Source organism: Hippopotamus amphibius, chromosome 5 (assembly GCF_030028045.1).
Source record: "Hippopotamus amphibius kiboko isolate mHipAmp2 chromosome 5, mHipAmp2.hap2, whole genome shotgun sequence".
In the NCBI taxonomy this organism is placed as follows: Eukaryota; Metazoa; Chordata; class Mammalia; order Artiodactyla; family Hippopotamidae; genus Hippopotamus; species Hippopotamus amphibius.
Window position 1 is genome coordinate 112750393 of NC_080190.1, and position 60948 is coordinate 112811340.

Consider the following 60948-nt stretch of genomic DNA (forward strand, 5'->3'; position numbering starts at 1 on the left):
TGCTCCACAACAAGAGAAGCCACCGCAATGAGAAGCCTGCGCACCGCAAAGAAGAGTAGCCCCTGCTGCCCACTACTAGAGAAAGCTTGCGAGCAGCAATGAAGACCCAACGCAGCCATAAATAAATAAATAATAAATAAATAGGTTTATAGTAAATGTTTTTGTCGGAGGCTTATAAATGGCACTATTATTTGTCTTGAACTCAAGTTCCCAATTTTCTATTCACCTATTTACTTCAATTGGAAACCATAATCTCTAACGACCCTTACTATTGTCACATCTTATTTCACAAAATTAAAAGGGCACATTTTAATTTTTTTAATTTTTATTTATTTTTTTCATAAATTCATTTATGTATTTATTGGCTGCGCTGGGTTTTCGTTGGTGCACGCAGGCTTTCTCTAGTTGCGGTGAGTGTGGGGCTACTCTTCATTGTGATGCACGGGCTTCTCATTGCTGTGGCTTCTCTTGTTGCGGAGCTTGGGCTCTAGGTGTGTCGGGCTTCAGTAGCTGTGGCACAGGGGCTTAATTGCCCCACAGCATGTGGGATCTTCCCGGACCAGGGATTAAACCTGTGTCCTCTGCATTGGCAGATGGATTCATAACCACTGTGCCACCAGGGAAGCCCCAGAGCCTATAAATTTTTTTTTCAGAGCCTATGAATTTTAACAAATGATTTTGCTTGGTGATAATGTTTGGTTGTAAGCAAAGGAAGAAAAAAAAGTCTGAAGTTCTACAGGCAAGGAAAAGAAAAAGAGAAGAAAAGGAGAAAATAACATCACTGTGAAATAAAAAGAAAACTTGAAAAATATTTGACTTTGATCAACTATCACTGCTTTGTGGAAAACAAAAACTCAGATACCCAGTGTGACCAGTTTTGCAAGATTTGCCAGCTTCTATGTTCTTGAGGAAGAGAAGTAGGGCCTTGATGAGAAGAGTGTGGCATGCTGCAGAAACTGAATTCACATTAAAGCAAAAACCACCCAGACTTGTCCAGGAATTTCCACATCTGTCATAGTTCCTGGAGGTTAGAACCTGTTCAGAAATAACGTGTTTCAGAAAGGAAGTTGAAAGAAATAACATTCCACACGAAAAGTTACCTAAACTCAAGCTTCAGCTAATTCTTCAAAATCTACTTTCAGCCATGCTATTAATTATGATAGTAAAATAATGACATTTGATATATACAAGGATTCAAAACTTTTACTTTCCAACTACCTTCTGAAACATTGCTTAAGGATATTGAAAAAAAGAGAGGCAAAAAACCAAAAAGGAAACCAAGTACCTTACTGCAGATGTAGCCATCTTTGATATTTAATAGCACTTTGTGTGAACCCAGGGATGATTTCCTGATTATAAATGGGGAAGAGTACACTTGAACCCACTGATCAATTTCCATCTTCCTAAAAGTAAGAAGGTAAGACATTATGCTTCCACTATCGTACAGTATGAATACATTGCAACATTACCAAATATTCTTACCAAATAATTAAGCCCAAATTTAATCGCGCCTTTGGATCTAACTTAGCAGTATATAGGAAGTATAAGGGATAGAAGAGCTATTTAAACAACATCACGAAGAAGCCAGTTGAAAAATCCAGAATGTGGAAACTTCTGCAATAGACCTGACCCATCTTTTCAACAAGTCAATGGCATGGGGAAAGCACGGCACGTGTGTGTTGATGGGGGACAAATGGTTGAAGATTATTAGAGACTAAGGATATAGAGCAAACAAATGCAATATGTGGACCTTATTTAGATTCCGATTAAAACAAAAACCAACTATAAACAAACATCGGGGGATGGTTGGGGGAAATTAGAATATTCGATCATGTTAAGGAATTATTTCTACATTTTCTTAAGTGTGATATTAGCATAGTCATTATGTGAAAATAGAGTTTAATTTTTAGAAAGGTATGCTGAATGATTTAGGGATAAAATAGCCTTTAAAATACTTTTTTTCTGTGGGTATAGTTTCAATAACTTCCCTTCATGTTAAGTCAGTTTGAACTAAGCTTTCTGAACAGTATGTTTGAATCCTGATGACAGTTATCTACTGGAGAAGAGAAAACTGATGATTCAGGAGAGAGGGGGGAGAATTTCTGGAGAAATGCCCCTGAGGGGCAAGAAGGGCTGTGATTAGTCCAAGGCTAGCCACTCACAGGGACCCCTGGACCCAGGCCCGTCTACAAAGTGTTTGTTGACAAGAAAAGTGCAGAAGTTGAAAGCACACATTTTGGAATGTTTATAACAATTTGACAGAGTAGTTTTATGCCCATTGAATCTAGTAATTTTAAAATGGGGCTTATATCTGTTACTTATAACAGAGAGATTCATAACTGACATATTTATTATTTTACCGTCACTGTTTCAGGGCTTCTTAACCTAACTCTTAGGTGCACTTGCGAACCCATCACAATTGTTTGCCCAAGAGAATTGCACACAAATACACACACAGACACACTCATACATACATCATAGGTGTGTCACACACATCTGACAATAGCTTTCATCAGATGCTTGTGAGGTCCACGACCCACAACGTGTCTAAGAACCCTTGCCCCAGGGTAGCCTTAGAGAAATCCTTCCATTCTGCTTAGAATTCCCTACGTAGACACTTTATTTTTTCCCCCCAGATTTCCAGGTTTTAAACCTAAATGCCAATTTCTAGCCCTACATATGTGTGTACCGCATCACTGATAGTCACTAAAGCACAAATGTCTTCAGTTGTTCCCTCCTCAATCTGCCAAAAGAGAGCTTTTAGAACCCTACTGCAAGGAAACCGAGCTTCTCCCCTGACAGCCAAGCTCCCTCCCACCCCCGGCAGGGGAAGGGCAGTGCTGGGGGAGCCCTTCTAAAGCCTCAGGCACCAGGCGCTCAGTTCTTGTCCATCTCAGTACTTGGTACACAATTCTTTTTGGCTTAGCTACTCACCACACGATTAACTGTTTAAACAAATTCCAGAAAGCACATCAATTATTACTAATGAATTCCAAATCAAATCATCCAGAACTACAAAGCGCCGCCAGATGTTTCAGGCAAGGAGAAAAGAGGGTGTGGGAGGCGTGGAGGAGAGAGAGAATTCTTTCCCATTGCTCTATTAATTTGGGTTTGAAAGCTATAATCTATCAGGCACCTGACATAAAGAGGGATCATACACATATTAAAATATTTTTTGGAGATTGTCCTAACATTAATTTCATTGTTGAATGTTACTTTATATTGATATCATATCTAGCAAAAACTTTTCAGATCTCTTTTATGTATATATCTCATTTTATCCTTATAGTGTCTGAGTGAGGAAGCAAAGGCTATGACTAGCTCTCATTTTTTCCAGCTAAGCAAATTACGGCAAAGTGAAATACAGATTTTTGGGTTTTGTTTTATAGTAGGACTATGTTTAGAAACCAGATGTTCTGAACTGTTGGAAATGTTGGACATAGCCATTTCCAAACAACCAGTGAGCTAATGGGCATTAAAACTTTCCAAGGTATAAAGTCGTTAGGGTCCATATGAAAAGCACATGATGGGTTTCAAGATAGGTATCTGAGACATAACCAGAAATAGGAGACAGCTCTGCAGTGGTGAACCTAAGGTTCAAAGTCAGAAAGTGGGATGGCCATGAGCAGTTGCAGGTCCCTGTGGCTGGGACCTCTAACAGGGGGATAAGGAACAGTAGCTCTTTAAACACTAGGATGCCATCAGCAAAGACATGGGAAGGTTTTTCCATTGTGTATCTAGGGTCAGCTCATCAGCAGTAAAGTGCTGCCAAGCTGGTCCCTCTCTAAGCAGCTTCGATTTCCCCTGGAAGTTGGTTCCATTATCAGGCTGACTTCAAGATTCCCGCTGGAATCTTTGGATCTCAAACAAAACCCCTTCACATGGCTGTAATTGGTGTTCTGCAAAATATGTATGACTCATGAGGTGGTTAATGGACTTGGGAGTGAGAAAGAGAGAATCACGGCATGTGAGATCCAGAAGGGACCTGGAAAAGTGGGGTTCAATATGTTCATCTCTCCGATGAGGGACCTGGGAGGCAGAGAGAATCAGCGATTCACCAAGGACCTACACTTTCTTCCTAGACATGAGGGTGATCCATGTCATGAATTGTTTTCTTCTGCTTAGTCTCATTTTTATGCTGATTTTAAATATTCCTATATCTCCAGTGGGTTTTAAATTTTGTGGTCTCAAGTGTTGGAATGAATAAGAATTAAGTGTTGGTTTTTGTCTTTCCTACTATATATTTGTTCAAATAACCAAATTTTCTTTAAAGGTAGATTTCTTTCCTCTCCTTCTCCTTCTTCTTCTTTTTATAATAACACGTTAAATATCTCCAGAAGAGTCCAATGTTATAGCCTCGTGGACAGTCACAGTGGCTGCACTTTTGATTCTGCTGTGTAAGGACTGCTGAATAAGGTTGGGTTTTTGTTTGCAAGTGCATTTCATGCTGCATTCCATCTTGACAATACATTTGATTTATAAACTCTAAAAATAAGACATGCTTTAGAGAAAGATGTGGGCTTGGTCAGGGTGAAAGTAATGGAATAAACAATCTCTTGCAATCACTAACATTCCAAAATCATTTTCCAGGGTGATGATCAAGCCAAGAACTACAAAAACCATTTTCTTCCATTTGCACTGTATGTATCAGTACAAAAAAAGAGAAAAGAAGAAAGAAAAAAGAAAAAGAAAGAAAAGAAAAGCCCTGTTTACTGAGTCAAGGACATATTTGTTTGTTTTTCAACTCCAAGATCAACTTTCTAACCAACCGTTTCTTTTAGAAACAATGGGGTGATTGTGCAGTTGAAACAACACCTTGCTTCTTTCTTTTCCTTCCCCCTCTCCTCTTCTTGACTGGATTTAAACTAACTTTTGCTTTAAAATGATAGCACATAAACATGCACATTAAAATTTTTTAATTATTAAGACAAATATGGTACGATATCACTTATATGTGGAATCTTTAAAGAAAAAGATACAAATGAACTTAATTACAAAACAGAAATAGACCCACAGACATAGAAAACAAACTTATGGTTACCAAATGGGAAAGGGCGGGGGAGAAATAAATTGGGATTGGGATTGGGATTAACATACATACACTACTATATATAAAATAGATAACCAACAAGGACCTACTGTATAGCACAGGGAACTCTACTCAATAACTTAAAATAACATATAATGGAAAAGAATGTAAAAAAAAAAGAATATATATACTTATATGTATATGTTTGGATCACTTTGCTGTACACCTGAAACTAACACTATATTGTAAATCAACTATATTTCAATGAAAATTTTAAAAATATTCAATAAATAAATAAAATGTTTAAAAATTTTTAAGTTTTGGGGACTCCCTGGTGGTGCAGTGGTTAAGAATCCTCCTGCTAATGCAGGGGACATGGATTCGAGTCCTAGTCTGGGAGGATTCCACATGCCTCGGAGCAACTAAGCCTTTGCGCCACAACTATTGAGCCTGTGCTCTACAGCCCACCAGCCACAACTACTGAGCCCATGTGCCACAACTACTGAAGCCCTCACACCTAGAAGCCCATGCTCCGCAACAAGAGAAGCCACCACCATGAGAAACCCCTGCACCTCAATGAAGAATAGCACCCCGCCCCCCAGATCAACTAGAGAAAACCCACGGAGCAACAAATACCCTGTGCAGCCAATAAATAAATAAATACATAAATAAGTAAATTTATTGAGAAAAAACTTAAGTTTTTAACATGTAGGTTATTATTTTGAATTTTAAGAATTTTTAAAAATAGAAGCATATCAAAAAGCAGAGAAAATCGTGTCTCCCTATGAAGTTCTCTTCTGACAAATACCACGTCTCTCGTCGTCTCTGTTGGTGCCAATCACCAAGCACCACGCTTGAAGTAACCAATACCTGATGTTTCTGCAGAGCGATGGCTTTGAAGAATTGTGCGAACCCTCTTGAGAGACAGAAGTGCTAAGAGGAAGCACCCATCAGGCCTCTCGAGTCATCAAAACCCTGTGTCGGAGGCCTACTTTCCAACAGAGTAGTCATTCAACAAACATTTATTGGCGTCACCCATGTGCCAGGAGTTGGATTTCAAAGATGAGGGAGATGCGGTCCCTGTCTTACAGGAGGCCACAGTCCCAGTTTCTTCCGCTGTGAAAGTCAACTGGGAATACCTAACCAGCAGGGCTGCTGTAGGGATTAAATGAGAAATGAGCAAAGTGCGGCACCCGGCACGCGATACTCAAAATTGGTAGCTATTATTGTTGTCATTATTCAGGTTCACTCTCTGGCCTCCAGGTGACAGCCCAAAATACTGACATCTGGGACCCAGATTGTATTCCTGAATTCCGTCGGTGTATATGCGTGCGCACGTGTGTCCTCGGCATGCCGCACAGAGAAGGCAAGACACCAGGAGCACCGCCCCTCTCCCACCCCCCACAGTCATGACAACGAAAATTATTCCCAGACATTGCCAAACGTCGCCTGGAAGGGGCAAAATCACCCCGGGATTGAGAACCACTGCTCTACACATTTGTCTTTTACCCCTCTTGTACCAACCAAATACGTCACAGAGATGGGGTGATACTTAGCCTGTGTAGATCGCCGTTGCACTGAAGGGTTTTAACATCTGCTGACTCAAAACAAAACCTGCTTCAAAGGACAGACCTTGTCAAGGTTATCTGCCGGCTTTCACTCACACTCTTAGCATCACAATGCTCTTGGGTTTCTGAGGCCACATGCTGCTTCCTGAACGATCTCGCTCTCCAGGGTTTCTGACCCGGGCACACCTCTCCTTCCTGCTCAGGAGTCCGCTCCCTTCTCTGTATTTGTGCACGTGATATTGTGACGCTCTCATTGGGCTCCTTTTCTCATTTTTCCCAAGCAGACACATTCTTGACCTCTCCCTTGTTCCTCAGGATGTCTCTGTTCTCGCCCCTACCCAGGCTGAAAGAGCCTCCCACATCCTTCCTGCCTGATCACCCCTGTCTCTCCCTTACAGATCCTTTTCCAAACCCTGCTCCGCGGGGACAGTTTTCCTAACTGTGTCTAGCAATCTCGCTTCCCTCCAGCAACTTTCCCATGGATCGTATCTACCCAGCCCTCCGTGAAACAGACTGAAAAGAGCATCATTTGACAACACGCCTAATGGAGTAACAAGTGATTTCATTAAATGTAAGGAAACTTTCACTGCTCGTTGCCCTTTTTTCCTGAGCTGTATTTGCTCAATAGTTGTGAGCCTCATAGTTGTCTCTAATATTTATCTTGGTCAAACATCCACTCATTCTAGGTCTACTGATATTTCAGAAATTAATGTCTATACATTAGATGACTGGCTATTTACAAAGACATGAACCGCAGACTCAAACACTCGGGCAGTTTGCACTCAACCTGCTCTTTGCCAACTTTGCTCTCTGCTTTGCTCCAAATCAATTTTGTTTTCCAAACTCCTCTCTTTTTCCAGGCATTTAGCTCTCTAGTTTATGACAGTTTCTTATAGACCTCAATTCTTGCTATAAAGTTATAAGTAATTTTTAATGAGAGGAAAAAAATTTAAAAGAAAGGGATAGTAAGGAAATAAAGGGATACAAGTGGGTGGGAAAATGAAGGCTTTGGGGGGAGCAGGGTGTATCTCATGTATGACTCACTCATATTAAAACATATTAATGTTTTTAGGTTTATTAATGCATTTCATTGAGCCAATAACATCTCCAAAGACTACTTTGCATACTTTCGGAAAGAAGTTTGGGCACATCCTGTGCTTAATGAATCCAGATACAAAAAACCTTACTCAGTGTAATTGGATTGACTTTTTCTTCTGTGTTAAAATATAGAACAGATCACTGAGTTGTTTTTTTGTTTTGTTTTGTTTTGTTTTAAATTCCCTGGGGAGCAGCTTTTGATGCTCTGGTTTTCTTTAAGTTACACCCGATGACTTGTCTATGAGACATTCGGCATATTCACCTGTTTTCCTGATGACAAGGTAATGAACACCCCACGGTTCTCTTTATGGAGTTCCTGGCCTCAGCCCTCCCAAAGCTGCACTGCAATTCCTCATACATCCTTTACTACCAATCCCATGCATTAGTGGAAATTCTTAGTTTTTCACTGAAATTTGTCCATTTTACCCACAGGGCACTTATTTTTGTCAACATTTTCTATTTGCATAAACAAAATTTTAAGGTTCTCACATGCTTGCTATTCCCTGGAGAAAGTTTAGCTTTGTACATAGTAGTTCATCTTCCTGTCCTCCTAGCTTTCTAGACTCCTGGAGTAAAAACTGACCTGGAAAGCACCTTTTAGAGACCAGGCAAAAATTTGAGCTGAGGACTGCCTCAGTCTAATCTTACTGTACCTCTACTGATGCCTGTCATCTGAACTGGGTTTAAAGCCCATTTCTACCTGTTTGATCTAGCTGTGTGATCTAAAGCAAAGTCACTTAACGCCTTTTTATCTTGGTTTTTTCCTCCAAGAAATGTATTGCATAGGGTTTTCATGGCAATTAGATGAGTTATTAAAAGTAAAAGCACTTAAAATGGTGCCTAGCACATGGTCAGGACTCAACAAATGTGAGCTCATTTCTTCTCTGGGATTGTGATCAGAGGAAGGTGTTTCTTACGATAGTGTCAAGATGAGAAATATAAAGAGTTAGGATGCTGACCCTCACTGCCCACCCCCAAAAGTTAGAAAATACCAACTATGAATAGTTTTGAGAAGCAATAAATATCACCTTTTAAAAGTGAGTTACTCATGAGACTTCCCTGGTGGCATAGTGGTTAAGACTCTGTGCTCCCAGTGCAGGGGGCCGGGCTTTGATCCCAGGTCAGGGAAATAGATCCCACATGCTTGCCTCACTAAGAGTTTGCATGCCACAACTATGGAGCCAGCAAGCTGCAACTAAGGAGCCTGCCTGCTGCAATTAAGACCCAGTGCAACCAAATAAATAATTTTTTTAAGTGAATTATTCGGGACTTCCCTGGTGGCACAGTGGTTAAGAATCCACCTGCCAATGCAGGGGACATGGGTTCGAGCCCTGGTCCGGGAAGATCCCACATGCCACAAAGCATCTAAGCCCATGCACCACAACTACTGAGGCTGCACTCTAGAGCCCGCAAGCCACAACCACTGAAGCCCACATGCCAAGAGCCGTGCTCCACAACAAGAGAAGCCACTGAACTGAGAAGCCCGCACACCACAACAAAGAGTAGCCCCCCCACTCTCCACAACTAGAGAAAGCCTATGCAGAGCAATGAAGACCCAATGCAGCCATAAATAAATAAATAAATAAATAAATAAATAAAGTGAATTACTCACCAACAACCCATTAAAATATGGGCAAAGAACTTGAATAGACATTTCTCCAAAGAAGATATACAGTTGGCTCTTAAAGAACATGGGTTTGAATTGTGGTTGTGGGATCCATGTATAGGTGAATTTTTCTCCCCAATAAATACCTACTTCAGTACTACACGATCTGAGGTTGGTTGAATCTGCATACACAGAATCTCAGGGTCAACTGTACAAATGGGTACATGAAAAGATGTTCAAAATCATTAGTCATCAGGGAAATGCAAATCAAAACCACAATGAGTCATCACTTCACATTCACTAGGATGGCTATGACCAAACCAAACCAAGACGAAACAACACCAACATGAAAGGAAAATCACAAGTGTTAGAGGCTGGGGAGAAATTGAGACATGGTGGGAATGTGAAATGGTGCAGCTCCTGTCAAAAACGCTTGGCAGTTCCTCAGAAAGTTAAATGTAGAATTACCATATGATCCTCTAATTCCACTCCCAAAGTATGCACCCAAAAGAATTGAAAATAGGCATTCAAACAAATACAGGCACACCTGTGTTCAGAGCAGTGCTATTCACAATGGCCAGAATAACCCAATATCCATCAACAGATGAATAGGTAAATGAAATGCAGTATATCTGTACAATGGAATATTATTCAGTTATTCAAAAGGAATGAATTACACATGCATACTACAACCTGGATGAACCTCGAAAACACTGCGCTAAGTGAAAGAAGCTGGACCCAAAAAGTCACATATAGCATGATTCTATTTATAAGAAATGATGAGAATAGGTAAATCCATAGAGACAGAACACAGGTTGGTAGTTGCCAGGAGCTGGGGTAGGAAGATTTAGGAGTAACTGCTTAATAGGTACAGGGTCTCCTTTTGGGGTTATGAAAATGTTCTGGAACTAGATAGAAGTGATGATTGCACAATATCATGAATGTACTAAATACCACTGTGGTCTAGCTTTTATTACCCCATTATAGCCTCAAATATTCTGGTGGTAACTAAATGTTGTTGTTTTTCTTCATTATCTGTTCAGCTCAATAAAACCAAATTGCACTGAGTCTGGCTTTTGCCAGTTGGCTGAATTGTTCGTGTTAAAACGGTTAAGTTTATATTACGTGCATTTCACCTCAATTAAAAAAAAACACGGTGAATTACTCACTTGCTAGTGAGGGTGATTTTTCAGGGCATTTAATACTTCATTAAAATGGAAGATATGTTTTCTTTTCTAATGTATTTCAGTCAACCTAAGAAAAGTTTGCAGAAATACTTTCTTTGAAAAGTGAAAATCCAACACAAAACTGGTAGTCAACTCTGGACTTTAAGTTGCTTTGCAGTTCTCTCTGCCCTCTTGCCATGAGAGTTGTCGTAGCACTAGAATCTTCCAACATGTTCTTTAGGTACATATTATAATAGACGCCTCAAGTGCTTTAATCCAGAAGGGTAACTAGTGGGGAGAATTTTGTTGTGCATTTGTGAGGGTGGGACTTTCCATTCATTTCCCACTCATTTCATCATGCCTGTGGGTACAGCCAGCCCTATTGGAATAGAACTGATTTCAGAACAATTGTTAGCTAATCAAAATGCCCCTTTTGGCTGCCAAGAGAGACTATGAAAGCTCAGTGAGATCTGTGGTTTTAACCATATAAAGCCCCCCACTGTCCACAAGCCACGTCATGTTTTCCATTATGTCCCATCTTTAACTCATGTGTCACTTCAGCTTAGCTGTCCTTGTTCACATTGCTACTTGAAATTTCCTGTCTCCTATCTTTGGTTATTGTCCAGAGTTTATCACCCCACTAAAGCCCAAATACTCCAGTGGTGACCAAATGTTCTTTTCTTTGTTATTTGTCCAGCTCAGTGAAACCAAGTTACATTGAGTCTGGCTTTGATGCCAGTTGGCTGGCTCCTTTCCAGGTGTTAATTATTGAAGAATTTGTCCTACTCCTCTATATTAATTACTCTGTGTGGGCTTCAGTGGAAAAAAATAGTCCATAGATGGAATGTGACATTGGAAACAGGTCCAAATCCTGACTATTCTTCCCACCAGACCAGGGCGTGCTGAGCTTTTTAACCCTGGGAAGAATGATGCAATGTTCACAGGTGTCCTTAGAAGACTTAAGACACCTAAAGAAAAATGGGGAGAGTAAAAAGAGGAGGACCAAGGAGAGTGGGTGGGTGTGGAGGACACAGGAAGGCAATGACTCATGGAGCATCACATGAGCCATAAATCATCACTTTCATGGACTTGCTATTAGGAGGCATAATGGTTAATTAAGACCATGAACTTGGAAATCAGAACAGTGTGGGTTTTAATTGAAGCCCTACAGGAAGGCTATCTAACCCTCTAGATCCCCAGTTTCTGTAAAATGAGGATAAAATTGAATAGAGCATATCTTTATTACAAGGAACGCTTCAGCTAATGCGTGCAGGGTCTCACCACACAGTCAGCAATACTGACGCTGTTACCGTAATTATTGTACTAGCTGCCATTTGTGTAGCCCTTTACCTTTTCTCTCCCTCTTTATGGATAACTTAATAGAAAAGGAGCCTTGCTGGGGTACTTAAGATGACCCCCTTTTTTAATTTTGAGCTATGAATAGTGAGCTAAGCAAGTATTCTTAAAACAAATGTTTGGTTTTGGTGTGTTGGGGTTTTGTTGGTTTTGCACTAGACTCAGGCCGGATTCTAAGATGCTGGGCTAGAAAAGAGGAAAGGGATTGAACTGACCCTCAGAGAGGCACTGTGTAGCCAAGAGGCCATGCAGGAGACTGGGCAACAGGCAGATGCCAGGGAGGATGCCATGAAGCAGAAACAAGAGATAACAGGACAGAGAAGTGGGAGGGATGGTGGAACCTGAAAGCTTCCCAGGGCAGCAGTCTTCAAGCTGGAACACGGTAATGGAAAAACTCCATTTTCCACTTGTGTTTCTACCCTGTGTGTCTCCTTTACTGCTCACACAGGACACTTCATTTCTGACACGTTGGTCACCAAATATGTGGAGGGCTTTCTCCACAACAGCAGGCAAGTCTTCGCGACACCAGCTGGGTGTCCTACAATGTAATTCAATTCTGTTAACTGTCTACCCAGAGATGGCATCAGATTCCACAGGGTAATGGCTCAGTCCTACAAGACTGCCTCCCCCACCCCCCACCACACACACACACACACACATATACACACATACACACACATACACATACACACATTCACATACTTCAGATGCCAGTCATATGCCCAGGTAGTCACCTGGGGTTCTGACCAACCAGCTGCAGATCTGGAGGTTCCAACGATACCCTTCTTGGGTTTGATTTCATTTGCTAAAGCAACTCACAGAACCCAGAAAAAGAGTTTACCTACATTTACTAGTTTATTATAAAAGGATATGAAAAAAATATACAGATGAACATAGAGATGGAAGAGGTGTATAGGGCGAGGTTTGTGGGAAGGGATGTGGAGCCTCCATGCTCTGTCTGGGTACCACTCTCGCTGCACCAAACCTGTTCACCAATGCAGAAGCTCTCTGAAACCTGTGCTTTTGGGATTTTATGGAGGTATATTAGTCATTAACCTCATTTTTAGCCCTTCTCCCTTCTCAAGAGAAAGGGGAGCAGAGCTGAAAATTCCAAACTTCTAATCATGGCTTGGTCTTTCTGGTGACCAGCCCTCATCCAGGGGCCCACACAGAGTCACCTCATCAGAACAAAAGACTCCTGTTACCCAGGAAATTACAAAGGTTTCAGGAGGTCTATGTCAGGAAATGGGGGCAGAGACAAATATGTATTTTCCATTATTTCACAAACATGTTACCCTGGGATACACAAAATCTTTCCAAGGCGTGTGCAGCTCACAGATCCCCGTAAGAGAATCAAACTCAATCATCAACATCCACATATCTACTTCTTCATATGTCTTTGCCCAGCAAGGTACCTGTAGGCTAGAAAGTGCTCATTTTCCACCTTTGCTTTCACAACTGTCCTTCTTCCATTTTGCAAAACAAAGATATCATCCATCTCTAATCTAGCTATGCAGCATTGTCCTGGGTCTGACAGACCTCTAGAGGACCTAACAAAGGATCATTTGACAGATGGTATTGGCGATGATGTAGAGAAAGTGAGTGATTCTAATGATCAAGGAACACATACTTTTGCAACTCAGATGGTTTCCAAATACTTACTTTCAACAAAATTGAAGGATGACTTTTTGAGCTGTAAGCTGGTGATTAAAATAACTTTTGATTACAGAATACTCTAAAGGAGTTCAAAGAGTTGAGGGAGTTTGCTTTATCAGAAATATCTTTCATTTTCACAGACTTATTTATATTGAACATTTTCCCAATGCTCATATAAAAACTGGAATAAAATGTATACCAACCCTATCTCATTATAGCAATAAGTGTATTTATTCACGGCTACATGAACGATTTTTTTTAAATCCCAGCTAACTCATTAAGCGATATATTTCAGGCTGCTTCAATTTACAGGCAATCCACTGCTGTTCTCCTTAACTTTTCACACAGCTCAGCTGCCTTAATTAAAGAAAAAGTCCTGTTTTTTCAGTGGAAAGATATTATATAAATGGTTTATTGAACAATCAGAACTTGGTTAATTACAAACACAAAATTGTTTCCTTTTTTTTTTTTTATCCAATCGTTGCCTTTAAAAATACTCCATCAAATCCCCCACCCCACAGCCTGTGGGTCACTTTCAGCATTTAAAAAGTTGGATCCAGTTTAGACCAGAATGACGTCTCATTTCCAATTTGGCATTGATCTGTGTTACTCTACTGAAAGTTTCTCTCTCCCATTAAATAGTTCATTAAGACACACAACTTTCACTGCTCCTCCCACCCTCAGATGAGGTCACGGATTCTCTGATGTGTTCATTTTCAAAGTATTTGTTTACGCCCCTCCCCCCCTTTTAAATGTATGTTTATCTATCTATCATCTATTTGTTGGCTGCATTGGGTCTTCATTGCTGCGCTCGGCCTTTCTCTAGTTGTAGCAAGTAAGGGCTACTCTTTGTTGTGATGCACTGTCTTCCATTTATGGTGGCTTCTCTTGTTGTGGAGCACAGGCTCTAGGTGCACAGGCTTCAGTAGTTGTGGTAGGTAGGCTCAATAGTTGTGGCTCTCGGGTTCTAGTGTGCAGGCTCAGTAGATGTGGTGCACGGGTTTGTTGCTCTGCAGCATGTGGGATCTTCCCTGCTCAGGGATCGAACCATGTCCCCTGCATTGGCAGGCAGATTCTTAACCACTTACACTCCCCTCCTTTACCCAATGAACGTTATAAACTTGGGGTAACCCTCATGCTTAAAAAAAAATTTAACTTCTAAAATTTTTTATCAGTGATGTAATTTGATGCAACAGATACCATTTCTATTGTATTATAAATACTGGTACTTAAACATAATACTATTATATTACTCTCTTAAATATATTCATTGAACTACAAATACCATAGTTATTTTATAATCACTCATCCATTTGTAAAACATGCAAAAACTCTTCTCTAACCGTGGGAAAGCTTGCAATGTTCCTTTGCTTCCTTGAACATGTATTTCCATTCCACTTCTCCCATAGAATTTTATCCTATTATCTTGTTATGCTTGAAAGTTTAATAACCACCCTATCATAATGTTTTACAATAAAAATATGCATATAAACTTAAATGTCTAGATTTCCTATGTCTCTAAGACTGTAAGTATTAAAATTTTATTCTGGAGTGAGTTTTCAAATATTATAAGGATTGATTAAAACGACATATACATGTTAAAATATTTTAATAAATAATGTTATTAAACATAAAACACAATTTTATTGGAAATGTATTTTATTTATTTATATATTTTTTCTCCCACTCCTCCCAGCCCTATGTTGTCCCCCAACCCTCTACCACTGGTAACCACTAGTTTGTTCTCTACATCTGGAGTCTGCTCTTTTCACTATAGTCACTAGTTTGTTGTATTTTTTATATTTCACATATAACTGATATCATACAGTCTTTGTCTTTCTCTGTCTGACTGATTTCACTTAGCATAATACCCTTCAAGTCCATTCATATTGCTGCAAATGGCAAAATTTCATTCTTTTTTATGGCTGAGTTTAATTCCATTATAGTATTCCATTAAGTATTCCACATCTTAATCCATTCATCTGTTGATGGACACTTAGGTTTCTTCCTTGGCTGTTGTAAATAATACTGTTATGAACATTCGGGTGCGTGCATCTGAGTTAGTGTTTCTGTTGTTTCCTGATACCCTGGAGTGGAATTGCTGGGTCATATGGTAGTTCTATTTTAACTTTTTGAGAACCCTCTATAAGGTTTTCCACAGTGGCTGCACCAATTTACATTCCCACAAACAGTGTACAAGGGTTCCCTTTACTCCACATCCTCACCAACATTTGTTATCTGTGTTCTTTTCGTTGATAGACATTCTGACAGGTGTGAGGTGATATCTCGTGGTTTTGACTTGCATTTGATTAGTGATGTTGAGCATCTTTTCATGTGCCTGTTAACCATCTGCATTTCCTCTCTGGAAAAACATGAAACGTGAAATTTGATTGGAAATATATCTTATAGAGTCTCCGACTTCTCCGACTTCTTCCCCAACCTAACAATGGATGCACTGCAGGCAGTGAAGTAAACTCCAGGAAAGGAGCTTCTTTCTCTTGGAGCCCGGACTGAGTGGTGGTGGGTGTGGAGAAATTGTGCCTCTGTCCTGTCCTAGGGGCTACCTTCTTCCAAGGGTCACTTAATTTCTTTTAATTTCTGTTTCCCATCTTTGTAAACTAGAGATAATACAATACGTGCCCTGTGTCCTGCTCCGGGTTGTAGAAAGGTTCACCGAAGGTAATGTAGAAATGCCTTGCATGCATTAAAAATAAAATTGTTAGTCACTGCTGCTAGTGAAGAGGGGGGATGCCCAGCTCTGAAATGTTGGCCTCTGAGGCCTGGAATTTAAATTGCAGTTTTGATCATTATAATGCTCGTTTAACCTTGACCTGTGTGTTATCGCTTCAGGCTTATCGGTACCCAAGATATTAAAATAAATTTATCTTTCTAAAGAAAAATGCAAGTGTCCTTTAGGGATCCTTGAAGTAATCTTAAAATGAAAATTAAAAGGATTCCTGTAAGCTGAAGTGACTCAGTGTTCATACTGGTGAGACGTTAGCTCTAGGTTAGCCCCCAGCTCGGGCCTGGGACCCAGGAAGGCGAACCACCCACTCGTCAACCAAGGATGAACTGTGAGTCACAGACTCACACCCTGTGTGCATGCAGCCAGGCAGCTTCTGGTTTTAAGGACCTTTCGTGATGAGAGATGAGAGAGAGAGAGAGAGAGGTCTCTAAAGAGTAAACAGACACAAAGAAATAAGCAAGTGAGAAAAAAAAGGATAAGAGAAATGCAGCACAGCAGCACGTTTGAAGGCTCCCATCTTGATTCCATCAGTTAAATCCCCCCGAGAACCTACAAAGTGAGCAGGCGGGTGGGGCGAGGAGGTGGAGGTGAGGTGGGGCCAGCTCTCTGCTGACAGATCTCCCTCTCAGCTCCTCTTTGAAGTTGACCTGAACGATCCTTTCATCGGGTTCTCAATATCGCTGTGGCTATAATTTAAACTTGAAACAGGAACAAAGTGTTTTTACTATTGAGTAAACCCTCTGTTTGAAGAGCTGCTTCTCCCCATGCAGATGGTTTGTCTCTGCTCTCCTCTTCTTGGGGGTGCATTTTGCCTCCACACTTCACACACACATTTTGGGAAACCATCATTCTGTAGAGGAAATGGACACAAACTACACCAGGACTGAGCGTGGGGTCTAGACAATAACAGTAGCTTTTCTGAAGTTTTTCTTCCTTCTCCTTCCCTCCTCCCCTCCCTCCCTCCCTCCCTCCCTCCCTTCCTTCCTTCTATCCTTCCTTCCTCCCCTCCTTTCTTTCTTTTCTTTCTTGTCTCTTTTCCCTTCTATTTTTCTTTGAAAAATTTTTTCGCTCTTGTTTTCTTTCCATACTTGTACAATACTATTGCAAATGTTTCATTACAAAACATTAGGAAAAATACAAATGAGCAAACACACACACACACATGAAATCAAAACAAAGCCATGGACTACCTCATCCAAAAGTAATCTCAATTAATATTTTGGTGGAAGTTCTTCTAGACTATCCATCTCCCTGTTTCTCTCTAACTTTGTGTGTGTTTGTATGTGTGAATTCACATATTAAGGATTACTTGACTAGAAATAAATTTCCTTGAGGTTGATAACTCTTCTTCCTCTAAATTTTACCCATTTTTTCAACAAAAATATTTCATTTATTTATTTATTTATTATTTATTTATTCGTTTATTTATTTATATTTTTGGCTGCATTGGGTCTTAGTTGCAGCACACAGGACTTTTGCTGTGGCAGGACCTTTCGTTGTGGTGCATGGGCTTCTCTCTAGCTGTGGCGTGCAGGTTTTCTCTTCTATAGTTGTGGTGTGAGGCTGCAGGGAGCGTGGCCTCTGCAGTTTGTGGCAGGTGGGCTCTCTAGTTGAGGTGCTCGGGCTCAGTAGCTGTGGGGCGTAGGCTGAGTTGTCCCGTGGCATGTGAGATCTTACTTCCCTGACCAGGAATCAAATCCGCGACCTCTGCATTGCAGGACAGATTCTTTACCACTGGACCACCAGGGAAGTCCCTTGACCCATTTTTGAATAGAAGCTTCCTCTTGTCTTCCTCAGTGGTGGTTTCTTTAGTTTTATCTACAAGGAGCTAACTCTTGGACCACGGAACACAACATGATTTTCAGATTGGAGTTATCTAAGGAGGTCAGAACTAAAGTTTCTGTTTCTGAGGGTTGGTGACGTGGGGTTAAATTTTAAAGGATCCGAGTAGATGCTGCAATCAGAGCTTCCTGAGCAGACTCGTCTGATCTCAATCACAAGGTGTGATTGAAAACTGTGAGGTAAGGGAGCCTCCAGCATGTCCATCATAAATAGCCTCCTGCCCAGCCCTCTCTGGTCCCTACACTTTCCAAGAATCCTTCATTCTTTGTGCTACAGGAATCCTGGGAAGATGCTCAAATAGAAATGTGTCTACTTATAGATATCACAGCAAACCCTTATCAGGCTTTTAGTAACATTATCAGTTTCTGGGAAGAGAGGGAGGCTTTGACCAAGGTCTGGATTGGGGGTGGAAGAAATGAGGAAGAATAGAGAGTTAAGGGAAGAGAAGGTTAGGGAAGATTCTGAGCCTAGGGACCTCCTCCAACATGATGGATGTTCCAATAGCAAGGACACACACACACACACACACACACACACACACACACAGAACAAAGGAAGGAAGGATTAGTGTAAAGATCCAATATTATTAGAAGTTACGGGGATATGAAATGAAGTATAGTAGATCTTCGGCAGTTGGAAATTCAGGAACAGAGGTCCTTCTCTTTCTTCTCTTCCTCTCTTATTCCTCTAACCCCTCAAGCAATGTCTTCTAATCACTCACTCTGCATTTGGCCCCAAAGAGTCTCAAGGCCCAACATCATGAGAGTCCTGCTTCAGTACCCACCAAAGCTGACCGTTGTTTCTGTGTCTCTTAATTCAAATTCCCTAGAGTAGTGGCTCCAAAATCTGGCTGATCATTGGAATCACTCGGGGATTTGTAAACACAGATTCCTGGGGGTCCCTCCCAGGGACTCAATCAGCCTCTCTGGGGAGAGTGTAGTAGGCCAGTGTATCTCTCTTTGGGTGGACTCTGTTATAGCTGGTTGCCCTGGGATCAGGTGTCCACCCAAGTTCACGGAGCTGTGGCCGGGGTAGGTGGGCTTTACATGTGGTCATTTCAGGGTTGGGATCAAGGCAAACACAATAACACTTCTTTGTGACAGTGCCCCTTCCAATCCATCCTCCACTTGCCACTGTGAGTTTTTTAAAAAACTTATCCATCAGATCACGCTCACTCAGCTTACAATCCTTCAGTGGATTCCCTGTCTTTTTTAGATAAGGGTCAAAATCCTTAACGTGGCTCCCACAGAGAGAGAGGTGAGGGCTGGAACAGAAACAAACAAACAAAAACACACAGGAAACGCTAATTGCAAAACTGAGTATCTAGGGACCTGAATTCTGGTTTAGAGTCTGCATAATCTTGTCAGTCTTATAATGTCTGTGGCCTTAGTTTTCTCACTGTAAAAGTATGTGGTTGGATAAGATAATCTCTAATTCTTTCAGTTTTAACATTGTGATATTTCTTGGATCTACACCACCGTTTTGGGGGATAAGAAGCCATTCTAGGGTCAGGGGTAGGATTTGGCCGGAGCAATGTGAGTCATGAATACTTTCACCTCATATTAACTGGGGAGCAGTAACGGTGAGAAGTCAGTGGTAATAGAGGACTCTGTTTGCAAGATCCTGACCAAATCTTGACATCAGAGACAACAAACAAATGAAACAAATGTATTCCTTCTGGCTTTTGAGAACACAATCAAATGATGCAAGTGAAAATCAGGATTCTGAGACTGTTCTTGCAAAAGAGTCATTCTAAAGCCTGCTTACAAGTGTCTCCAGGTTTTAGTTCGGAGAATATATGGCAAATGCTGAAATAATTTAGTCCCAAACAAACTGAAGGATTGTTACAAGAGGAAATGATGTGAAACTAACTACCAAGAGAAAATTAAAACTTTCTAAGGTTGACTGGTCACATTGCAGCTCATAATAGTCCTCTGTAGGGTAGATGAAATAGCGTGTCAACAATACATTGGTTGGATGATTATAATGACTCTTGTAAGTTGATGAAGAGGCTTGAGTTGCAATTTTTTCAGCAAGTTCAGAAATACTTCACTTATTTCCACTGGTCAACATGTGTCTCCCTGAGGTCAGAGATGGCATCCATCACTTCAGCATGCTTGGGCCTTTAATAATTTCCAACTAATCCATAGCAGTAGACGGAGGCCAGTGGTTGGATGGAAGATGCTCAAAGACTCTTTCATCCAATATCCGACTCGCATCTTCCGTCTACTTTGGACTTTGTCCCCAGAGTACTGGCATGCCCTCCCCTTCTGCGGGCCAGCATTTATCTCTCATCATTCAACGTGTTATGAAATTTTACTTTCACCAAGAATGCTGTCCTTTACTAGGTGGATTGGGGCTGATGACTTCTGATTGTTAATGCTTAATTAATCACTCCATCTTCTGTGCAGCCACATCATTTTATAAATACTACTATTATAAGACTTAGAGTATTAGTTATGTCCATCTGCCCCTCTAGATTTTATGTTTCTTTATAGCAGACCTCATGACCATTTGTGTTTGTATCTCCCACATCTACCATAGTGGCCAGCACATAAATACTTAGAGAACAAAATTATATCGATGATGGGGGCGGTGGGGGTGATGGGGAGGGGGAGTTACCATCTCACAGGGACTTTTTTTTAAGATTTTTTTTTTTGATGTGGACCAATTTTTTTTTAGGTCTTTATTGAATTTGTTACAACATTGCTTCTGTTTTTTATGTTTTGGATTTTTGGCCGCGAGGCATGTGGGATCTTAGCTCCCTGCCCAGGGATCGAACCAGCACCCCCCTCTGTTGGAAGGCAAAGTCTTAACCACTGGACCACCAAGGTAGTCCTTCATAGGGACTTTTATTCCAATGTATTTTAAACAGTTAAAATGCTACACATTGACAATGAAAATATAGCAGAACACAATATGGTTTGAATACTAGTGATTCAAACAGAAAAATGCTGTGTAGGAAATATTTATTTTGAATGGTGATGCTTAAGGAAAAGAGCAAGCTGGTTTAAATAAAGGAGGGTGAGGAAGTAAGGAGCTTCTGAAGAGAGATCCTGAATAATTTGGGGGGTGGCTTACATCTCCACCCAGGTCAGGTTTCAAAGCACATGGCCTTCTTTTTCCTAGACAAGCCCATTCTTACGTTTCCATCATATGAGATAATTTGCAATCTGATGAGGTAGGTAGGAGGAGGAGCAGAGGGGAGAATGAAAATTAAAAAATGCCCAGAGGGGGCTTCCCTGGTGGTGCAGTGGTTAAGAATCTGCCTGCCAATGCAGGGGACATGGGTTTGAGCCCTGGTCTAGGAAGATCCCACATGCCTCGGAGCTACTAAGCAGGTGCCCCACAACTACTGAGCCTGCGAGCCTAGAGCCCATGCTCCGCAACAAGAGAAGCCACCACAATGAGAAGCCCGTGCACCACAACGAAGAGTAGCCCCACTCTCTGCCACTAAAGAAAGCCCACGTGCAGCAACGAAGACCCAACACAGCCAATAAACAAACAAACAAATAAATAAATTTTTAAAAATAAATAAATAAAAAATGCCCAGAGGGATCTGAGCAAGTTGGAAGGCAAGAGGAGGAAAGTTGCTACGGGTTGAATTGTGTCCCCCCTCAAATTCATGTGTTGATGTCCTAGTCCCCAGAACGTCAGTATGTGCCCTTATTTGGAAATAAGGTCATTGCAGATATAATTAGTTAAGATGAGGTCATGAGGGTGGGCCCCGATCCAATATGACTGGCGTCCTTATAAAAAGCAGGAATTTGGACACAGAGGTCCGCATACAGGGATAACATCATGTGAGTGTGAAGACTACAAGCCATGGAGAGAGGCCTGCAACAGATCCTCCCCTCACAGCCCTCAGAAGAAACCAACCCACTGACGGCTTGATTTCTGACTTTTGGCCTCCAGAACTGTGAGACAATAAATTTCCGCTATTTAAGCCACCCAGTTTGTGGTACTTTGGCACGGCAGCCCTGGGAAATTAACCTCGGAATGAAAGAGAACGTGTGTGTACACGTATAAGAATGGTTTCTTAGGAGGGAATGAACTGAACTGTGGACTGTGAAATACGGAGGCACGAGGAGGACCGCCGGTGAAAGCCACGCCTGAGGAAGAAAAGGAATCAGTTCCCGGGGCCAGCCAGAAGATGGCGCTGTTGACCGGAGCAGTTCGCAGGGGCGGGAGGAGAAACCCTGTGGGTCTTTCCAACTTGTCAAGTGTTTGCAAGTGCAGCAGCCTGGGCGCGGTAATTGCTGGACATGCGGACTGCTGCCAAGCTATGTCCAGCATCCTCTGTGATTCTTGGAATGCTGTGGCAGAGACTTGTGGGAAATATTTCTGATGGTTATAATCTAGACAGGTGCACAGGGTGGTATGTGGGTATGGAATTTAAACGTTTGCTGCATCTGACTAAAATGCAAACTCCTAGAGGGCTTGTGACTGTGGCTGTGGCATTCTCTTTGCACAGCATCTTACACAAAGTTAGAAACTGGGTTGTTCATTGTGGTGATAATTTTATCCTTTTGCGCTTACTAAAAAGAGATCATTTTTTTCTTAAAAAGTTACTTAAGTCAATGTTATTTACGTCAGTTTGTATTTACATTTACTTAAATCTCTGAGGCATGCTCCCGCTTACCTCTTAGAACATTAATAACATTTTAATATAAAATTATATATATATGAAGAATCCAACAGTGACCAAGTAATAACCACACATGCTTACAAAGCACTTTCACGTAAGAGCCCTGTTATCAATGTAGATCTCCCTGTCTCTGTTTTACGGGTGAGGAAAACTAAGAGGCGTAGAATTTAAGCACAAGTAGGGAATAGCAAAAGAAAAACACACTAAAACCCAGTTCTTCTGACCCTGAATGCAATGTTCTCTCTCATTAATTAAATGTTTAAGAGTTTTAGGAACTGTTGGACTACAGATCAAAATCACAATGAGATATCACCTCAGAATGATATCACCTGTCAGAATGGCTGTTATGAAAAAGACAGGAAATAACAAGTGTGGTGAGAATGAGGGGAAAAGGGAACCCTTGTGCACTGACGGTGGGAATGTAAATTGGTGCAGCCATCATGGAAAACAGTATGGAGGTGTCTCAAGAAATTAAAAATAGAACGACCATATCATCCAGCAATTCCACTTCTGGGTATTTACTCAGAGGAAGCAAAAACACTGACTTGAAAAGATATCTGCAGTCTCATGTTCATTGCAGCATTGTTTACAATAGCCAGGACGTGGACGAATCCTAGGTGTGCATCCGTGGATGAATGAATAAAGAATATGTGGTATATATGCACAGTGGGACACTACCAGATATAAAAAAGAGGAAATCCCTCCATTTGCGACAACATAGATGAAACTTGAGGACATTATGCTAAGTGAAATAAGTCAGGTAAAGACAAACACTGTATGATCTCACTTATTTGTAGAATCTTTAAAACAAACAGACAAAAAACAACCGAGCTCGTTGCTACAGATGGTGCTTGCCAGAGGCAGAGGGTGGGCGGTAGGCAAAACAAGTAAAGGTAGTCAAAAGGCATAAACTTCCTGTTATAAAATAAATGTCACATAAATAAGGGATGGAATGTACAGCATGGTGACTATAATTAATAACACTGTATGTGCATTTGAAAGTTGCTAAGGGAATAAATCCTAAAAGTTCTCATCGCAAGAAAACGAAATTGTAACTAAAAAAAAAGTTTGATAAACTGATAATAGAAAATGATACCACAAAGTTCAATGTCTTCATGGTCTATGCATCATTTGTCAAGATATTTATCATAAAAAGCCTATGAAATTTTAATAGAAATCCAGCGTCAATTATATAGTTCTCTGAGTCGAAAAAAATACAGACTCTTGAAATTGCACGGAACAGGTTTGAATGTCTCCAGCTTGGGTAAATTTTTTAATGCCGTCAAACTTCAATTTCCTTAACTGTCAAAAATAAGTAGTAATACTTGCCTCATAAGCTTCGATAAACTAAAGTGCATTAAGTATGTAATACACAGTTCATGGTACCAAACAGGCCTTGATAAATGGTAGCTCCCTTATTCTCTATAAATAAGAGAGTATCTGGAGGCTTAGCATGCAAAGAATGTGTTTTCTCTCAAGCAAATGCCTAGGACCAAGGTCAAAGTCATTATAAGCAGTGTGGACTGCCTCACACCCACACAGGGCTGCTACACACGCTAGCGAGCACACGGGTTCCCCACTTGAGTCTTAGAATGAAGTGGAGTAGGAACATTCCTCTTCCTTGAAGATGTACATTTCTCTCTGGCTGTGGGGCAGGCACTTCTGAGGACTTCATGCCCTGGGCTGACTTAATGGGAGTTTTGCATGTAGGAAGAAAGAACGGTCTGCTATAAAGATCCCTGCTATGGCTCAAAGAAGGTGATTTTACTGTAAAAGGAGTAAATTACATGATTTCTTTAAGGAGTAAATTACATGATTTCTTTAATGTCATCCAGATGATTTTCCTCCTTTTCATTTTGTAAGCTTTGCTTACAATTCCGCAGTACTTCCTCTTAACTTGGGCCCAACTTGGCACAAGTCAGAGCTTCAACCGTCCTAAACAAGGATTGCAGGGCAGGAGTCTTCTGGCTGTGCTTTTTAATTTCAGAATTCCATTTTAAATGAACCCTTTCCATGTGGAGGAATGTTATGTAGTTTACAAAGCATTTAAGATATATTAGTCCATGAATTTTAGAGCTGGATGTATTGACTCATGGTCAGCCAGACATTTTCTGTGACTATCCAGGTAGTGAATATTTTAGGCTTTGGGGGCCATACAATTTCCATCTTCTGCAACTATTCAGCTCTGCTCTTGAGGGTGAAAAAAGCCACAAACAATATGTAAACAAACGGTTATGGTTGTGTGCCAATAAAATTTTTACAGACGCTGAAATGTGAGATTCATTTCATTTTCACATGATACTAAAAAGCTGTAAAAAGTTTTTTCCCTTAGTTAGCAAGCTATACAAAAATCGGCATCATTTGTCTAGCCCTGAACTAGATGACTGTAGTCATAGAATCAGTGTTGGATCCACTGAAGATCTTATAGAGCATCTCAAAGCCCTTCAATTGATAGCCGAGATTCTGGAACTCAGAGAAATTAGATACTTTTCTCAAAGTTATACAGCTAGAGAGTTATGGGCCATAATTCCCATCTCCTGATTCCTAAATCAGATTTTTCCAGACCACGTCATTCTACCATAATCTCTATGGCTCACACACATTCATGCAAGCATCTATGATGAATTTGTAATTAATCTATGGACATAAATGTCTTTCTCCAAATAAGCCCTTCTGATCTCAACTTGGAAAGACTTGGACTCTGCAAAAAGGACTTCTTCAACTGTATTTCTTACAGCCTAATATTTGGGTCAAGGAAAGCATGTTAGATCTCTCTGTCATGACTTGTACGATTACTTAAGTTGACTATCAAAATCTTTGAGCTAAAAGGGTCATTGGGGATTTTTTTGGCCCACACCTTCAAATTACATAAGAGAAATCAGGTCGGGAGAGCCTAAATGAACTGCCCGAGGTCACTCGTTGGCAAAATCTAGAAGCTAGGTCTTTGGGCTCCCAATGCAGAGCTGTTACACTTGTACCTTATAGTCTGATATTTTATAAATATGAATAGTTTGTGAAAAGGAATTTTATTGCTTATAATGAAAGCATATCTTTCATGTTAAAGTCCAGAGAATAAGTATAATAATTATCAATTCCCAACTTGTTCTTGTATATCAGGAACTAAACTAGACATTACTTAATCCTTTCCTTCTTTATCTCCATTTTACAGATCAGGAAACTGAGGCTTGAAGGGTTTACACAGTTTGTTCCATGTTGCACAGCTAGTAAGTGATAGAACCACAGTTCAAATTTACTTTTCTCTTTAAAACCCGAGCTCTTCATTTTCCACGTTATCTCTGCTGGGGGCTTTTGTTTTAAACCATAGAAATTGCAACAAATGGATGTAAATTATAAGAGGAATTGATTAGGGCCGGGAATTGAAAGAGGGAAATGTGACTTGTGTCATTCATCAGAGCCCTGTGACCCCTGGCTCTGCCTTCCCTGGCTTGTTGGGTAAGATCTCAGGTGGTTTCACATAGGCCACCTGTGTCCTCATGCACATCCAGTGAGGGCAACAGTGAAACTGAATCATCTGTGGAGCAGACATCCCGATCCTGGGGTTCTGATTGGACCAATCCCTGGACTGGTCCATAGGCTGAGGATAGAATTAATCCTCAGAGCTCATTACTGGTACTTGAGGTGAAGTTAATCCACCCAAAATGAGCCGCTATTACATAATAGAGGGAAGGGGTGCTACCCCCTGAAAGGAAAATCTGGGGCCTGTTAGAAAAGGAAGGAAGAATGAATTCTATTTTATTTTATTTTATTTTTTGGCCACACCACATGGCATGTGGGATATTAGTTCCTGCGACCAGGGATAGAACCCGTGTCCCCTGCAGTGGAAGCATGGAGTCCTAACCAATGGACCACCAGGGAATTCTGAGAATGAATATTTTATAGGCAACCAATGAATTTACTTTACCACCTTGGTATCCACTGCGTGTTTATTTAATTGATAGAGTCAAAGACGCAAAATTGGCAACATAAACCTTGATAACGGTGTCCTTGACTGCTTGCTATAAGGTGATAGGGGAGGAATTGCTCAAGGTCCATGAAGCACACCAATCTTAAACAAGCATCTTTGGATACTTGCCTGCACTTTAAGCATTATTAGATGAATAAGTGTCAGCCTATGAAGGCAGGACCTTCCTAAAAGGTATGTGGGCTTTCCCTGGGGGCTAAATCTGCACTTTGCAGGGAGAAAGTAAGGGACCAATAGTGACTCAATCTTCTAGAAGCCAAATTCAATCTCCTTTATCCTGCCCAGCTCCCATGTCAGTCATCTCAGGCACCCCCCCATCACCCCCTTTTAAAACAGCCCTCATCACAACATGCTGTGATGACTGTTACATGTCTAGTGTCTCCATGAGATCTCAGTCTCCTTAGGGAAGGACCAATTTTCACCCATCTTTGGCCCTCAGCCTGGAGTAGCATCTCACCCACAGAAAGGGGATGACTTTGACCAGATGAGCAGTGCTAGCCGTGAAGGGAGGACTCAGCTTCAGCCCTGGAGTGCTGGGGAGGTCACTTAGCTTCTCTGAGCCTCCCCTCCAACAAAATGAGAATATTAACAATATCTGCTCCCATGGGATTTAGGTGAAAAGCACATTATAAACTATAAAATGATGAAAGTGATCTTTCAATTTTTCACTAACTCTAAGATGCACATTTTCACATGTTTTAACATCTCTGAAACTGAGATCCATTCTTGCAATGGGCTGAATGCTTATGTTTCCCCCAAATTCTTATGTTGAAACCTAATGCTCAGGGTGATGGTATTAGGAGGTAGGACCTTTGGGAGGTGTTGAGGTTATGAGCCCTTGTGAAGGAGATTCGTGCTCTCATGGAAGAGACCCCACAGAGGTCCTAGCCTTTTTGCCATGTGAAGTTACAGCTAGAAGGCACTGACTATAAACCAGAAAGCAGGTCCTCCTCTCCATACACTGATCTTCTAGCACATGGCATTTTGTTACAACAGCCTGAACAGAGTAAGACAATACCGCAATCCACATACAATTATGCACCATACTTTAACCAACAGTGTTTTGTCTTCTGTACTATCACTTAGTAATAAAACAGTGGCAAATCTTACAATTAAAGGTATCCAAGTGTCAACAAAACATGATGTTACTGATATTCATGCAGTATTTTGCCTCTGACAAATGCCCCCAAACCTGCTTAAGAATCAACTATTCCATTTGATGTGGAATCTAAAAAAACAAACAAACGAATAAACATAACTAAATAGAAACAGAGTCATAGATACAGAGAACAAATAGGTGGTTGCCAGAGGGGAGGGGGCTTTGGTGAGGACATGAATAGGTGAGGGAGATTACGAGGTGCAAACTTTCAGTTACGAAATAAATGAATCACAGGTATGAAATGCACAGTGTGGGAAATATAGTCAATAATTATGTAATGTGTTCGTATGGTGACAGATGACAACTAGACCTCTCACGGTGAATATTTGGAAATGTATAGAATATTGAATCATTATGTTTGTGTACCAGGAATTAACATAGTGTTGGGGTCAATTACATTTCAAAAATAAACAAACTCATAGAAAAAGAGATCAGATTTGTGGCTACCAGAGGCAGGAGGTGGGGGGATGGGGAAGTGGATAAAGACAATTAAAAGGTACAAACTTCCAGTTATACGATAAATAAGTGCTAGGGATGTAACGTACAACATTGTAAAGATAATTAACACTCTTGTACATTATATATGAACGTTGTTAAGAGCGTAAATCCTGAGTCCTCATCACAAGGAAAATTTTTTTTCTATTTTTTTAATGTTGCATCTTTATGAGATGATGGAGTTCACTAAGCCCTTTGTGATAATCATTTCATAATGTGGGTAAGTCAAATCATCATGCTGTACACCTTAAGCTTATCCAGTGCTGTATGGCAATTGTATCTCAATACCACTGGAAGGAAGACAATAAGAATCAACTCTTCTCTTTGTTAGTCTCAACACATTGCCCTGACAGCTCTCAGAGCATCCTGAATGCCTTTAATAACTCCATCTGACATGCATCCAAACCTTTTGGGAAATTATTTGTATTTTTACTTCCACATACACTAGTTACAGGATTTAGTAAAGCACTTAATCTTACTTGTCTTTACTTTCCATTAGCAATTTACCACCACCACCACCAAGCATTAAGTAATGGGAAGAACACTTCAATGTTTTGGAAAGAATAATTTTAGTTCTACTCTGCTTTTGTCACTAATTAGCTACATGTCTAATCGCTGTCATCTGCAAAATGGGGGTGCCAACATTCTCCTCACAGTTATGCAAGATCGAATGAGATCATATATGTGGATGTCCTTTAAAATTACTGCATTCTGAAATCTGGTGAACAGAAAAGCCTCTCTTCCCCTCCGTATGTTTACCAATCTTGGGCAGCTTCCAAAAACCATGCTGCAGAAGAAAGGATGTCTTTTAAGGTGCATTTGATTACTTTCTATATTCACCACACGATCACTGCGGTGATTTCTGTTCTCCAAAAATCTACAAGGCATGGAAAACAATGTGACTGATTGTTACATTTGATTGCACCCAGTTTCCAGTAAGAATGTGAACTCCATTGCTTTAAATGTCAGTGTCCCCTTGACTTTGCCTTCGGGCAAGAACTACTTCCTTTGCAGGGGCCTGCTCAGGGAAACTTATTTTGATGTTTTCAAGACAGAGCAAGATTTAACTTGAAATTGTGAGTTTCTTTCAACGTCGTTTACCACAGACAAGCACATGTTTATGTTTGGTGATAAGTAGTAATCATTTACATCCGGCCCTCGATATCCGTGAGTTCCATGCGGGACCAGCGAACCGTTGATTGAATCCGGGGTTGCAGAATCGTGGATACCAGGAGTGGGAGGGGCGACTTACTATATCATTTTATATAAGGGACTTGAATATCTGCAGATTTTGGTATCTTTTGGGGAGGAGGGAGGGAAGGGGGCTTCCCTTCCTCACCCCACCCCCATACTGAGGGACGACTATATTTGCATTTTCTACTTTTTTAACTTTGTGCTTTCCTCTACTTTGCACACTTTTAAAACTGAGTTTTCTTTTACTGGGCTTTACTCTTAAATTACGAAGTGGGAGTGGGATGGGCATTAGGATACCACCTAATAGATATTTAGTGCCGACTTTGTGCTCAATTTTTACCCACATCACCTCATTTCTATACACAGCTCAGAGCAATCTGAAAAAGTTTAGTATTCTGTATTTAAGATGAGGAACTGAAGCGATTTGTCCAAGATCATAAAATCAAAACTGGACCCAAGCCTCTGAGCACAGACCCCCAAGTTTTCCTTTTTGATTTTAGGTTTTGGTTTTGTCTGGGTATAAGGAAAAAAGGGTGGGAAAATAAAGTATTTGAGCAAGCATTTGGCATTATAATTTTCTTAAACTGGAGGTCATCTGCTACTTTCTGTATCTGAAAATGAACTTGTCAGTGGATCATTTTCCTTTATATTTTCTTGGAACAAGCCCAGATTCTTAAGGCATTACAGAACAAGTCTCTAGCTAAAGGCACCCCATAAAGCAGACAGCCTTAGGGAAGAAGTGGGGGATAAATTACATGAATGAGTTAGTACAAAGCTGCTAATAAAACCTACAACACAGGTAAAGGCAGAGGGTATAATTTGCTGACAAAACTACTTAGTACCAACTACCAAGAACTAAAAATATAAAAAAGTAAATATTTTAAAATTAAATTGCAAAAAGAGAGATTTACCTAAAGTGGGAAATAAAAATATTTCCAAGCCTGAGATTTATTAGTATAAATAATCACAAAGAAAGGATTTCTTTTTGATTTTAGAGTGTGCTTCCCTGGGACAGTGGGGGAAAAAAGGTGCACTTGTCAAACTTCCTCTGTGATTACAGTTCATAAGATACAATTCTTATAATGTATTCAATCTTTTTCATTTCACAACTTTTTTGCTTATTTTTATGTATGATAATTGTATTGTTTTACTATTTTGCAGCAAAGTTTTTTTTTTCTTTTGTTACTTTTCTAGTTTCTAAAGAGTAAAGGGAATTCCTCTTTGAGAAGTCTTTATATAGAATGGAAAAAAAATTAGCTCTGAAATTAGATTTCTCAGGTTCACCGATACAGACAACTTTATATTTCTGGTTTCTTACAAAAACCATTAATAGTTTAAATGATTTAAGAACATAAAACAAAATGAAACTTCCAGGATTTTTGGTTAACAAAAAGAGTACAGAAAATATACTTGGAGAGAAAAGTGGAAGAGAAAGTTAGGCTGGCACTTGATTAAAGCGGAAGTTATTTCTAAAATATTATCAAGCAAAATTTCTTTGGGGAAATCTGCATTAACTGAAAGCAGAGCACCGTTTATATTCAATGTATCATTCATTGCCTCTTCAGTGAAGCAAAGTGGCATTTTCCCGGGGCAGGAAAATCTCATTATAAAATGCTGCAGAAAGAAAGGATGCTTCTTCAGTCTTATCTCTTGGTTTGGGGGAGGGGGGAGGGTGCGGGGGAGACTGGTGTCCTGGGAAAAGTACAACGTGAACTTCCTGGGTGAAGTCTGGGTGACCCGCGCGCACCGTGCGGCTTAGCTCGGCTCCTGGCCTTGAAGTCAAAGTGCCCACTGGCTAACGTGCCCGCAAACATCAGGAAGCAGAGTTTGGAACCAGGAGCTGTGGCCGCCCAGGAGGGGCTGCTGGCGGCCGGGCCGCTCGCTGGGCCGCGAGGACTCCAGAGCACCTGCTCTTCCGCTGCCTCCGCGCGGTCCCTGCGGGTTGAGGCGGGGGCGCAGCGCGGTGGGGCCGCGGCCCCGAGCGTCGATCGCCGGCGCCCTGGGCGGAGGCGCCCTCCCCGCCCCGGCCCGGCAGCCGCGGTCCCCGCCCGGCTCCCGACAGGCGCGCCGCCAGGGCTGGGGAGGGGCGGCGGGGAGGGCGGGGGCGGGCGCGGGGCAGGGCCGGGCCGGGCTGCTCCGGGGCCGGCGCTCTCCGGGGAGCCCAGCACTTGCCCCGAAGGTGTGCGGAGCGCGCGCCATGAGGACCCTGTGGATGGCGCTGTGCGCGCTGGCGCGCCTGTGGCCCGGGGCCCTGGCCCGCTGCGCCGACGAGGGGCGCTGCTGCCCGGGTCGGGACCCCGCCTGCTTCGTCCGCGGCTGGAGGCAGGACAGGGTCTACGGGACGTGCTTCTGCGACCAAGCCTGCCGCCTCACCGGGGATTGCTGTTTCGACTACGACAGGGCGTGCCCAGGTGGGTGGCGGGCCCGAGGGTGGGCAGCCGGCCGTTCGCCCGCAGCCGAGCGGCACAGGTCCCACACCAGGGAGCCAAGCGTCCTGCGCCCGTCTATCCCCGCACATCCCAGCCCCCTCCATCCAGGTCCACCCAGCTCCCTCCATGCTAGGGTTCTCCAGCCCCTTCCATCCAGGTACACCCAACTCTTTTCGTCCTAGGGACCTCCAGCCCCCGCACCCCCCGACAGGTGCACCCCAAACTCTCCATCCTAGGGTCCCCCAGCCTCCTCCATCTAGGGATCTCCCTGTCCTCTCCATCTAGACATTGGCGCCAAAGCACCCCTGCCCACCAGAGCCTGGGCGGAAGGGGCTGGAGCCCTGTGTTCTGGAAGGGCGCAGGTCATCTCTGCTGAGTGAATCCCTCCGCGCGGGAGCTGCCGCTTGGTAGGGCCACCTCCCGGCCGGAGAGATGGCGCTGACAGGTTCCAGGGACACGCCCCTGGGCCGGGTTCCACCGCGTTCCGTCTCTGAACCCCGTTGAGGGGTGATGAGGGGCCGACGTGTAATTATCCCGCTTGGCGCCAAGGCCTTGCTCTGAGAGCATCCTTTCTTCTGGAGAACAAGTTCCTGGAGGACCACAGGTGTCCTCATCTGCACTCCCGCGTGCAGCACAGCCCTTTCCTCCTAGGAAGTATTCCATATATTCGTGGAATTCAATTTTATCCATATAGCATGGTAAGGATTTTTATGTCAGGGTTCCTAGTGTGTTTTAATCTTGCCGGTTTTCCTTTAGGGTCAATCTTTTTCCTCTTTAAATCTACCACAGTGTAACAGCCCCTGGTATAGGCTGAGTACATGCTGATTTAATTAAATTAAAAGGTAAAGGAAGACATGGTTGAGTATAGTCCTGAAGTATAAGGCGTACCTGTGAGAAGCCAGCTCTGGACATAAAAGTAGTAATCACTTCACCTGAAAAGCCACACCTGCGTTAGGGTTTGACCGCAAGGATCCTGGCCACGTGGCATCCCCGGCATCTTCCTGGTGTCCTGCAGGGCTGTGTCATTCCCTGGGGAACTGGATGCCTGGTGGAGACTAGCAGTCCCTCTGCCTCTTTTCTACCGAGAGAGGCCACCAGTCCTCGGCAGGACGGTCACCCAAGCCTGCTGCTGAAAGAACACAGTTGAAAAACATTGTTTTTTTAAAATCTTGATTGAAAGCTAATAATTTACCTGAGGATATTGATCTTTTTGATGAGCTTCTTTCCCTCTTCTGCTCCAAGGCCAGGGTACTCTACTATTCAAGTGAGGTGAAGAGTCAGTTACTTAGGAAATGCAATACCCTTGGGCCAGGTGTGCCCAGCCCCCTCCTTGCAGAATCCTCCCTAAACTCCTGTTTGCCTCAGTTTCCTGGGTCACGCAAGCCTTTCCACCTCCGCAGCCCCTCTCACGAACCTTTTCTCTCAAGGGATCTGCCTACGTTTTAAAGGTAAGTACAGATTTCCTGCAGTTCAGGTAATGGGCCCCGGTCCGTGGTAAACACAGTGATGCAAAAACGATGACACAATCTCTGCCGCTTGAAAGTTCAGAGCCGAGCAGGGAAACACACACACAAAGCCATCTGCAACGTGCTCAGTACCAAAGCAATGGATGCGGGAGGCCAGAGAGGAGAAGCTCAGAAGACCAGAGGAATTCAAGGAAGACTTCCCAGAGGAAGTAACGGGCAAGCCTAGTCCCGGAGAATGAGCGAGAAACCCCTAGAAGGGGGAGGGGAGTTCTAGGAGGGTAGCATCACGTGGCTGTTCAGTGTTACCTGTGGGCGTCAGCCTTTTGTGCCAGCACTAGGCTAGGCCCTGGGGCTCACTTGGGGAACAGGACAGACAGTGAACGCAGCTGGACAGGCCAGTGTCAGGAGGAAAACTGGCTTTTTCATGATCCTTGACAGCACTTTGAGGAGTTGCAGATTCTCCAAGTCTCTATTTGGTCAAAAATAAAACCCTCATTTTCAGTCCAGGAGGTAGATATATTAAAACAAAGAGCCTGTCTCTTTGGAGTGAGGATTTACTGGGGAAGGACTAGCAGAAGAGAGAAGACCTTACCATCTCCTGGGGAACTCAGAAAGAAACCCCAGGCCCTTTGTGGCTAGGAAGGGCTGTGAGCTGGGAACAAAGAAACCCAAGCCAGAAAAGGAAATGGTGCCTGATAGGATTTTTAAAGGAGCATTTGCAGGAGCCTTAAATGCCCTTCCCCAGGGAGTTAACAGAGGCTCTCGCAGGCCTAGGCAGAAACAGACTTGGGATGGAAAAAGCTCCCCGTTGGTGGATTCTCTGCGCCTGGAGTTTCGTGGGAAGGCAGCAAGAAAATAGAGACAATTGGAAGATGGCCACTTGGAGAGCCTGAGCCTGCTGGGGCCACAGAGCTGTGGGCGAGAGTGAGGGGCAGGACGGAGCTGAGATGCTCTGTCCCCTCAGCCCTGGACCAGCATCACGACTGTGCTGACTCAGGGATCTGGGAGAAAGTAAAGTGGGCCTGTCTTAGCGTTTCCCAGCTGCAGGAGCTGGGGCTTCCAGGAGGCTTTCCCGTCATAGTGTTACCACCGGTGGGCAGCAGAGTGAGATCAGAACCCACGCTGCCTGCTTTCACGTTGCCATCAGTCCCATCTGTTTGTGCCAACTCACAGCAATGATTTACTCCCAGATACATCAAGATGCAGCAACGCAGAGCCCCCAGTTACGCTATGTACACAGAACCATTCTGCCTGTTAGAATCACACTTTTTAAAAAATATTTTATTTATTATTTATTTATTTTTGGCTGCGTCGGGTCTTAGTTGCGGCACACGGGATCTCTCATTGAGGCATGCGGAATCGTTTGTTGCGGGCTCTCTAGTTGTGGCACGCAGGTTCCAGGGTGCGTGGGCTCTATAGCTGTGGTGCACAGGTTCCAGAGCACGCAGGCCCTGCGCTTGCACCATGCCGGCTCTCTAGTTGAGGCACAGGAGCTCAGTAGTTGTGGCACACAGGCTTTGTTGCCCCACAGCATGTGGGATCTTAGTTCCTTGACCAGGGATCGAACCCACATCCCCTGCACTGGAAGGTGGATTCTTTACCACTTGACCACCAGGGAAGTCCCCACACTTCCTTATTACCTATTGTTAACTGTTGTTGCTGCCCAAAGCAGTTTTGACTGAAAGGACATTAAATGTGAATGAAAAATGTAACTGTGTCAGTGGAACTAAGCAGGCCTGACTTCTAGCCCTTCTCATTTTTTCATCTTGATAAATACATTATTTTTTGGTATGGCTAAGAGATGACACACTGGAACTTTTTTTTCCCTAAATACAAAGTTATTTTTTTACTCAGTAAAAACAAAGTTGAATCTGAAAAATTACTAAACTGCCCAAAAAAGTCAGTTCTGAAATTAATCATCTCAGAAAAATCTCATTATGTCGATGGCATGGGTTTCAACACCAATAATGTATCTCCATAGTCATCCCCCTCCAAAGGAAAAAGGATAGAAAATTCTCCACTGGCTGAGCTTTATCAGGGATGGAGAGAGGCTGAGGAGGGGACAGATCTGAGTTACCCTGTCCTGAAAGAACTTCCTGGAAGGTTTGTTTATCAGGGTCATAACACGTAGTCTCTAGCTCAGCAGCTGGATGCCTGGAGTCTGCATTCTAAGACCATGGAAGCAGTAGGTTGCATTGGATCTTGGGTGAGCAACTTAAGGACTGAGGAATCATTAACCCAAGTGGAGCAGGACAAAAATTGAGTTGCCTCTATGGGCCAGTCTCTTCTCCTAGATTTATGGAGAATCTAGGAAACCAACTGGCCACACTCTGCTGACATCCTGTCTAGAGGGAGAAGGGGCACCATGCTGGAAAATAATGGGCTCCCAAACACCCCCCAGAAAGGATGGCATGGTCCACAATGATTTAGAAAGCCGAGGCTTTACTGGAGCCACAGTGGCCCAAGAGACAGTGTGTGGCCTCCCCTGCCTTTGTCTCTGCAGAAATAACGAGCAGGGCCTGGCGCCAGAATTTGACACAATCTGGCTGCAGCCCTGGGTGTGCAGCCCAGGAGGGGAAGATCGTCTGCGCTTACCCAGCATTTACTGTGCGCCAGGCCCTGCTCTCCCAGGCACCTCACGGCTCTCAGTTTACTTCGGTCTCGCAATCCACCCAAGTATTCTTCATTTTGGCCTCGTTTTACAGATGAGGTAACCAGACCGCAGAAAGGTCAAGCAGTTTGTCCAGAATCACACAGCTAGTAAGTGACGAAGTGAGATTTGAACCCAGGAACTCTGGGTCTAGAGCCCACACGTTTAAACATTATGTTTTCACTGCCTCGGAGAAATGAGCCCTCGTGAGAAGCTGTGGACTTCGCAGGGTAGTCTCCAGATAAACACTGGTACAGTGAGTGAGTCTTCTCTCTCCATCAACTGTGTGCCCCTCAAGGGCAAAAGAATGTGTCCCGCTTCTCTTTGCAATCCCCTTAGAGCTATCGCAGTGTTGTTTACAAACAAGTGCCTAAAAGCATATGACTGCTGGTTCCACCCAGAGGATGTTACCTGTGGCTTCAGAGAGTATTGCCATCTGAGGCACAGCCACCTGTCCTTTTTAAAAATAACATTTTCCGGGACTTCCCTGGCGGTCCAGTGGTTAGGACCCTGCGCTTTCACTGCTGAGGGTGTGGTTCAGTCCCTGGTTGGGGAACTAAGATCCTGTAAGCCGCCTGGCATGGCAAAAAGGAAAAAAGAAAAAGAAAATTTCCTTCCTGATCATAAAATATATGTTTGCTGCAGAAAGTGTAGAAATGCACAAAAGAAGAAAAGAACTCACCTGGAAACTTGGTACCCAGAAAAGGCATCATTATCTTTTTTATTTTTATTCCCTTTTTCCCCCAGCCTTGCATGGTGTCTAAAATTCTGTTTTTTCTAAGGTGACTGTTCATTTCACTATCGTGTTAGCATTTCATAAACTTGTCCAGTTAATGTCTCAAAAGAAAAAACAAGTATCGGGGGCCAGATAACATGGTTTCTGCAAAAGGAAACAAGTATTGATCATTTTATTGGTGCTTTTTGAGGGGGTCCATAGGCACTTGGTCAATATTTATGGTCACATCTTTCAGAGAGGTTGTGACAAGTTTCCTGGGAAAGGAGTGCACATACATAAGGGGAGAAAGGCAGGTGACATACAGTTAAAATTGTGTCACCCTGAGATTGTGTGTGTGTGTGTGTGTGTGTGTGGATAAAGAGACTGTTCTATTTTTCCTCCACAGATAGTTGAGAAGCAGAAGCTACACATCAGTGGTACTGCTGCAGGTAAAGTGTGAAAAGAACATTTCCTTAGAAATGATAAGGACTAGAACTGATTAGAACTTAACAATGTGAGGGAGAAAGCGCTTGATCATGGGTGGCCTTCAACTTTGAGGTGGCAAAGAGCCAGGCAGGCAGGGCCAGATTACAGAGGAAGGCTTGAGTGTCTGCGATTAACCAAGAGAGGCTACATGAAGATAAACAAGGCCTTACATTAGGAAGAAATAATCCAGACTATACTTAGGAAATGAAGGAACCTGGCTTTCAGCTCAATTTGCTGCCATGTGTGTGTGTGTGTGTGTGTGTGTGTGTGTGTGTGTATTTGGCATCAGATACAGAAAGGCGTTAGGAAAAAAACTTTTTTTTAATTACCCTTTGGTACCTACAGACTGAGAATAGTGTGTCTAGTCCTGGTTGCCACAACTCACCGGGCTGTGAACGGGCCTGGAGAAAGTCCAGTGGTAATTCTGAGAGGGGAAGTGTCTATAGAAAAATGGGTCCAAAAGCTGCAGGGCAGGGGGTCTACTGAAACAGTAGGTCCATGACTGGCACAGATAAACATGGATTTTTTCCACCATATTCTGAATTCATGAGTGAGGGACATTGGGCTCAAATAAAAGGAAATACCATTTCATGCCACAGATATTAATATTAAAAGAGCTTGTCACTTTCAAGATGTGGTACTGGCAGGAGATATAAATGGATTAAGAAGGACTTACGGTTGAGCTGTACCTGACCTTAAGGCACAGAAAGCAGTGCCCCTTCCAGTGGACATCCTTTGGGGCCACTGTCGCCAGAAGAGCCCAGACAGCTCTGGCCCAGGTTAGGAATTTCTTCTGTGTATGATTCTGGGAGTTTCTGACTTTGCTTCTGTCCTTCTACTGGCTTTTCTTCCCATGCTGGAGCCTCTGTCAGTACTTTGGCTTCTTACTTATGATGTGAGCAGGCCAGAGTCTGTTTCTATGTAGAGTTTAATTTAGAAAGGAGGAGGAAGCAACTATACTCTAATAAAGATTTTTTTTAAATGGCAAAAAAAAAAAGAGGAACTTGCCCAATGCCATTTCATTCGTTCACTCATTCATTCAACAAATATTTATTGAGCGCCTGCCATGTGTCAAGTGCTAGGCATGAAATAAAAAACTCAACAATAAATAAAATAAATATGTAATTTGAATTATGGAGATGCTAGAAGGCAAGAAACACTGCACTCTGAGAGGAAATAATTTTGTGGTGTATGTGGGTGGGTGGGTATGTGGGTGGGTATGTGTAATTAGATAAGCTGGCCAGGGAAGAACTCCCTGAAAAAGAAATAATTCAGCTGAGACCTCAAAGATGAGCTGAACCCAGCCATGCCCCGTGTGGGAGGAACATTCCAGCAGAGGGAACACGCAGACAAAGGTCCCAGAGTGTGAAAGAGCGTGGGTGGGTGTGACAGAGGGGTGAAGAGGCCAGATGGGTGGAGCCTGGGGCAGAGGTGACACTGGGGGGGTAGCCCTGGGTGGGAGTGAGGGGGAGTGAGGGAGTGAGGGGGAGGCCCAGGCAGGACACCCAGGACTCTGTGGGCCATGCAAGGGGTTTGGATTTTATTCCAAATTCGATGGCAAAGCCACGGAAGGAGGTTAAAAAGCCATTAAAAAATAAAATGATTAGTGGTACATCTTCTAGAGTAATTGTACTTGGATATGACTGGACATCCCTGTTAGGACATGGGAAAATGTACCCTACTCTTGTGTGCAGATACGTTACTGAACTGTGTAACTTTCTTTCTGCTCTTGGCCATTCTGGTTGCCATGGTGAGGACGTCTGCCAACCAGAAAGCTCCAGAGGAAGGGGTACTAGCTGGTACATCGGGAAGGGCTTGATGATGCTTTGCGCTCTGGATCTATCCACTATCTCACTGCCCAGCGAGCACAGAGCCAGAAGCGCCCACTGAACCCGAAGTAGAAGGTTAGGCATCTACTTTCTACCTCTGTTCTCTTCTGTGTCTGCTTCTCCATCTCTGTTCCCCATTCCCTTTTTATATTTCCTGGGATCACCTCCCAAATAAATTGCTTGCATTCAGATCCGTGTCTCAGGGTCTGCTTTTGGGGAAATGCAACCTGAATATTACGTTGAGTTGAAACAAAAAAGAAGAAAAAAGCTTGCCATGCTTCTAGGAACCCATTAAATCTGGGCTTCTTTCCCCTAAAAGGGGTGAATTGATGTCATCAAATTCAAACTATCAAGACCCAGGGAAGCTGGGGCAGGCTTGGAGTCAGGAGATCATTCCGCTCACTAGGTAACAGTCTACCGGCCCCCAGGGATAGCCAGTGAAACGTGGTGGATGAGAAAGTCAGATTTGGAGAAAGAATATTTTGATATGCTGTATATAGATGTGAGTTAGGTAAGCTTTAGTGGGACGGGAACAAGAACACTAATGGAAGAGTTCAAAAGGAAATCTGTGTCATGCAGCTGAGAAATATGACTTGTGGTAATAAATCTGTCAGGAGTTTCTGTACTTCTCCCAACCTCTATGACCAAAGATCACTTGTGATCCGTGACAAACTGCAATCCAAATAATCAAAAGTTCACAAGCTAATTACGAATAGAATTTTTTTGTGCAGAATAGGAATAAATACTGCAAACTCCTCTTCCAACTCAAAATATTTTGTGGAACACCTTTCACCTGATGAAACTCTATGTGAACTCTTTTTCGCTTTGACAATAAAGCCTCTGAGATGTTCTTGTTCAGAGCTTTCTGATTCTCTTTATAAGGCTATTAAAGTCATGGATTGGAAAGACAGGACATAGTAGTTTGCCAAGGACAAACCTTAACCAATAGGAACAACAACTGATTCAATGATTCTGTGATTTGAGGACTTTACCTATGGGTCAAACCAAATAAAATGAATAAACATTTATGAGACATGAGACATAAGTATTAAAGAAATACTGGGAGGGTAAATTCATTCCCCCCATGTCAACTTTTACCGTATGGATAGGGTGTAACCCAAGGCCATATTACCAAGCTCTGAGTTAAAGCCATGGCAAAGTTGTATTTTTTTTAAGTGCTCCCTATTTAGGCTATAACTTTTTTTTTTTAATTTATTTTTTGGCCACACTGCATGGCTTGCAGGATCTTAGTTCCCTGACCAGAGATCGAACCTGTGCCCCCCTGCAATGGAAGCATGGAGTCCTAACTACTGGACCACCAGGGAATTCCTGCAAAGTTTTATTTTATACTGATGTCCAAATGTTAATCTTTGAAAAAAGTGTTTTTATTTGTTTTGTAAGTATTATTAAGTGTAGTTCGAATCCAACATATCAGGGCAGGACTAGCTGGGCTCAGGGATGAAAAGATTTGGAGAAGAGAGAGATTTATTAAAGGAATTAAGGACAGGAGGTATCCCCAACTAGCTCCTAACTTGGCAGCCGCTTTAAATGCCTTCTGGTTCTAGGGCCAATTAAATCAGGGACTGTGAAAATAAAAAGGGAAGGTCAACGAGATGACGAGCAGGACGTGAACTGTTATTGATTTTCCAAAGGATGTGTGCATGGCAGATATTGGGAACCAGCTCTCGTGTGACTCATTCTTTGCTTCCTTAGGTAGTTGACATGTGATACCTGTGAGTTTTTAGATATAAAAGCATGTTTTAAAGCAGTTTGGAATTTTTGAATTACTGATGGAGCTTTATGTTGTATGTGACCCTTTTCTTGTCAGGGGTAGTTATGTGCTACCAAATGATATAGCTTCCAAACCACATGAACCCTAAACTAGAGTGTGCTTGGAAGCAAAATGAGGTTTCAAGTATATAGACCATCAGAAGTCCAATCAGATTTCAAAGAAGTTTGGGTGTTTTCTTGGTCAGACCCTGGAAACTTGAAAGTATAAGGGTAATTGGGAAAAGTGGGTCACATTTTGTGGGAAAGAAAGAGTTTTGGCATCCCATTCACAGTACCTCTTCTTATATCCTTTGTCCTTTTTTTTTTTTTATCCAATTTCAAGTCCTTAAGTAATTCAATTTAAAAACTCATTACAGTCCTTTTAAAAGGCTCATTAGGGTTTAAGTGACTGTAAAATCAACCACATTGATTTTACAGTCATGGTTACAGAATTGAGAGCCCAGTTCTTGTCCCGTCTCTCCCTTTATGCCTGACCATGGGTATTCTTACCCTCTGTGGGCCCTGGTTGCTGGTCTCTAAACTTTGTCTCTTATAGTGTATGAGTCTCTGAGCAATGAAGGATGAGAACAGAGCACGTAGGAGAAACCTACTGGATAGGGGTCCTTGGTGTGGCCCTAAGTCATGTCTTACAGAGGCACATTTGCTGATAGGAATTAACCTGGCTAAGTGATGGGATGGCGGGAGAAGTGATTGGTGAGAGAAATACCTTTTCTTTTTCATAATGTTTTTTTCCTTTATGTTTTCTACAATGAATGTGTATTACTGTTACCATAAAAATGTTCCGGGCAGAGGAGGATAAGGTTGCAATCAAAGGAAAACGAGCAAAGATCTGATCTAAGTCTGGGGAGTAAAAGGAAGCATTCCGAAGGCATCAGTGTCTTTTACTCGGGTGTTTCCTGGCTCAGACCCACCTTCATGATCCTGGAATATCCGCCTGCTTCGAAGAGATACCCATGTATCAGTTCACCATCAGGGCGGGTGGCATCAATGTCAACTTTGTGGGTTCCTCCTGATCCAGGGCCGGGTCCAGACGCAGTGTACACAGGCTGAACTTGACTGTGTGCATTGGCAGGGGTGGCCTGGCAGGCGCTGGGTTTGCTCAGGTGTGCGTCCCGTCCTGCTGTTTTTCAGCTCTCCCGTGCATCGTGGGGGAGTGGAGCCCCTGGAGCGGTTGTGCGGACCAGTGCAAGCCCACGGCGCGCCTGCGGAGGCGCGCGGTGCAGCAAGAGCCCCGCAACGGCGGCGAGCCCTGCCCAGCCCTGGAGGAGAGAGCCGGCTGCCTGGAGTACGCAACGCCCCAGGGCCAGGACTGCGGGCACGCCTTCGGTACTGCGCTTTCCTTGATTGCTGTCCTTGGGGTCTTTGGTGACTTTCCATCCCTTCATCCCATAAGAGGCCAAGTGCTGGGCGGGGAAAGTTCCACGCGCAGCAGGGAGTGGGATGGGCCAGTCTGCCCAGAGGAGATAGGAAGCTCAGGAAATGCTTATAAAGGAATTATCCATCAGCTGTGTAATTATCCTCCCCACACCTCCTCCCACCCCTTCCCAGTTATAACCCGACCATGGCCCTTTCCCGTGGTGCACGCGCTGGGGTGTAAAGGACATGCACTGTGGTTTTTAGCCAACTCAGTCAAGCTGACCACAGAGGACTTTAGGTAGGATGAGAATATTCCACTCAGGGTAAGATGTGTCCAGTAAGGATAACTCTGTTTCACCTTTCAAGGTCATTCCTGTTGAATCACAAATGCTTGCATATATGTGAAAATAGAAGAATTAGAAATTCCTAAAGGATGATAAAATGATTAAAACACCTGCCTTTCAACTCAAGTGGATTGGATTGGGACTGATGTGATCAGATTTATGATTTGGGAAGGTCGTTCTGGTTATGGAGCGGCCAAGGAGACCAGGAGCCATAGGAAACTCACAAAGAAATAAAAAGGCCAAGACAGGTGTGTTAAGCCAATTGAGTTTGTTAGAGCAAAACACTGATTTCGCAGGGTAGCAAAGATCACATTTTTCATAGGAACCTGGAAAATTCCACATCAACGTGACCCTTGCGAAACCATTTTGTTCCTTTTTTCCTTCCACACACAAATGTTTATTGAGAGTCTACTTGATGCCAGGCACTGGGCTGAGAGCCAGTTACAGCGGGGAGAAGCGTTGACGTGGAGCCTGCTGTCAGGTAGATCACAGTCTAGTGGGAGGAGGAGATGATAAGCAAGTAATCCTCGGAAACTAATCCCAGAAAATCACAGCTGCAGTTTGGGTGCAACGGGTACTGAACAAGGGGGAGGTGTATGGAGCCGTGAGTGTTTCGTAGGCAGATTCCCCCTGGCCTTGGCAAAGGAGGTGATCCGCAGCGGGGACTTCCCTGAGGATGTGGCGATGAGGCTGAGAAATGCAGAGCTATCCAGGCAGAGAAACCAGCGTGGGAACCAAACAGTCTGGTGTAGAGTGTAGGGGGTTTGAAAGATTTCAGGACTGATCTAGGAAAAACACATGACTGCGAGAGGCAGTAACACACAAAACCTTACAGGGTTGCCTGAGAGGGGACGTCCAGAGGCTATGATGTGGTGGCCACCACCCAGAGGGGGAAGAGAGGAACCTGCCAGGGGCTTATGTGTCTAGGTGATGCCAGTTAAGCAGCGTGGTTTGGGGTCTCTGGGTGAGAGGGCTTCAAAGGGCAGGTGTCATGGTGACTTGGGGTCTTATAACCAGAAGGCTTTACCTTATCAATGGCTGGCAGATGTTGGGTGCAATTTCACATGGTATGCAAAACAGGCAGGACCTAAAGGGTGAAAAATCTGCTTGTTTGGCTATTTTTAAAACAAATTGGATGTATAAAATTTTGAGTTTGGTGCCAGTAGGTTTTGACATTAACAGGTCTCAGCCTGCTGTGAGGAAATGAACAACCTAGGGTCGGTCTTTGGCTGATTTATATAACACAGAGGAGGCACAAGGCCCATCTGAGAAGCCCAAGGAAGGCCAGTGTATGGGAGGCAGAGAGGGAGGCATCAGGGCTGACACCCCAGTGGATGCGGGGCCTCGGGGTCTCTGTTTAGGATTCTGGTCTTTCTCTTAAGAGCCGTGGAAAACCACTGGGGTGTTTTCTGCAGTTGCCAATGTGATCAGATCTGCCATTTGCAAAGATCTCTGGGGGAGTGGAGTGGGGAGTGGCAGGGCCCTGGGCAGAGGCCCTTCGAGTTAAGTGGAGTTCAGCTCGCAGGGAAACAATTTAGGGCTCATAGAAACGGTCATAGAATAAGATCACATGCAGCTCAGGCACTCTGCAGAAACACTACAGAAAAGCTCATGGAGGAAGTTGCTCTGGGACATTATCGATTTCTTGGATAGCTGTCAAAGCCTATAGCAGATCTATCAGAAAAAGCGACTGCACCGCTCAGTTACAGGGATTGGTTGCTAGACTGTGTTCCTGCGCACATCCAACTCTTCAGTGTGGCAACAGGACGCCCAGACCCCTTCTTCCCAGCCCTGGATCTCTTCATAGCAGGACGATGCAGGTTACAGAAAAGGGAACAGGAAGCATGAAAATGCGTATCCTTCCGCTTATTTGTATTTTCTTCCGTTTCTTTCATCAAGGTCTTATAGTTTTCAGAGTACAGGTCTTTCACCTCCTTGGTTAAATTTATTCCTAGGCATTTTATTCTTTTCGATGCAATTGTAAATGGGATTGTTTTGTTAATTTCTCTTTCTCATAGTCTTTTCCTAAAAACAGTTTTCTGTGTGTTGATTTTGTATCCTGCAACTTTACCGAATTCTTTTATTAGTTCAAACAGGCTTTTTGGTGGAGCCTTTAGGGTTCTGTCTATATAGTATCATGACATTTGCAGATAGTGGCAGTTTTATTTCTTCCTTTTCGATTAGGATGCCCTTTTATTTCTTTTTTCTTCTTACCAAATTGCTGTGACTAGGACTTCCAGTACCATGTTGAATAAAAGTGGCAAGAGTGGGCATCCTTGTCTTACTCCTCTCTTAAAAGAAAAGCTTTCGGCTTTTCACCATTGAGTATGTTAGCTGTGGGTTTGTCATATATGGCCTTTATTATGTTGAGGTACGTTCCTGCTGTTCCCAACTTGTGGACATCAGCAACATAAATGGATGTTGAATTCTGTCGCATGCTGTTTCTGGATCTATTGAGATGCTCATATGATTTTTATCCTTCATTTTATTAATGTGATCTATCACATTGATTGGTTTGCAGAATCAATGAAACCATCCTTGCATCCTTGAAATATATCCCACTTGATTGTGGTGTATGATCCTTTTAATATATAGTTGGATTCAGTTTGTTAATATTTTGTTGAGAACTTTTGCACATGTGTTCATCGAGGATATTGGCCTGTAATTTTCTTTTTTTGTAGTGTCCTTGTCTGGTTTTGATATCATGGTAATGCAGCCTTTATAAAATTAGTTTGGAAGGTTTTCCTCCTCTTCATTTTTTTTGGAAAAGTTTGAGAAGGATAGGCATTAAATAGTTTTGAATGTTTTGTGGAATTTGCTAGTAAAACAAAGCCATTTGTTTTTAGGGAGAGTTTTTCTTACTGTTAAAATTTCCCCACTATAATCAGTCTATTCAGATTTTCTATTTCTTCGTGATTCAGTCCGTATGTTTCTAGTTTATTCATTTCTTCTAGTTTGTCTAATTTGTTGATGTATAGTTATTTGAAATACAGTAAGTCCCCTACATAGGAACGAGTTCTGTTCCAAGAGCGCATTCGTAAGTCCAAGTTGTTCGTAAGTCTAACAAAGTTAGCCTAGGTACCCAACCATCACAATCGGCTGTGTACTACTGTACTGTAATAGGTTTATAATACTTTTCACACAAAGAATACATTAAAAACAAACAAAAAATAAAGGAAATATTTTTACTCTTACAGTACAATAGCTTAGAAGTACAGTAGTGCTGTACAACAGCTGGCACACAGAGGCTGGCATGGAGTGAGCAGGCAAGAAGAGTTACTGACTGGAGGAGGGAGAGGAGGCGGGAGATGGTAGAGCCTGAAGGATGATCAGCAACAGGAGAAGGAGGGCAGGCTGCACCTTCTCTCACGCCTGACGTTGATGAAATGCATGTGCACATCTTTGAAAGTTCACAACTTGAAGGGTCGTATGTAGGGGACTTGCTGCAGTGTCTTATGATCCTTTATATTTCTGTGGTATTAGTTGTCACTTTCCTTTTTCATTTCTAATTTCACTTATTGGAGTCCTCTCTTTTTTTTCTTGGTGAGTCTAGCTAAAGTTTTGTCGATTTGGTCTCTTTTTAAAGAACCAGCCCTGTGTTTCATTGGTATGTTCTACTGCTTTTTAGTCTCTACTTCATTTATTTTTACTCTGATTTTTATTATTTCAGGAAGACCTGAAATAATATTTTTAATTCTCATGGAACCAGGACTTGATAAACTGAAATTCTCAGCCTACCAAAATAGCAAAGGACACTAAATGAAGAGATTCACTCACAAGAAAACATATTCTAGAGAAAAACACGCAGGGTGTGGTTATATTACCTTTTGTCAATGCTTCAGAAAGCTGGAGGTAACAGGTTGCCACAAACTTAGTGACTTAAACACCACAAATGTATTATCTTACAGTTTTATAGTCAGAAGTCAGACAGGTCTCACTGGGCTCAAACCAAGGTGTAGGCAAGGCTGAATTCCCTTCTGACAGCTCGGGGGGAGAATCCGTTTCTATGCATTTCCCATCATCCCAAGGCTTCCTTTTCTCATGGCCCGCTTCCTCCATCTTCACAGCCAGCATCATTGCATCTTTCTGTGCCTTTCTTCTGTTGTAACATCTTCCTCTAACTCTTTGAAGGGCCCTTGTGCTTACACTCAGCCCATCTGGATAATCCAGGATAATGTCCTTAGTTTAAGGTCAACTGAGTAATGACTTTAATTCCTCTTTGCCTTGTAACATAACATATTCACAGCTTCTGGGGATTAGGACATGGACATCTTGGGGGGGGCATTATTCTGCCTGTCATGGAGGTAAGACAGTGTCATCATTCTTGGTTTACACATGAGGACATTGGAGCTCAATGAGAGGACAGCATCTGTAGAGGGACCAGAATTTAAACCTGGATCTCATGGCTCTAAATCCTGTGGATTCCCCCCACCGCTTGATAGTGTTTTGCTAAGTGTTATCATTAGTTATTATTATATTGCAAATTAATATTAATATTGCAAATTAATGAATATTAATATATCAATATTATTATGTTTTAAAATCACAATTACAGAATCTGGTAACTAAGTAGAAATATAAAGGCCTGCAAGGCCAGTGAATGAAACACCATCACTGAGGCACTTTTACTTTTTTTTTATTTTATAAATTTATTTATTTATTTATTTTTGGATGCGTTGGGTCTTCATTGCTGTGTGCAGGCTTTCTCTAGTTGTGGCAAGCTACTCTTCATTGCGGTGCAAGGGCTTCTCACTGCAGTGGCTTCTCTTGTTGCAGAGCACCGGCTCTAGGCTTGTGGGCTTCAGTAGTTGTGGCATGCAGGCTCAGTAGTTGTGGTGCATGGGCTTAGCTGCTCTGCGGTATGTGGGATTCTGCAGGACCAGGAATCGAACCTGTGTCCCCTGCATCGGCAGGTGGATTCTTAACCACTACGCCACCAGGGAAGTCCCCTGAGACACTCTCATTAAAAAAGATCAAGTAGCCATTGCATCCTTTCTGTTTCATTTAATGTGTATCATGACTATATTTTTATCATTAAAAAAAAAATCCCAAAACCCATATAATGCGTTTGTTGCCCATGCTGACCATTGCTTACAGGCGTTTTCCTTCTGCGAGGAGGTCGCGGTGCATCGTTATGAACTGTATGCTTCCAGGCTGGTGTTATTTGTCAAATTTTCGTTCTGTTCTCTTCTACACTGTATCTGCAGACTAGTGGTTCTAAGCCTGCTTTTGTGGCACCCTGTTGTGTCAGAGGGCTTGTGTCAGAGGGTTTTATGAAATTCTCAAAGCAAATTTAATCTACTTTCATGTTCAAAGTAAGTATGTGCGGGGCCATGCTTTTGGAAGTGGAAGTTGTTGTAAAAGCAAACAATAGAAGGTTGATGGGATGCCAGAAAAGTTGGCAAATAGTCTGTTCACAAAGACTCTATTACATTGAATATTGTTGCCAGGAAAGGGAAAGGGGGGCAGGGGAGCTGGCGTTTATCGAGAGCCTTTGTCGTGGGGCACCAGTTACGTGCTTCCACACAGATCCAGAAGGGGGACTGGAGGCAAAAATAATTTCTAAATTACTTACTGCTCTTAAGTAATGAAAAATTAAATTTGTGGGGAATGTTGAAAAGTAGTGCTGGTTCAGAGCCCTACAGGCGATCTGGCCCCTGGCTTGTTTAACTCTAGACTCATGCCGGGGGAGGGACACCCCCTCATTAGAAAGTGCCACCAAACCAAGCCCGGGCTGGAGGGGCCAGGAAGCAGAAGAGACAAGGTCCAGGGTTACTGGCTTGCTTCTGTGATGGGTCGTAACCACAGAGGCTTGACACTGGGCATGGATAGTAAGTCTTCATAAAAAGAATGTATTGTCTGTATTGGGGCCCCTGCTTGGTCATTTACATTTATTTTCCCTTCACTTAGCCTCGATGAGCCTCAATCTTCTGATGAGAAAACCTCCTCAAAACACCTGTTGACAAAGCTTTGGTGAAGATCCGTAACATATGATGTGGCAGAACTTTGTAGACCAGCAGGCTACACAAGTACCAGGTGCCATCCCACTCCAGGCATTAATCTGTGCCTGCTGTGAGCCCACCCCCACCTCCTGGGCACACCTCCCACCCCTCCTCCACGCCTGAGTGTCAGGGCTAACATTTCCCCTTTCCTCTCTAAGATCTCAGTTCACCTTAAGGGCAGTGATCAGGGACAAGATGGGAAAAATAAAGCCGAATTTAAATAATTCATCAGTAATATGCTGCAATATTGAAAGTTAAAATAGTGCAACTTTGTCATCTGCGTTGTTATAGAGGCAGCCGATCGTGGCAATGAGGAGATGGTTTTGGAGACTAAATGTCTAAATGACTAAGTGCCTGGCACTGCCACATTTAGACATGAGCCTTGAACACATTTCTTAACCTCTCTGGGCCACAGTTTCCTCATCTGTGCAATGGGGAAATACTAGGATCTATCTCAGAGGGAGGTTATGAGAATTAAATGAGTTAACATGAAAAAATGCTTAGCATCATGCCTGGAAACTTAGAAGTGCATCACGGTTAGCTTTTATTTTTATTATCTTAGAACTTTTTCTTTGGATTTTATGTCAGAAACTATAGTCATACACTTGCCCTCCACTTCTTCACTAAGTTTCCACCACCACCCCCTAGCTATACATTAAGTGCATTGCCTGTGAACTTTTGTAATAATATACATATTACAAATTAAGAGATCAGATAGATGTTTTGAGCTAAAGAAACACATCCTGAAAATGTTATAGTTTGACTGGTATAATGCTACATGGATTTAGCAGTAAGTGCATTCTTCATTTAGTGAATAAGCCTATAAATGCATCAGAAGAACAGAAATGAAAACAATACATGAGAAAATGAAAACCCTTTTGCTGTTTGTGTTTCTGATAATTAGGTCTAAGAGAAACAGAGAAGGATCCTAATGTACATGCATTCACTTGTCCTTTTTGATTCCATCTGTGGATTTTGGAAGTTCAAAGGCTACAGTCATATTTAGAAAGAATGACATGTTCTCTTTGGAAAACAATTAAACATGTTAGCACAGCAAGGAAGAGCCACTCGGCTGGGAGTCTAGAGTTTACACTAGTTGTGGGTGATGTTCAGACTGGAGAGATTAGGTGCCCAGACACGTGGCACAAAGGTGATGCCTTCAACTGTTAGGACCAAGTGGCTACACTTGTCTTATATTCCCATGTGATAGAAAAATTTCTCCTCATTCAGAAAATCTAATGAAGAATTAGGGCTGCCATCTTGTGGCAGAAGGGAACTTAGCAAGATGAACATGAAGGCTTTTTGGTTTTTTGGGGTTTTTTTTTTTTGGCTGCATGGGGTCATAGTTGCGGCTCGCGAGATCCTTCGTTGCGGCGCTCGGGCTTCTCGCTAGTTGTGATGCACGGGCACTAGAACGTGCGCACGCGGGCTCAGTAGTTGCGGCGCTCTGGCTTAGTTTCGCCACCGCATGTGGGATCTTAGTTGCCAGGGATCCAACCCGCCTTTCCTGCATTGGAAGGCGGATTCTTAACCACTGGACTATCACCAGGGAAGTCCTGAACACGCAGGCTTAACGCATCTGTTTTGCTGCTGGTACCCGCAGGGCACTGTGCTCTTGTCGATGACGACTTGGGCATCGCACAAGCCAACCTCAGCTGGTATCTCCCCTTCCTGGGATGGTCCAGTTTCTGAAATGAAAGGTAAGAAGGATGATTGAGCCACCTCAGCTGCAAGGCTCAATATAGAAACAGAAGACCTCAGGGAAGTAAGACCCGTGAAGCTTGCTGGCAATTTCGTGACTTCATTCGTTCATTCATCGACACATTCATTCCTCTCCTGTGTATTTATTTATTTTTATTTTTTGCACACGTATTTATTGAGTGTGTAAATGTGTTAGGGCTATCGTGATGAACAAGGCAAAACCCTGTCTTCCTTGAACTGACGGCAGGGTGGAATCAAGAGGTTATCTCCAGGTGCTACCACAGAGCAAAAGATGCCACCCCAGACTTACAGGTTAAATTGGAGGAAGACAAAATAAGAGAGCAGAGGTGGGAGGGAAGGATTTCTGGCTGTTTTCTTTTCTCCCACCCTGAGTGTCAGAGGTGGGGGTGGGTAGGAGTAGGATGAGGGAAGAGGAGAGACCCTTTAGAACCTTTCTTTCCCAAGGGAGAGCGCTGTGCTCGCTGGCACCCGGGGGTCACACCTTGGGCTGTATGGTTGGTGGTGAAGCGTCCAGGCTGTGGTTATCAGAACACCTGGGGGCACTGACCCTTTCCTCCTCTGCTGCTCCTTTTTCCCTTTCTCATTTCCTCTCTCTAGTTGTCTTTTTTTTTCTTCCTTCTACCTCCTTTTCTCTCTTATCTTCTTCCTCTCCCCTTTCTTCCTTCACTCTCTCTCTCTCTCTTTTTTTTTTTGGCCTCATTGGGTAGCTTGCGGGATCTTTCTTAGTTCCCTGACCAGAGATTGAACCTGCACCGTCCACAGTGACAGCACAGAGTCCTAACCACTGGACCACCAGGGAAATTCCCTCTCTCCTTTTACTTTATTCTTTCTGTCTTTCCCTTGTCTTTTCCATTTCTCTTCTTTTTATTAAAAATAAAAATCTCCCTTTCTCTATTATCTTACTTTTTTCTTTGGTTCGCCCCACCCCATGCATCTTTTTATTATTCCCTCTGGGCTGTGCTTCCTGGCCCCTCTCTTTCCTTTCCACATGGTGTTATCACTGCAGCAGACAAGCATGCTCGACGAAAACCTACTGTTCCCCTCCCTATCCAACTGCACTGCACAAAGCCTAATGGAATTTGGTTCTGGGGACTCCGACATCACCTCCTTTCACTCCTTCATGGTGTCCCACGGACCTCTAGACTTAGAGGTGGAGGGCTTTAGACAGGTTTGGGAAACAACACTCTGGGTACTTCAGGCTTCACGTGTTCACAGTCATTCTCCTTTTCCAGTCCCTGCCTTTATAACTACTTCTGCTTTCAACAAGGAGCGAACAAGACAAGCGGCCTCCCCACAATGGTCCACAGACACAGAGGATGCCGGGTAACTTGCTATTTTTTTTACTTATGTTTTTCCAGTTGGTCAATCAAATCAGCCCATGAAAGTAACTTGCGACATGGGTTTTGTTCTGTTGCTTGTTCATTGACTTTGGGTAAAACATGACTCTTTATCACAGAACTGGGAAGTGCTTGTCCCTTCCCTGTTTTTTGTGGAGCTATAAAGATTTCTTTGTCTCTGAGGTCTGATCCCTAAGAATAAACATGCTGTATGAAAATGAGATGGGACTTCCTAGGTGGGGCAGCGGTTAAGAATCTGCCTGCCATTGCAGGGGACACGGATTCGAGCCCTGCTCTGGGAAGATCCCACATGCCGCGGAGCAGCTAAGCCCATGCGCCACAACTATTGAGCCTGTGCTCTAGAGCCCATGTGCCGCAACTATTGAAGCCCATGTGCCTAGAGCCTGTGCTCCACAACAAGAGAAGCCACTACAATGAGGAGCCCGCGCACCACAATGAAGAGTCACTCCCACTCGCATCAACTAGAGAAGCCCGTGTGCAGCAATGAAGACTGAGTGCAGCCAATAAAATAAATACATAAATAAATAAATAAATAAATAAATAAATAAATTTATTTATTTAAAAAAAAAAAAGACCTAATGGCTCAGGGCTCAGGCTGGGAGGAACCTCTGAACTCATTAGAAGTCCACTCTTCTGCTGTCAGAATGGAGACGCCAGACGCACTGCACGTTCAAATCCCCACACTGCCTCTCACTGATCCTTAGTTTTTCCTTCTTGTAAAATGAGAATATTAATTCCTACCAGTTGGTGTTGCTGTGAGAACTTAATGGGAAAATATCATTGTAAAGATGTCAGGGTTAAGCTGTCTGAAATTGACTGAAGCTGCATCATAGAATTTCCTACCTTAATACCTTAAGGTACCTAATAAATGATACCTACCGTCATTAAAGATCTTCTTTGAAGTAGATTCTCCAAACACTTTCCATCTAACTTATTACAGCTCAAAATTGTATGAATTTAAAAAAGCTAGCCCATTTTGTCATAGTTAGAACCTAAAATGCCACATTGTTTTGTTTCCCTGAAGAATTGTAAAATTGTGTTGCTTTTAAGTACAAGACTCTAAAATATTCATCCATGTCTGGGTGGGCCCCCGGGGCCTTCAGAGTCTAGTCACATAATAGAGAGAGTTTCCCGCAGCTCAGGATAAGGTGACACTAGTCTGTTACCGAAAAACATCTCAGCTTCCCATGTCCTTTTATCTGTGATGCCCGGCATAACTTTGATGCTTGACTTCAAGTCAAAACTCATCTAATTAACCCATATCATGCAGGTGAGCTTGGCGGAGGGTACAGGGAAGGCCCCGGGAATGTTTGTGGGGCAGAAAAACACAGGCGCTGGCCTGGAAATCCCTCCTGCGGCTCACACGTTCTCAGGTTCAAGCAAGGTCTTGTTCAATTTCTGTAATTCATTAAAATCTCAGCAAAGTTATCAAGGGCAATTTTCCTGCTGAAATGTGCTTTTAGACACAATTCCATGGTCAGACTAGACAGAATACGAGACAAGTTTCTGCAGATTCGTGTTGACCAGGTAATTCAACCATGGACCGGAAAACAGTGAAAAGGTTCAGTTGTCAGTCATACGTCACAGTTCAGCGAATGAGAAACTCGACGAGGCATTCTGTGACCTGTGACCATGCAATACCCTAACTTCTCCAGGCTGTCATATGTCCTCAGGGGGTGCCAGGCTTCCTAAGACTTTCTGCAGCGTTAGGCCACTTCTAATTACAGCAAGTGAAACTGCTCCTTTTTTTCTTTTGCTCTAGATACTGTATGGAGTTCAAGACAGAGTCATTGACCCACCACTGCGCCATGGAAAACCGCCCCCTGACCCGATGGATGCAGTATCTCCGAGAGGGCTACACGGTGTGTGTGAATTGTCAGCCTCCAGCTATGAACTCTGTGAGCCTTCGTTGTTCTGGAGATGGCCTGGACTCTGATGGGTAAGGGAGGGAAACTGGTTGGAGAATTTTTCTCGGTACTCCTGTGGGGAGATCTGTCCTCTCTGTGTCCTGCACAGCAGACCAGTATGTAGCAGATCAAAGCATGATTTGGGGAGTCAAAACGGTGAGGAGACCCTTCCATCTGGCAATTCCAGCATCCAGGACCCAGTTCACACTCTGGGACTTAAAGGCTCTGTACCAGAGATCTGTGGGTGAATTTGGATATTGGGGCTCAGACCCAAGCTCTCAAGTGACTACCAAAGACCTGCACAAAAGCAGACGTAGACACTGTATAAACAGATGAGCTTGTCTTTATTCTAATAATACTGTATTAATGAGCACTGCAATTTCCATTTTACATAGTTTTCATGTATCATGAAATAGTTTTGATTTTCTTTCAGCTCTTTAAAAACATAAAAATTAATCTTTTTTATTACTATTTTTAAAAATTGTGGTATAGTTGATTTACAATATTATGTTAGTTTCAAGTATACAACATAGTAATTCACAATTTTTATAGCTTATACTCCATTTATAGTCATTATAAAATATTGGCTATATTCCCTGTGCTGTGCAATATATCCTGTGGCTTATGTATTTTATATGTTGTAGTTTGTACCTCTTAATCCCCTACCCCTAGTTGCCCCTCCCCCTGCCCCTCTCCCTACTGGTAACCACTAGTTTGTTCTCTATATCTGTGAGTCTGTTTCTTTTTTGTTATATTCACTAGTTTGTTTTATTTTTTAGATTTCATATGTACATGATAACATACAGTATTTGTCTTTCTCTGACTTATTTTACTTAGCATAATATCCTCCAAGTCCATCCAGGTTGTTGCAAATGGCATTATTCCATCCTTTTTTATGGCTGAGTAGTATTCCATTGTGTATATACACCACATCTTCTTTATCCATTCATCTATTGATGGACACTTAGGTTGCTTCCATGTCTTGGCTATTGTAAATGATGCTGCTATGAACATTGGGGTGCATGTATCTTTTTGAATTAGTGTCTTCGTTTTCCTAGGGTATATACCCAAGAGTGGGATTGCTGGGTCATATATAAAAATCATTCTTAACTTACAGATTATGCAAGGGGGAGGGCTGCATTTGGCCCATGGGTCACAGTTTGCTAAGCCCTGTCCAGATGACTCATACCCACAGCAAAATTTCAGAACCACTGCTCAGTGGGGTAGTCATAAAATCCCACGACTCAGATAACGGTGGTGGGCCCAGCTTTGTGGCGTTGTAAACTCTTTTGATGTCCTGAGCACCCAGTTTCCAATGTCGGGGGTGGGTTTCCCTCACACAACACGAAGCAATTCATGGGACACCAGCTGGGCATCCAACAATCTAATTTAATTCTGACACTGTCTACCCAGAGATTGCATCAGATTCCATAGGGTAAGGGGCTCAGTCCTACAAGACCCTTCCTGCCCACACCCCGCTTCTAATGCCAATCGCAAGCTCAGGCTCTTACCTGTTACCTGTGCTTCAGACCACCTGGCTATAAGTCAGAAGTTCTCATGACCTGCTCCTCAGGTTTGATTAATTTGCTAGAGCAGCTCACAGACCTCAGAGATATATTTACTTACTAGATGACCAGTTTACTGTAAAAAGATATAACTCAGGAACATCCAGATGGGAGAGATGCACAGGGCAAGGGATATGGGAAGGGTGTCATTCTCCCCACATCTCCACATGTTCACCAACCTAGAAGCCCTCTGAATCCTGTCCTTTTGGCTTTTATGGAGGCCTCATTATGTAGGCATCATTGATTAAATCATTGGCCATTGATTGATTCAACTTCCAGCCCCTCTTCCCTCCCTGGATGTCTGGGAGCGGGATGGGACTGAAAGTTCCAACTCTCTAATCACTTGGTTAGTTCTTCTTTTTTTTCTTTATGTATATTTATTTATTTGGTTGCACCGGGTCTTAGTTGCAGCAGGTGGGCTCCTTAATTGCAGCAGTTGGGCTCCTTAGTTGTGGCACGTGGTTGGTTAGTTCTCCTGACAACAAACTCCCAACCTTAGGTGCTTCCGAAAATCAGCCCCTAAATCAATTAATCAATCCACTTCTCACCATGGAATGTGTATCTCTCTAAATAAACCCACTTCTTACCTATCAAAAAGAAAAAAGCACCTCATTCACATAACAAAAGAAACCCTTATCACTCTCAAAATTTAGGAAATTCCGAGGGATTCGGGAGCCCTCAGCCAGGAATTTTGGACAAAGACCAAATATACATGAGAAATACATTTTGGTCATCTCAATGACCAAATATTTATTTCTTGTAAATCATCATATTGTATAAATCTACAGAAATCTAAAGACTGTCCAAAAGAACTGACCCTTGAAAACATTATATCACCCTAAAAATCCATTCCAGTCCTGTACTTACCTACCAGTTAAATCTAATAACACTATTCATAACCAAAAGAAGGGTCGAATTTGTGATGGGCATGGGTTATGGCTTTAAATATGTCAGATGAAACTGGTAAAAATACAGATTTGAAAGAAAAATCATTATTCCCAAAGTATATGTTAATATTTAATAGCTTGAATTTATGTTTATTAGTCTCCTGTGTCCAACAGTCTCTGTACAGAGTACACATATGAACGGTAAAGTAGGTAAGGAATTCATGTGAAATAGAAACTTAATATTTAGACTTAATATTTTACTGAATACCTCATTCATATTTGGACTTTAAATGAATATTGTAATTTAATTTGTACCCATAAAGTGCCTTCAACCCTGGCTGAAGTTCCAGTGACTTTAAAAATAGTAATTTCAATAATCTGTCTTTTTTCTTTTCACTGCTCCCATTTTTCATTATGGAATCAAAGAGCTGGAAAGGATTACAGGGAATCATTTGGCTCAGACACATCTGATTTACATGGGTACAAAACAGGAAGCCATTTTCCCTTATGTAACATTTCATATACTCAGAGCAAATGAGAGACACGAATGCAGTCAAACTACAATCTCAAGAGGGAGTGTCCTCAAATAGGGATTAATTGGTAACTTGTTTTGACAGAAGCCAAAAAAGGGAAACTCAGTTTGTTGTCATTTTTTTTTTAATTTTAATTTGTAATGCATTTCAAAACTCCAGGTATTCATCATTTGAAAACAACAACAAACCTCGCTTTAAAATTCTGTAGAATTTCCTTTGGTTTGCTTTAGTGTAACTCACATTTTCAAAATATCATTTCAGAAACCAGACCCTCCGTTGGCAAGCAATTGGCAATCCTCGGTGTCAAGGAACATGGAAAAAAGTTCGGCGAGTAGAGGAGTGTTCTTGTCCAGCTGTTCACAGTTTTATTTTTATATAGATCGTGATATAAGTATTTCAAAATGTGTTTGTAAACATGCTAAATACTAGCAAGTTTTGTCCAACGCTTCGTAATTCTTTAAAAACTCTTTGGTCAAAGTTGCTGAATATATGTCATTGCCACACTCTGAAGTAGAGAAAGGAAATTTGGGGGCCAGTTCTCAAGAAACTGAGTGCCTTTATTTTCATTTTTACTAAGTTGAGGACCCACCTGAAAGTCTCCTGTGGTTTTCTGTCCTCGACCTGTCACCTGGAGTCACCTCATGAGTAGCCAGAGTACGTCTGTTTGTGCTAAACTTACTCCATTTTAGTGGTTCATTGATGGGTAAGTTGCCATGGAAGGGTATCCACGCTTTGAATCTTGTGTTCTTTCTTTCTATTCTGTAATTTCTTAAAAGTTTCGTGCTTTAAAGAATGTCTACAGATATAGGTACACTCACATACACTTCCCATATATTATTCCATAAATTCTGAAATAATTTCAAGCAAATTGTCACAAATAATTTTCCACAGGATAAGTTTTTTGAGATTTAGTAAGCATTTTGTTATGCAAAACCAACAGTTCTGCTAAAAATACTTTTTTTTTTTTTGGCCACACCACTCGGCACGTGGGATCTTAGTTCCCCAGCCAGGGATCGAACCTGTGCTGCCTGCAGTGAAAGCAGGGAGTCCTAACCACTGGACTGCCAGGGAATTCCCTAAAAATACTTTTTTTGAAACAGAAGAAATTTTCTTAGGTTAATTGAAAAGCATCCATCAATGTTCATTCTAGGTCAGGACAATTTCCTGTAAGTGTCAATTTCCATGAAGTGAAATTTTGGCACCAACGAATGAAACAACTGCTTCAACAATGAACATTCTACCATCATTAGTATCCGAAATGATTTCCAAGGCTTAAAACCTGAAGTTGACTAAAATAATTTTGGAGTCCAGTTAATTGACATAAACTTACTACTTTTTTCCCCTACAGCACACATTTTGTTTTGTTTGGAGTAGAAGGCAGAGGTATAGATTATGAAAGGCATAGATTTATTACAAATGCTATGATCCCTCCCCACTATGTCCCCACCCCCTCTCCGCACACAGAGAAGTACTTAGTCTCCTTATTTTATAATTGGAAAATCAATGAACCAAAGTGCCTTGTTGCAGAATCTGGGCTGCAGCCAGAGCCAAATCTCAGCTTCTCATCCAGAACTCAGCTTTAATGGAGAGACTGACGATGCCAAAGACTGTGCTATAGAAGCAAAGCCCTTTTCATTTCTGAAACAAATTTTAAATTCAAAATATTTTCTTCAGAGAATTGCATCGCCAGATTTAAACTGCAGGCAAACCTCGGAGATATTTGGGTTCAGCTTCAGACCACCAAAATAAAGTGAGTCACAAGAAAATTTTGGTTTCCCAGTGCATATAAAAGTTATGCTTATGCTATACTGAAGTCTATTAAGTGTGCAGTAGCATTATGTCTAAAAAAAACAGTGAACATACCTTAATTAAAAAATATCTTATTGCCAAAAAAAGGCTCACCATCATCTGAGCCGTTAGCAAGTAGTAACATCAAAGCTCACTGATCACAGATCACCTTAACAAATATAATAATGAAAAAGTTTGAAATATTGTGAGAGTTACCAAAATGTGACGCAGACACACTGAGCACGTGATGTTGGAAAAATGGCACTGATAGACTTAATGCAGTGTTGCCACAAACCTTCAATTTGTAAAAACAGTGCAATATCTGAGAAGCACAATGAAACAAGGTATGCCTATATATGAAATTCCTTTGGTTTCAGTTTGTATAAAATATTATTTACTAACAAGTGATTTACTAAAATACATATTTCTTGGTACTTATCATATAATGACATAATAAGAGCAAGTTTAATAGGGATGGGAAAGTCCCCAATATTTAATGCTGAGAGTAGCAATATTTCTGATTATATGTTCATTTAACTGTCAGAATTGTTTTTGTGGTAAATTAAATTCTCCAGAAGTTAATAGTAAAAAGTGTGAGTCTCATCAGGGTTAGGAACTTCAACTATAAGTTCAGTATTAACATTTTAAGACCATTTCTAAGATTTGTATAGTAAAACTTTTGAAGGCATACTTGGGTAATTTTCTGTGTTACTTAAAATTTTATACCAGTAAATAAACTTTCTTTCTGTTCACATTTATATATTTATTTACTGGCTGCTTTGGGTCCTCGTTGCTGTGCATGGGCTTTCTCTAGTTGTGGCGAACGAAGGCTACTCTTCGTTGTGGTGCACGGGCTTCTCATTACAGTGGCTTCTCTTGTTGTGGAGCATGGGCATGCGGGCTTCAGTAGTTGTGGCATATGGTCTCAGTTTTGTGGCTCATGGGCTCTATAGCTCAAGCTCAGTACTTGTGGTGCACGGGCTTAGTTGCTCCGTGGCATGTGAGATCTTCCAGCCCAGGGATCAAACCTGTGTCCCGTGCAGGCGGATTCTTAACCACTGCGCCACCAGGGAAGTCCCTCTGTTCACATTTACAAAAGTTCTGTATTTGTTTGACTAGAAAATACCCAAATTTTCTGGACTGGTCAGGGAATGAACAAAAATTTCGCCAAAAGCAAAACAAAACTCTTCAGAACTGATAGGCGTTGGTATGATGATTAACAGCAATAGAGCTGTGATGTAGTTATGGTTCCAACATGTGTTATAATATTTAGTGTATTTGAGTTGCATAAAATCAATTTTTCAAATTACATATTTAGCTTTCAGTACATGGCCATTAATTACTTTCATATTGAAGCATATTTTTGTTATTTCTATTTTTGAGAAGAATTTCATGGGCTAGAAAACATAACCATTAAATAATGATCTTGAAAAGCTTGTTATTAATTCTCGTAAAGCCCAAGGAAACAGTACAGAACCGAAACATGTAGTCCAAGTGATTAATGAAGAACCAAAAGTTTTTATTTTCAGAGATAAAGATCAAAGAATTTAAGACTTCTTTGATATTTCTTTTTAATGAGTATCTTAGAGTTGGGCTCCTTTCCACGGACACTCGACAATGATTTACAGGCCCTAACATGACTTAACAGGCTGCTTTTCAAAAGTGCACGAGAAAAGTAATTTGAACAAAAATAAATATACCCACTCAGGAAATAAAGGGAAAGGAATTAGCGATGGGATCAAAGTGGAAAAAAAAAAAAAGAGAGAGGGAGAGAAGGGAAAAGAAAAGAGCAGGAAAAGGAACAAGGTGAACTATAATCTCACTATTCGTTTTTTAGGGTCTTTCTTGCGATGTTTTTATTCGAGACTGTTGCAATTATGCATAAAAAGCAATAGCAATAGTTTAAATTGTTTAGTTCTACTCTGGCATAAAAATTTTAATTAGCCCTCTTTTCTAGGTATGCACCAAAATGATGAAAATAAACATGGTTCTGCCCTCTAAGAATATTCTAGTGAAGGTTCATACAACCAACTGTAAGTTGATCTAGAAAACCTGAGCATTCTGAAATATAAGCAATCAGATAATGAGTATATTGAAAGAGAAGTGAAACTTCTAGGTCAAGGTGACAGATGGATATACATGTTTACCTTCTTCCTCAAATCTCATTGAGATTACAGGATTCATGGAAGAGAATAAGTCTATAACATAGATGAGAAGGTGGGGGTAGGAATCGGCGCAGAGATTTTGAACATTTTTTTTGAAGATTGAAAGCACACGGGATTTTATTGATGGACAAACCAGAATGAAGGGAACATACCCTTTAAAACATAGAAAAGAAGGTGGAATCAGTGGTGGAGTTGTTCTTGGGTTGAGGAGGTTCCACCAAGCACAAACAAAATGAACTTTAAAAATCCCCACCCCAAGAGACAAACTTGTGAAATTTAAAATCAAGGATAAAGAAAAGACTATAAAATCTTCCAGAGAGAGAAAAACAGATTACTGTACCTACAAAGGAACAAGAATCCCCATGAGAGACTGCAGTCTTCTCATCAGCATCAGTGGATACCTGAAGTCT

At 42.3% G+C, this 60948-nt stretch overlaps 1 protein-coding gene across 1 annotated transcript; it reads left to right on the forward strand.

Annotated features, from left to right (window-relative positions):
* The first annotated feature begins 31671 nt into the window (after positions 1-31671).
* Positions 31672-59131, forward strand: SBSPON (somatomedin B and thrombospondin type 1 domain containing). Its single transcript, XM_057735665.1, has 5 exons — positions 31672-31956; positions 42043-42237; positions 51568-51658; positions 53456-53632; positions 56847-59131. The coding sequence occupies exons 1-5, from the start codon at positions 31743-31745 to the stop codon at positions 56962-56964; spliced, it is 795 nt and encodes a 264-aa protein (XP_057591648.1). The 5' UTR covers positions 31672-31742; the 3' UTR covers positions 56965-59131.
* The last annotated feature ends 1817 nt before the right edge of the window (positions 59132-60948 follow it).

Bases quoted from the DNA above. Each gene is read 5' to 3' on its own strand.
- SBSPON (XM_057735665.1), top strand. From the start codon at position 31,743: ATGAGGACCCTGTGGATGGCGCTGTGCGCGCTGGCGCGCCTGTGGCCC. The intron at 42,238-51,567 runs GTACTGCGCTTT...CTCCTTTTCCAG, and splicing joins GGACTGCGGGCACGCCTTCG to TCCCTGCCTTTATAACTACT. The intron at 51,659-53,455 runs GTAACTTGCTAT...CTTTTGCTCTAG, and splicing joins ACAGACACAGAGGATGCCGG to ATACTGTATGGAGTTCAAGA.